We start from the raw sequence: 72,089 nt of genomic DNA, 5'->3' as shown, positions 1-72,089 counted from the left end.
AATTACAGTTTCTTAGACCAACTCTAAGCTTTCTTTTTGTCCTGGGCAGAGTTTTATTTCTATCTGTGGTATGGTTCCAACCTAGTCCTCAATCGCAAGGATCAAAAGCTTTCGACTAACCCTAAGCTTCCCATCTTACTGACCTTACTCTACAATCTCTTTCCCTTACCAGAAAAAGGGGTAGGATAGGATGGTTGGGTTGCAGTGGAATGGGAAAAGAGAAGATACACTTAGGAATTCTGCAAAAAAAAGTCTCTGAAGAAATGAAAATGACTGTCATACAAAAGGTAACATAAAGGAATTTAGTAGTTATGAACAGATGGTGACATATCATTAGGGAAGGAACTTTCAAGGACAGGAATAGAAAGTGTCTTCAAGGAAATGTATGCTAGGAATAAATGATAGACTGGTCATATGACAAAGGTGAGGGATGGCAGATAAAATGCTTGAATACCTCAATGGTAGTAAACTCAATCTCAGAAAATAGTGATAAAACCCTTCAGCCCATTAGGTGGATCCAAAATGGCAGACTTGTGGGAGTACTTGGATAGAAATTGCACAGAATGGGCAAGAAAACATGGATTGTAATTAATCTCATTGCCAGGAATTTCCAAACCAGAGATAACAGATCCATTCAAGCATTTGAATTATCATCGGAATACTCATTATTATTGTTATTCAGTTGTTTTAACATTGTTTGACTCCACTTGGGATTTTCTTGGCAAAGATTCTGGAGTAGTTTATCATTTCTTTCTTCAAGTCATTTTACAGATGGGGAAATTGAGGCAAACAGGGTTGAGTGATATGTCCAAGGTTACACAGCTAGTCAGTATCTGAGCATGGATTTAAACTCATGAAGATGAGTCTTCCTGATTCAAGCTCTGTGCTCTACCTACTTTACCACCTAAACATGCCCTCCACTTTCATATCTGCATTTCTTTGGTCTTACTGGTCCCTAAGCTTGGAAAGTCTTCTTTCTCCCTTTTCACTTGTTGGAATCCTACTCAGCTTTTAAAGTCCAACCCAACTTTTTTTTTCATACAACTTTCAGGGTTCCCATTGTAAATTATAATGCCCCTTAAATATTTTGGTCTGTAGCTTTTTAATACATTTATCAAGTAAGATGCATGCTAGCTATCTCTGAATCATATACTCTTGTTTGACTATGAGTTCCATGAGGACAGTTATCTAAACTTTGTACTTCTCCCAGGTCCTAGCACCATGTTCTATAAACAATAGGCATTTAAAAAATGTTTGTTGAATGAATAAATAAAGGAATATTCCCAAATAAAAGAATGAGTCCCTTAGAAGGGCCTCAAGTTCAAACTTATCTGAGTGTTTAGTTTATATGATTCATACCTGCAGCTACCTGTAGATTGATAACAATGGTGTATTAATACATCTCTGGTTGTTTCCTGGTATGAGCTGGACCTATACTCCAAAACCAACACTGATGTAACCCAGAGTCTTTGACATATGTGAACCTAAAGACATATCAGAATGTCTGCAATTTACTCTTTTGCTGACCTTTAATTTAATTTTAAATGGGTATTCTTGTCCTGACAGTTATGAGCATATGGTTCTTTAGACTTTGATAGTGAGAACAAATCACAAATAGCTTGTGAGATCCACTTGTAGACTAAATAGCTTAACTGTTTCTTTGTCTCCAAGGACTCTGGTATCCAGTGAAAGAATCTGTGGATCTTCTGAACTGCTTGAGAATAGCTTGTGCTAAGGAAGACATTGCTATGGAAGATGGATAACATCAACCCTTCTCTAACTCATTTTTAAACTTCTTGTTCTCATTGAACAGATAACTATTTATGTATCACGGGCTATTTGCTTGTATTACACAGTCCAGAACTTCATTGTATATGATTTCCTTCACTGATAGTTATATATCTGTATTTGTCTTGTTTTTTGAATTAGATTGTGAACTCCTTTGGAGAAGGAACAGTCTGTCATTCCTTTTCTGTACAAGAATTCAATTCACATTTATTAAGCCCTTACCATACAAAACCAAAAACGAAATGATCCCTATTCTCAAGGAGTTTTTATTTCCATGGGGCAATAAAATAGATAAACAGATAAGAAAGTACAATATATATCCAAAATTGAACAATTCTAAAAGGGAAACAGTATAGTACCTATCACAGCACTAGGCAGAGTAGATTCTTTATTTCAGTAGTAGATTAATTGGAGCAACAAAGACCTCTCTGTATTCCTGATATTGGAACAGAATTTACCTTTAGAGTAGGTTTAGATCCATTATAAGATTGTTCTTCTGGTAAGTTTTGTGCATTCATATCACTCGTTTCAGGTGTAGCCCAGGAAGAGGGAGCTGAATACAAGTAGATTTTTATTATCCCATGGAAGATGGGATAATTCCATGTAGTCAATTCCCATTGACTCAAGAATCTAAACAACTAAGTCTGTCATTAATTAGTTTCTTTGAGCCTCATTTTTCTCATTTATAAAATGATCTTTACTATATATTTCAGCTTCATTTGGTGTATGTGTATGTGTATACATGTGTATATATATGTACATGTATATATTTATATACACAGAGGCCAGTGAGATGTAGAGTGAAATCAAAGTCTGAGGAATGAATGGAAAGGCCAAGATTCTCACCCACCTTTGGTCAAGTCCTGCTTTTCATTGATACTTTTATAGGACATTGTCTTAGACAATACTTGTAAGATTTTTTTAAAAAAAATTATCTTTATCCTTATTACATGTAAAATAACTTTAACATTCTTTTTTATCTTCAAATTTTGAGTAACAAATTCTCTCCCTTTCTACCCTCCTGCAAATTGAAAAGGAAAGCAATTGACATAGGACATAAATGTGTGGTCATACAAAGAGCATATTTCCAAGTAAGTCATTCTGTGAAAAAAAATAGGCCCTCAAACCCCCAAAGTCCCTTTGATCTGCATTCAGGCTCTACCAGTTCTTTCTTTGGAGATAGACAGCACCTTTCATCATAATTCCTACAGAAATGTCTTAGATCATTATATTGCTAAAAATAGCTAAGTCCTTCATAGTTCATCATTGTTACTTACTGCTCTTACTGTGAATAATATTCTCCTGGTTCTGTTGATTTCTCTTTACATCATTTAAGTGTTTCCATGTTTTTCTTGATGAAAAGATTGGAGCTGAATAGAAAATTTGACTTTCAAATATAAGATGCAAAAGAAACATAAAAAAGATAAACAGGAAAGAGAAAACATAAGGGATTTGATAAGATTAAACCGTTTATATTCTTACATGGGAAAATGATTTTTATAACCCTTAAAACCTTTCTCATTATTAGGGCAATTAGAAAGATTATACATAGAAAGCAGAGGTATGACTTGAAGGTAATGATATAATTTTTTTCATCAAGAATGCTTGAAAGTTCTTTATTTCATTGAATATCCATTTTCCCTTCTGAAGAATGATACTCAGTTTTGTTGGGGAGGTGAATCTTTGTTGTAATCCTAGTTTTTTTGCCTTTGGAATATCATATTCTAAGCCCTTTGATGCTTTAATGTAGAAGCTGCTAAATTTTGCATTATCCTGTGGCTCCATGATTTTCGAATTGTATCATTTTTACCTGTTTGCCAAATTTTCTTCTTGAATTAGGAGGTCTGGAATTTGACTATATTATTCCTGGAAGGTTTCATTTTGGAATCTCCTTTAGAAAATGATTGGTGGATTCTTTAAATTTCTGTTTTATTCTCTGATTCTAGAATATAAGGGCACATTTACTTGATAAGTTCTTGAAAGATGATATTTTGGCATTTTTTTTATCACAACTTTCAGATAGTCCAAAAGTTCTTAAGTTATCTCTCCTAAATCTATTTTCCAGATCAGTTATTTTTCCAAGAAGATATTTACATTTTTCTTCTAATTTTTCACTTTTTTGATTTTGTTTGATTGTTTCTTGATATCTTCAAAGTCATTAGCTTCCGCTTGCCCCATTCTAATTTTTAAGGAATTATTTTCTTCTGTGAGCTTTTTGTACCATTTGGCCAATTCTATTATTTAAAGGGTTCTTCTTTTCAGTAAATTTTTGTATTTCCTTTTTTCATTTGGCCAGTTTTTTTTCCAAGTCATTCTTCTTTTCATTGCATTTTTGTACCTCTTTTTTAACATTTGACCTATTCTGTTTTTTTTTTTAAGTTATTTTCTTCTGTATTTTTTTTTTGCCTCCTTTATCAAGGTTTTGATTTTTTTTCATGATTTTCTTGCATCATTCTTATTTCTTTTTCCCATTTTTCCTCAACCTCTTCTGGGTGGATCTTCCTTATCACCATAATAACTTTCTAGCCTATTTTTTGACTATTAACTCTATGCTAAAGTAGAGCTTTACTTCCTAAGTAGAGGGGGTATTATCCCAAGCTTCAGGTTTTTTTGTGCAGCTGTTTTCAGAGATAATTCTGGGGACCTGTAAGTTTTTGACAATTCCAAGATGGTATGGTTTAGGGAGAGGTGTGATTGCTCCTCTTGCATCCTGTGCACTGTTTTGTGAAAGAACACTCTTTTCAACCCTGGAACTCTGACTAGGATCCCTGCTCCCTTTCAGCCACAAGATCTGCTATGCTAGTGCTTCTTCTTGCACTGGGACTAAAACTGTGGACTCTATAGGCAAAGAAACAGAATCCTGCCCCTCGTGCCAGCAAAGGGACCCTTGTAAACAACCTTCTGAGTCATTGTTTGGTCTCCTCACTGTTTGTGATCTAAAGGTGTTATGATTCTTACAAGATACTAAGACAGTGGAATTGATAGAGACAATAATTACCTAATTTAGCATGGTTCAGTATGATTGATCTGATCATCATGTGGAATTGAGGAGACAATGGTTAAATCTAATTTAGCATCGATTTAATCTTATAACAAATAATGGTTTCCTAGTTATGTAATGATTGGAGTGTACTCAGTGCACAGTATATAAGCAAGAAGCTCTCAGGGCCAGACCCACAAGCCCACTTTCGGAGGCGGAGACAGATTCATTTCAACTTCCATCTTTGTGCTGGCTGGAGACATTCCAAGGGAGCTAGAGGCTGAAGCTGGCAGAGGCAAAGGACTAATGGCAGGGACCAAGGAGAGAGATAGGCCTCTAAGAAAGCTAACTGGGCCCAAGGAAGGACAAGACTTGGACAGAGACAACAAAGGATCTGGACTTTAATCCCTGGCTGCATTTGAGGTGATTATTACACAGAACTGAAACGAAAACTGCTCCAGAAGCCCTCCCCAAAAACCTGCTCCCAGAGAACATTATACTTTAGAGAAGAACATTACATAAGGGGGTCTGCAAACTGTCACTGTTGCCTCTGATTCATTGGCCCTGAGATCTGCTGCTGGTTTGCTGGGGCTCTTCTGAAAAGATCTGCACTGGATTGAACTCCTCTCTTAGCCTGATGCAACAAATCTTTTCTTCACACTTTCTAAGTTGTCTTGGGCTGGAAAATTGTTTCACTCCATCTTTTTGTGGCTTCTGCCACTCTTTGATTTGTTGAGGGTAATTATTTAAAGGTGTTTGGAGGGATTTTGGGGAAAGTGTAGGTGAGTCCCTGCCCTTACTCTGCCATCTTGGCTTTGCCTCTCTTTGTAGAGCTTTTCTGCTCATATTTTAAAACTCTGAAACTCAACCATTAGGGAGGTACTAAACAGGGAAACTTTTGTTAACCTGTGGTATTTGCCAATAATGTAGAGGCCATCCTACACAATATCTAAGCAAAAGAAGGAATCCTTACTCATGGCAAGGTCCTACAAATGCTTCTATTAGCTAATGACATTGTAGAAAATGTGCACTGTGTTCTGGAATACTTCAAAGCTTCCTCAATGAAGAGTAATAAATGCAAAAAAAAATCTGATTTACAGTAGAAAAACAAAGTAGATGAAAACATACCTTGTCCAGACTATGATAGGTACTTGGACTGGCACTTCAGCTGTATAAAGAGCTGAGTCTTGAATTGAGTAGGAGAGTGAACAGGATCACATTCAGGGCTTTCAATGACCCTAAATTTCTTGCTGACACAAAATCTCATTTGTATTGCATCAATATTCTCCTAGTGATGCTCTCTGCATATGAATCCATGGATGCTATGATCTCAGACTAATCAAAGATATAGCTATCTCAAAGGAAAATAGAAAGCTGCATGACTGGTTTAAGTAAGCTATATCATGTTATCAATAATGAACTTGTGTATGAGAAGTGATATATAAGACTCTGTTGAAGATATATATTATTGGAAAGGGGAAGGGAGAAGTAGACAGCTCATACTGTCTCATGAGAGTTGTTAATTTTTAATGTGAACATCTATACATTGAAAATTGGCAAATGATACAAATTGGGCATTGATTATTGTTATTGATTTATAGACCTAAGAAAGTGATGCAGAAAATGTTGTTCATGCAGATTGAACTTTAAAATGTTTCATATCTATATTTTTGAGAGCTTATTATTAAACATTTATCAACATACCCTGATTGTTAAATAATAAGTAATAAATTAAATAAGTAATAATTAACAGCTAAAGTAACTAGTGTTTCTACCATGTTAAAAGAATGGGAGGAATGTCTTCAGTGATTCTGGGTGATCCTCTGTTTAAGAATTATGAAAATACCTGTACAGGAATTGCACAGAATGAGATGGCATGGAAAGGTTGTGATTTGTATGAGTAAATGGTCCCTAGTCATACCAAAGAAAATATGCATCCATCAAACAATTAGAATATAAAGTAAACATGCCATCTAACATGTTAATTATCCCGCATGTTGTTCATGTGTTTTGCCCCTGCTTTTTCAGGTAGCACTATAAATTTTTTTTGTGCTGATTTGGAAATTTTAAAAACAAGAGAGACACAAATCTTTCTTCTATCCAATAGGAAATGGCTGGAGGTTACCCAGAAGAACCCAGAAGACTGAGTTAGCTAAGTGAGTTTGCTTTTAAGATGTCAACTGGAAATGAAACTTGTGGAAAGATAACCACACTTTCCATTTCTATGCCAGGGAGGTGACTGGTGCAAATGATTAGAGCTGGGCCTTGAATCAGAAACACCTGATTCCAATACTTCAGTCACTGCATGATGTTAGGTAAATCATGTAACATTTGTTTGCCTCAGTTTCCTCATCTATAAAGTGGCAATAATAATAGCACCTCCCTTGCTGGGATGTCATGAGGATCAGATGAGATAATATTTCTAAAGTGCTTAATACAGTGGCTGGCCCATGGTTGTTCAGTCATTTCTGACCCTATTTTTGGAGTCTTTTTGGCAAAGTTACTGAAGCAGTTTGCCAATTCCTCCTTGAGCTTATTTTATAGATGAGGAACTGAGGCAAACAGGATTAAGTGACTTGCCTAGGGTGACATAGCTAGTAAGTATCTGAGTCTGGATTTGAACTTATGAAGATGAGACTTGCCAACTCCAAGCCCAGTGCTCTGTCCACTGCACCACCTAGATGTCCACTGAACCACCTAGATGTCCACTGAAACATAGTAGGCACTATGTAAATGCTAATTGTTTATGCTTCTTTTCCCTTTTCTACAAAGAAGTGAGCTTATGTTTCCTGAATCAGAAGAATTTGTGAGCTCAAGAACTGCCAGAACAAACGATAAATCCTTGATTGATTGACTGATGGGACTCATGGAGCCTTCTGGGGCTAGAATTAGTTGGTTTGCTGCATCAGTTTCACCTTTATAGCATTTCTATGGCTACCACAAAGCCTCCTTCACTAGATTGCTACTTAGTAAAAGCAGTTGATGGATCTCAGTAGCAAAGGCTTATTTTTAGATTGACAAGATATATGAGTTGTGATACAGTGGAAAGAGATTTGGATTTAAAGTCAAAGGACTTGGGTCTAAATTTTGATTATGCTACTTGCTACTTATGTGATCTTGGACAAGTTAATTAATCTTTCTGAACTTTATCTAATCCACATAATGAAGGGGTGAGACTAAGTGAGTGCTGAGATTTCTTACAACTTTGTCATTGATTACATTTTTAAGTAGTTGTCATCATCACCATCACTGATATTCTCATTATCATGTCATTTCATCATCTTCATCATCATCATCATCATCATCATCATCATCATCATCTCATCCTAGAGAAGAAGCTTCGTGAAATGGACAAAGCATCAGCCTTTAAGAGTCAATGAAATGATATTGTCTTGCCTTGATTATTTACTAGCTATGTGATGCTAGGTAAATCACATAATTTCTTTGTGCCTCAGTTTCCTAATCTATAAAATGAAGATAAATAATGGTAATTATTTTACAGGAGTTCTGTGAAAATCAAATAAGATAACATATGTAAAGCACTCTGCAGTTCCTATGTAAATGTTATTGTTTTTGTTATTATCATTAATTCTTTTTTCTTTTCTTTGGCTGGGGCATTTGGGGTTAAGTGACTTGCCCAAAGTCACATAGTTAGGAGGTGTTAAGTGTCTGAGACCAGATCTGAACTCAGGTCTTCCTGACTTCAGGGCCAGTGATCCATCTACTGTGCCACTTACCTGCCCCTATTATCATTATTTCTTAACTTTCCTAACATTGCCCATCTGGAGACTTGATGGTTTAGAAGAAGCTGGGCACCTGTCAATGCTGCAATTCTATCTGTGACAGAAATTGCTCAACAGCTGGGCTGGGCTCCAGAGAGAATGGCATGAATGTAAAGAGATTTGCCTTGACATGTTAGGATTTTTATCCTTTTTGGAATAAACTCAAATGCACAAAAATAACTTTTGTCTTTATTACATGTCTGTTCTTCTATTTGCGTGGTATTTGGGCGCGCAATATTTATACCAGGTGAAAAATATTGGGTCTATGGAGAGCTTGGTCTTTCAGAAAGAGGAACTAGTTTTATGTTGCTCTCTTGGGAGATTGACCAACGGCAAATCATTTCAACCATTCAGCCAACTTCCTTTATTTTTTTCTCCTGGGTTGGGCAGAAAGTATACTAACGCAGAAGGAAGGGAAGCATGCTTATCAGAGATAGGCAGGACCTACACATGTCCCTAGTGACTATGTGCCCATCAAAGGAGTCCATGCATACTGGGATAATTCCATTCAATCAGTCATGCAAAAAGCATTTATTAAGCAACTACTAAGAGCAATGCTCTGTACTTGATGCTTGAAGATACCAGGATAAAAATGTGGAATTAAAGCATGACTTTTCCTCAAAGAAGCTATATTGTCCTAGGAAGTTTCTGCTTCAGGCAAAAAAAAAAAAAAATTCCTGTTCGGATGAGGCACTCAAATCCTTTACCTGTGTATCTAGAACTCATTTCAGCTTGCAGGAGTACCATGATTACTGACCACTGATCCATCTGGATAATTTTACAGAGATAAATTAGGTCTTTAAAAGTGTAGTTAGTGATGACAGATCCTATTCAAGAGTTGTGGGAGATCATGGCATGCGCTCAGACAATGCTTCATGCTACCATAAGAACAGAATTTTATTTCATTAAAACTTCCAAAGTAGAAGTGGGGACAGACTAATGTAATGGGTTTGGAGGACTTTAGAGAAAAATAAAAGTCACTTTTTAATTGTTTAACCATCCTTGTAGTGCTTTCTTTCTTTTGTGGGAAGCCATCTTTAGAACATGTTACTTCTGAAATAGAGGAGTGCATGGAAATCATGTTTGCACATTTTTTGAAGAGGCTATTTTTTCCCCCAATGCTCTGGGGACAGCACAAACAACAAGGACAAAATGGTTACTTTTTCTGACTATCTTTCTGAATGATTTACACCCATCTGATTCTTAATTTCCACATCTGTGAAATGGGAGCAGTGATATTTACCAGCTGCCAATCTTGGAAAGAGTGTAGAAGACATCTGTCCTAAGTCAGAGCTTCCTGGGAAGGAGGTACTAATTATTCTAGAATATCACCAAAATGAGCAAATTGTGAATCTAAGGCTCCCAGGCATGGATTTAGACCTGCAAAATCTGCCACACAGGGCTAGGCTACAGTGATTACAGGGAGATAACAGTTTTGGCTGCTAGAGCCTTGGACCTTCTCCACATGGCCCTGGTTTGGGCACAGATCTTGCAAACTTTGTTTGAACACTGCTATTTCTGCTTCCTCTGAATTGTTCCCAAGTCATAATGTATAATTACTTAGTGGATGATAAAGCCTTAAATCCCAACCAGTAAGCCAACTTCTTGATAAGTAACTTGCCATGCAGCTGTTAGAAGTGCTTGCAGGTGTTGACTAGGAACTGAGGCAAGCAGCTTATGATGGCAGGTTTCCCACATCAGATCTGTTTCCATTCCATTCAACAAACAAGTATTGAGAACTGGATACTGAGACCCTCTGTGCTAAATACTCTGGGAAGTGATGAAGCCTGAAAGGTGAACTATATTCCATTTCTCCTTTGAATAGAAAAATGCAAGGAAATTCTTTTCTCAAACAAGTACCTCAATTAGAAAGGACATTGCAATATGTCATTGCCTTACAGGAAAAAATGAATTACTTGCCTCAGTGGCTTCAATGTGAAAAAGAGAAATGGAAAATCATTTGCTTATATCAAAAAAGATTCATAGAATGTTAAGTCCAGATAGCACCTTAGGAGGTATCTAGTTGCCCCTCTTCATTTTACAGTTGAGGAAACCGAGGGCCAGACAGAATAGCTTGCTTCACTGTAGGAGGGTCAAAGCTAACTTTGAATATTGGTTGCATTTCTTTATCTTTTAAAAGAGAGAAAACAATTCCTCAAAACTAACCTTAGAGGTCAGTAGTATCAGAAGAAATCCAGGAGCATAGATTCAGAACAGAAAGGGGCCCTGGAGAACATCTGATCTAATCCCCTCATTTTACAGATGGCTAAACCAGGGACTAGAAAGGGGGAGTGATTTTTTCCCCCTCAATGTCACTCAGATAGTAAATGATAAAGCTAAAAACTCAATGCAGGGTTCAAATAAAGTATTTTATCTCCATTTTACAAATGAGGAAACTGAGGCACTGAGGGATGAAGTGGTAGAGGTGGAACTAGAAGTTAATCTTTCTTTGTAACTAATTTTTCTGTTTCATGATCCTTGAAAAAACTTCCAAGGATAATTATACTTACATAGAACATTCAGGTATTTATGCACCTAATCTGCATACTTCCACCTGCTGGGTAAACAACAAATAGCCAGAAGAAAAGTGAAAAATGGATCTTCATTCTGTGTGATGTCTAGGTGTTACCTTAGGTGTGACTTAGTTTATATGATAGAAATATTTCTGAAATATTCTGGATCAAAAGAATTTTTACAAAAAGAATAAAATCATCAAAGCTAATAGGGAAAATTATTTTAGAAACTCCTGCTATGAAAACCTTCTGGAAAAGCAAAGAATCCTAATGTATCAGTTCACCTCCTTCAAATTTTGTCAATTCATTAGGTTTTTAAAATTAGGAACACACCTGTAATTGAAAACATATGCATGGTTGACTGTTTACTGTTCATCCAGATGTTTTGCTGTCCTTTGTGTGCCTTGGCCACTCTAGTTGGTTTGAATCAATGCCTTAAAGCTGGAACTTGGCTTCTGAAGCACGAAGTGTCTTCATGACAAATATTTACTTACCCTCATAACTGAAAGATGTGGTAAATTCTCATTTCTAAAAATACCTGTCTAGATGTGGTCAAAGATATCTGGTATCTTTGCTGGAAACCCTGACTTAGAATCTGTTTCCCATGTCCCATGGTTGGTGGAGGAACCAGAGTTTATAACTGGGCATGTTTGTGGGCCTGTTTTCTGCTATTTATTTTGTTTTTGCTATTATCATATCTAGTCTACTCCTGCTTCTGCACTGTCAATCCCATGTTCTCCACCCCCATGCTATGGTAATTTATCCAGGTGCCCCAGAGGATGCAAACTCTAGTCCCACCTGCTTACAGTAGTAATAATGATAATAAAACCTTAGTGGAAAGAATATTTGATGCAAGGGCAGAAGCTGAAGTTTCAAATTCTGGCCCTCCTACTTATTTTCTCGGTAACTTTGAGGAAATTGTTTGGTCTCTCCCTAAAATAAAGTTACTTGGACTATGCAGCCTTCAACAAACCCTCCAATGCAATGGACTATCATGTTTTTAAATTTAAATTTAAACCAGCTTTTAAATACCTACATGATCTTGTTATAGCATATGTAGAATGAGTTCAATGACTTTGACTGTGAAGGACTCTGCCATAAATTTATGGATCACAAAGATACTTTATGCACATTTTCTCATCTGACTCTCCTAATTACTCCTTGTAGTGTAGTATTATATCCATTTTATAGATGAGGTAACAAAACACATGGTGATTAAGTGACTTTCCTGAGGCCATACAGCTAAATAGGTAACAGAGCTGGTGCTCAAACCTAGACTTTCTGTGGCTGAACCAAAGAGGATGGTTTATGTAACATTGTTTTCAGTGGAAATTTGTTAGTGTAGCCAGAAGGCTGTAGGATGCTACCACCTATCATATAATAGAGAAACAAGTGACTGATTACATAGAACCTCTCTGAGTTTGAATCTCAAGACTTAGAAAAGTCACTTAGATTCTCCTGGTTCTTTGATTGAGTTACCCATATTATGAAGACCCTTTTACCTAACATCTTTCCTCCAGGCCCCCAGTCCATCAAAGCGAGATCACAGCTGATAGCAGCTCCTGAGCAAGGAGGAAAATACTTTAGAGCCTCTCAGATTAACTGTTTAGTCCTGAATCTTGACTAATAGTTCCATTTGATGAGTCAGTATATGTTCAAGCATCAGTGGTTCTGGGAACTGGTGTAGGAGTCTGAAAGGCTGGCATCCCCAGGCACACACAGTGGGCCTTCTCTCTATTTCAGTTCTCTCAAAGATTAATCCCACCCCATCCACCTTAAGGCAATAATACAAGGAGAAGGGCTCTGTCCATCTTTACAGCTACAAGACCATAGAAACCAGTTGGTCCAATTACTTAATTTTATAAAGAATCTGAAAATCAGAAAAGGTCACACAGGAAAATGAATCCCAGGTCTTTTGACTCCCTTCTCCCTTCCAGCATGCTGAGTCACCCTTGAGAAATAAATTAAACCAGATCTCCTTCCCTTTCCTCCTTCTTTTGGCACCTATATTATATTCTAACATTAGAATTATAGGCTCTAGAGCTGAAAGACATCTCAGAAATTGTCTATTCTAATATATTTATTCTGTAGGTAATGAAAATGAAGTAAAAGGAATTTAAGAAACTTTGGCCAAGGTTTTAGAAACAGTAAATGTCACAGGTAGGATTGAAATCCAGGTCCATTGCTTCCAGTGTTTCCAGTATTCCTTACTCTACACCATGTGATTTCAGAGCGTTAGGACTAGAAGAGACCTTGATGATGACCTAGCCCTATCATGTCATTTTTAGCTCAGGAAGCTGCCATCTTTTTTGGTGGCGTTGTTATGTTTCAAAATGGTTGGAACAGAAGAACAGTATTAAAAGAATTGAGAAGGTTGCTTAGTGAAGCTTGAAGTCTCTACAGGTGTTTCCTCCTGTTGAGCTAGGGTGACCCCCAGGGATTAGTATTTCTCCTAAGCAGAAGACCAGAGAGAGTTTGAGATGTAATGACATTCCAGTGTTATTGAGTGTTTAATATTCAATTAAAAAAAACCCCAAATCTCTTACAGAGGGTTCTCCAGACTCATCATCGATGTTATGATACTCCAGGCTCATCATAATGAGGTATGATACTTGAAACTAAGTTGTGTGCACACATACATGCACACCAGTTTTTGCAGGACCTCCCCTCCCATTTCCCTAGTTCTACTTGCTTTCCTAATGTTCCAACCTAGCTGGAGGTTCATCGTTTAAGATTGGTCAGTTCGCTGACCCAGGAGGGATCTCAAAGTACCGAGAGGAGCCCCATACACCAAAGGGAAATGAACAGGTCTTGTGGTTGGGAGGATGTGATGACACAACACCCCCCGCACAGAGGGAGCTCAGGGTTTTTAAAAAGCTGGAGGAAACATCCTCTGAGCAAGCTGTGGCACTGGTGGTAGGAGAGCACAACCTAGGACAAACTTAAAAGAAGCCAAACTGTCTGCTTCAAAGAGAAGAGGTGACATCCTGCTGCAGAGTATGCACTGGCAAAAATGTGAGTTCTGATTCTGGCCCTCACTGCTCAGCTGGGCAGGCATGGGGTCTGAGAGTAAGGATCTCCCTGGCAGCTCCAGGGAACCAGCATCCTGGGGTAAAGGCTGGGGCAGCCATCATCAGGGAGTGGAGAGAGGCGTGAGGTGGGTGATTTAGGGACTGGAAAACAAACCTGTCACACGCATGTGATGCTCATTTTCCAGCCTGGATGTAAGTTACAGGCACCAGAGTAGGACAGCTCATCAGATCACAGCTCCGGGGTATGAATCACTGTGGTGAAAGAAAGGGCAGTTTATGATTCACAAAAACAATAGTAAGGGGTTGAGGTAAGGGAAGAGGGCAGTTGTGGGTTAAAGATGGGAGTGTCTTGATTATTGCAAAGGGCAGTTCTTCAAGCTAAATACAGTTACCCTTCCTTCAAAGCATGGGAAAATGCAGAAGTTGAGTTTTGGGAGATGCTTAAATACCAATTATTCCTTGACCCATTCTGTCAGTGACTTGAAAGATTTAACAGAGATTTTGCTTTTCACGAAGTATAGCAAACCTTGTTTATATTAAATGTGAAATAGGAAAGATAAATCCTAGAGATGAATTATTTTTATTTGACATTATTTTGAAATTATCCCAAATTCATGTAACTAGAAATGACTCCTTACAGAGTACTGTTCTTAGATCTGATCTATAAATAATAGCCCAAGTATTATTAGCCCTGTTTTACAGATACGGATATTAAAGAAAGTTACAAAGTTAGTAATTATCAGAGCCTCAAGCATAATATAATTTAAATGCTTTTGAGGGTAGGCAATACTTGTTTCTAGTCTTTTTAATAGAGTATGTTTTATGTCTAACAGGTTTTCAATAAATGTTTGTTGAATGGAATTAAATTAAATTGACCTAAAATCAGATCTTTATGGCTTTCCATAGCATCATTCAATTTCTCATAATTCTTTTGTGTTGAGATGACAGTTGTACTGATTATTTTTACAAAGGTTGTTTTAGGATGTCAGTTCTCTTATTCCTTGGTTATAAATATGAATGAAAAATTGTTATATCTGTCTCTCAAGTCTTAATAAATAACTTCCCTTGCCATTATTGCCATTGTAGATGTGTTTTGCTTTTTGGCAAGTTTTGGCATTCTCTTGTCCAGAGAATCTGAATTTATACAAGATAAACTTTTATTTTGGTCTTGATCTGCAATTTCACCCATGTAGAGATCTCTTGATGAGGAAATTTCCCCTTATCAATTCGCTTTCTCTGTAATTTATAGTCTTGGAGAATTGCCTGAAACATTGAGAAAATAAACAATTTGCCCAGGTTCACCCAATTGGTAATTTATCAATCTTCCTGATTCCAAGGTTAGCCCTCTATCCACTAGACCATGTTGCTTCTTCTTCCTTTCAGTTAACAGAGAACATACTAATATTTACCAAGCCTGACAAATTCCCGAAGTGGAAACTGTGCTGATTACTGACAAGTATATTCACTTGAAAGTTACCATTTTCGCCTACTTAGTTAAGTGTTGGTTGTATATCCACTGTTATGTTTCCTATTAGGAGAAAAATTTTGATGTAATTATACACTGTATAAAACTATATACATAAAGTTTCTTTTAAAATTTCACCTTTCCTAATAAATCCAAAATACAATTAAAAAAATGTAATTTATGTGTAACTTCCCATTAAAGTGAACTACATTTGTACACTTCTCCTTTGGATACATTTGATAATAATATAGAGAATAACAGAGTATATGGTGCTGTGTGTAGTACGTTGACTTATTAGTTTTATGATCTTGGGCAAGTCATTTAATCTTTTTACCTTACTTTCCTCATTATAAAAATGGGGAGAGGGATGCTAATGATAGCATCTATTTCATAGGGTTGTATGTGCATTAAATGAGATAATATATTTAATACACACTGCAAACCCTATATTGCTATATAAATGTTAGTTATCATTATTATTATTATTACTTTAATGCTTTTTTGATCTCTGAGCCCCCAACATTAATATTGCCAAAAAGTGATATTTTACAAATTAGGTCTCATTAACATGTTTTGATACTTTTATGATCATTTTATGATATTTTCCAGCTATACTCATACTTTAATATGACATATTTATATTAGATACATACATTCATATATTCTGATCTGAGCACTATTCTGATCTGAGCAGGTTGACCAATACATGTTAAATATGTTAAAGTATAAGTTAACTACAATATGTGTATTTAAAGATTAAGAATGTTTGAGACATGTATAATTTTTTTTTTTGTCAGTGTGGAGAATACTCTAAATGGGAACTCCTTTCACCAAAGCAAATTTCAATGAAGTCCTAAGAGACATTGTGGTAAAAAAGAAAGAACACTAGTTCTGCATTCAAATCTTACCTCCTACATTACTTGTATGACTGTGTACAATCATTTAACCTTCCTGAGCCTCCAAAATTTGTAAAATGAATGACCTCAGAGGTTCCTTTCACATCTAAGAAGTAATACTTCTGAGCTGCAACTCAAAGACAATGTGATTGGAATCTAAGTTATGGTACTTGTTTCTACCCAATCACTGGAAGAACCGTGTTGACTTTTTCTATGGCCCAACTTAGTTTTCTCCCTGAAAGTCTTTCTGATGAAATGGAAATGAGGAAACATGAAGCTTTGAATACTAATTTATTTTAAAATATGTGCGACTCTTTATGGAACTGATGACTTTAGGAAAAGTCAGTAAAAATAAAGACAGAGTTGTCAGCCCTTTTAGAGTACTTAAAGTTAAAAAAAAAATGCTTCATACATTACCCCACCCCACTACAGTACCAGGGCAGAGTATGAAATCAAACATTAACAGTGCTGAAGAGGCACTTTCTTTTTCAGAAAACATCCTCCGGGCATGAGCTGAAATGACTGTAGTAAGTAGCATTCTGGAAAGAGCTAAGAAAACACCAACTTTGAAAATAGGATGCTTCATTCCTGTCTAAGTTGTGGCCCCATAGGAGGCTGCAAAAGTTCGAAGTAGAAACCCACATATAGTGCTGGGGTAACGAACAGATCAGACTAGGGAAAGTGATAAAACTCAGACTTGTGGTGACCAATTGGGACCAGGAAGGAGTCCTATCAGTGTCACAGCAGTAAGGTCTGAAATGACTCCATTAAAAGGTCACCTGTTCAAAAGCGATGACCATTTTTCACTGTGTAATACCTGTCACAGAGTCAATCTTTTTTTTTTTTTTTAATAGCTTTTTATTTACAGATATATGCAGGGATAATTTTTCAGCATTGACAATTGCAAAACCTGTTGTTCTAATTTTTCTCCTCCTTCCCCCCACCTCCTCCCCCAGATGGCAGATTGATCAATACATGTTAAATATGTTAAAGTATAAGTTAAATACAATATGTGTATACATGTCCATACAGTTATTTTGCTGCACAAAAAGAATCGGACTTGGAAATAGTGTACAATTAGCCTGTGAAGGAAATCAAAAATCAGGCAGACAAAAATAGAGGGATTGGGAATTCAATGTAATGGTTCATAGTCATCTCCCAGAGTTCTTTCCCTGGGTGTAGCTGGTTCAATTCATTACTGCTTCATTGGAGCTGATTTGGTTCATCTCATTGTTGAAGAGGGCCAGGTCCATCAGAATTGATCATCATACAGTATCGTTGTTGAGGTAAATAATGATCTCCTGGTCCTGCTCATTTCACTCAGCATCAGTTCATGTAAGTCTCTCAAGGCCTTTCTGAAATCATCCTGCTGGTTATTTCTTACTGAACAATAATATCCCATAATATTCATATACTATAATTTATTCAGCCATTCTCCAATGATGGGCATCCACTCAGTTTCCAGTTTCTGGCCACTACAAAGAGGGCTGCCACAAACATTCTTGCACATACAGGCCCTTTCCCCTTCTTTAAAATCCACAGAGTCAATCTTTAATATGTTCTTGTCAAGTATATGGGTGAAAATAGCAATCTCATTTAGCCAAAGATGATGGATAGATTCATTAGTAAATTGTTCAGCCAATCAGAAAAAGATGCTGTTTTACATACAGAAATGTGGCGAATTGAACCTCATCTAAAGCTAAATCCATCCAAAAATTAGGAATTAGGAAGCTAATTGAGTCTCCTTTAACATCTCAAATGGACCTGACATTAGGGTCACACCAAATCCCCTCCCATACTTCCTTTCTTATTTTAGTAATTAAGAAGGCACAAACAATGAGAATTTTTTTTAAGTTCCCTAACTACAAAACTTTTAAAAACAATGAGCCAGATTTTCCAAGGGCCTAAAATAGCTGGGGTAGTAAATATAGCACTTACTCTTTGGGGCCACTAAGGAAACATGCAGCCCCAGGCTGCATAATTTTGAGAAATTGAGTGGAAAGGGAAGAATATAGTAAAGTGACCATTTTTTTTTTTTTGGTCTCCTTTCTCTTCTAAATCAATTAAATGATCAGTTGTCTTGAGTCACATATGTTACAGCATCAGCACATCTAGTTGAAAAAAAGAACATTACAGTCAAACAATAGTTTTGTTTTTGGTTTCAGGTGTGTATCTACAGATATGTCTTCCACCCTTTCTCTTTCTCCACCCCCTCCCCACCCAAACCCTAGCTAATTGATGAATAGTTTTGGTGGGAGAGGATCTTAGATTGAAAGCTTTAATTGACTACAGATACCATCTGGTATAATCCCCTTCATTTTATAGATAAAACCGAGCCCTTTCAATATTAAGTGACTTATGTAAGGTAGTAAATGTCAGAGCAAAATTTGAATGTAAATCCTCAGATTTCCAAGCCAATTCCATTTACATTGTGCCCTACAGGAGTGTGGCTTCCCAAGTCCATTGCTTTAGTGTCTGAAGATCTCATGGTAAGCAATGACAATGAGTTTAATTCCAAGCTATCATGGTACAGGTATTCCTCGCTTTATGAAAAATGGATATATTGAAAACAGAACTTTAAAATTAGACAAAGGAGGGACTGGCAATTCAAATTATAAAGGTATTCTTCAATTCACAAAAGTTCTTATGTGAAGATTCTTTAAGAATGACAGGGCTTAGAGCCAGAAGAGAGATCAAAGACTAATGAAATATCCTCATTTGATAGAAGAAGAAGGTGACTTATCCAACATTACTCAGTAAGTGGCAAAGCTGGGATTTGAATACAGCCTTTTCAATTCCAGATCCATTGCTCTTTCAAATAATAAGTTCTCTCAAAACATTTACAATAGATGATAATCATAAAAATCCAGTGTAGTCATAACATGTCCAGAACATACCTAGTGAATAAAATGATGCACATCTAATCCAGAAATAACTTAAGGTCTGGGAAAAAAAGATCCAAAGGTTCCTGTGATGTGCTACATGTACTTGTCTCATTTAACAGTGGCCAGGAAACATTTCTTCTTGTTGCCGACTCATTCTGATGTCAACCATTTCTGCTGATGACCTGTGATACATGGGGTCATGTGCTCCTGTGGAAAAGACCATTCATTCAATACTCAGAGGATGAGAGACCAAATCCCATTATTGCCTTTTGCTACTTGCATGATCTTGGACAAGCTGCCTAATGTCCTCAGACCTCACTTTGTTTATCTGAAACTTGGGTTGAACTGGATGACCTTTGTGTTTCCTTCCAGTTCTTGATCCACCAACTTATGTTTGGAAGAGGAATGCAACTGTTCAGGTTCACCAATCTTTACAAAACTCCTGTGGTTATGATGCAGTTTCCAGGAATAAACTAGTTGTGTTTGGCAGAGTCATATTTGATATAATTTGAGATAATTGGTAGATATTCATTCTTCGGATACTTATCTCTAGCTATATACTTAGAGGTTCTTTCATTTCTTATTAATGGAAACAAAACCAAGGAGGTTGATGCTATCCCATAGACTTCAAGCCTTTTGTGGATATGGATGTGGATATTTTCTCTAACAAAAGAAAAATGCCAAGTATTTCCCTATTGGGATGTCACCAGTCTGTTCCAGAACATCTGCGGTTCATTGTGTTTGAGATCGGGGGACAAATACTCCATGAAATTTCCTCTATACACATTTCAAGTTCACTAAAATCCTTAGAATTTTATAGTTAGAAGATTTTTTCTTGTCGGACAATCTTCCATGATCTGTGCTTCCTGCATTCCTCTGGCTGGTCTTTCCTTCCTATTTCATCTAGTAGAATAGGCAACACATAGGCTGACTGGGTTCAGATAGACTGAGTCAGCTCTGATAAGTTGATACCACTTATTTACTAATAGTGGAGTTTCTAATCTTGAGGCTGAAAGAGAATTCAAGACCCCGAAACCAGGCTCTTATAATTCAGAAATGCTTTTTCTAAAGTTGATGACTTCAGTAGTGTGAAAAAGCTCTATTCCCAGAACTCCTTGATAATGTCATTGATTCTGGAAAAACCTTATGTTTCTTTTTCATCTGAGATGTTTTACATTGAGAGGTTGGATTAAGAAACTGGTTCTTCTGAGTGAAGTGAGAAGTGACACTTGAAATGATGAATAAAAATAGCAATGTTGATATAAAAAACTGAAACAAATAGGTGTTACCTTTTTTTTTTTAAGCAAAAGTTTTGTTATTACATCTCCCTGGGAAAACTAGGAAACCTCAAGAATCACTTACTAGAACTGTTCTCAGAACAGGTAGTGCTGTATATATTTATGTATATGTGTAGCAGTTTATTGCTTTGTAATTTGAATCATCTCTTATATTCTGCTCTGCACATGGCAGTGCTTTTTAAAAAAATATTTATAACTTTTTATTGACAGTACATATGCATGGATAATTTTTTACAACATTATCCCTTGCACTCACTTCTGTTCCGATTTTTCCTCCCTTCACCCCCTCCCCTAGATGACAGGCACTCTTATACATGTTAAGTATGTTATAGTATATCCTAGATACAATATATGTGTGCAGAACCAAACAGTTCTCTTGTTGCACAGGAAGAACTGGATTCAGAAGGTAAAAACAACCTGAAAAGAAAAACAAAAATATGGCAGTGCTTTAAAAAAAATTTATTTTGTGTTTAAGTTTAAAATAAAATTTAAAAACAACAATAACAATAAAAAGAACAGGTAGTGCTGCAGTAGAAATAAGTAGGCAAGATATCATTATCCCAAAGATAAGTGGACATTTTTTCTTGATCATTTAGTGAGGAAAAAGTTTCTCATAAAAATGAGGATAAATACAAAATGGGTGAAAGTTTTTTTATTTATTAGTGTTATGAAAGGAGAATCAAAGAAAAACTGAAAATGATGCCAAAGAATATGGTAAGCCATATTGTAGATCAAAGCAATATTACTCAGAAAATAAAGGGGAAGGGGCAGCTAGTTGATGAAATGGATAGAACACTAGCTCTGGTAATTATTAAATAAAAATTTAAAAAAAAGAAAAAAAAAAACGAACACTAGCTCTGAAGTCAGGAGGACCTAAGTTCGAATGTGACCTCAGACCCTTAACACTTCCAAGCTGTGTGACCCTGGGCAAGTCACTTAACCCCAATTGCCTCAGCAAAAAAAAAAAAAAAAAAAAAAAAAAATGAAATAAAGGGAAAGAAGAAAATGAAAAAAAGAATTATAAACTCACAGAATGAGAGGACACAACAGAAGAGTGAACCAATGAATGCACGAATCAATAAAGCTTAATCTCTTGTCAATGCAAGAATCTCTTCTACAATATTTCTTGACATATGCTTGAATGTTTCTAGTTAGAGAGAGCCAACTATTGAATAAAAATGAAGATAGTTTGATATTTTTCTCTAGATGATATCAATGGTCCCCATTTTGCTCTAAAATTTTGCAAAGTTTTAAAGCATGCTAATGATGACAGGTCACATTTATTTAATGCTCTAAGGCTTGCCAAATACTTTGTTCCTACCAATCACATACATATAATTTAGTAATCATATACAGTAAAAGTATTATCTCACTGTGCTTATTTTAGGAATCTAGTTCTGAAAAATCAAAGTGACTTGACAATATCAGAGGTGAGATTTGAACTAAGATCCCCTTGGCCTGGTACCTTTTCTGCTATGTGGTATTGATTCAGGTGGAGCAGGTGGGGAAGATTTAGGTCTGGTTCTATGATTTTTTGATATAGCCAGTCAGTCAAAAAGTCAAATTCTAATAAAGATTTTATATTCTATTGCAGAATTTTAAAAGAGGAAACCATCCCCATCTATGCAAATATTAAATGATGTTTCATTTACAGTCTTAGAGAGTTGTCCTGGAGCATTGAGGGGTCAGATAATCATTTACCTAAGGTCACAAAGTCAGCAAGTATTGGCATGGGACTTGAACCCATGACTTCCTGACTTGCTGAACCCCTATCCAGCATCTAGTACAGCACCTGGCATGTAGTAGGTGCTTAATAAATGCTAGTTGACTGACATTAGGCGATGCTATCTTTTACTTGTTAGAGTCATGTTTTAGATCTACACTACTAGACTTTCATTAGGAAAAGTGGTAGTAATTCAATCAGCATTCTTGCACAGAAATGTCTGGAAACTTGGCCATCATATATAGGCTGTGTCTCCAAATAATCAGACCTTAGTTTTTGTGCCTTGGAAGGGAATTTCCACAATCTAATCCAGTCCAATCTAATTTAATAAGCATTTATTAAATACTTCCCATGTGCTAAGCTTTGGGAATGAAAGACAGAAATTAAATGAGGGGAATTGTTGAAAGTAATTGGGGATGTATGTGGGACATTTCTAATATGAAGTATGACTTACTAACAACAATGCAAGTCCTAAGAAAGATGGAGTAGAGTGCTATAGGCTTCAGGGGTATTTATTAAAAAAATTGACACAGATTTATAAATATATGTAAAACCATATGATGCATACTTCTATTTATCAGTTCTTTCTCTGGAAGTGGATAGCATCTTCCTTTCTTTATAGTTAATAGGAGTATTCATAATACTCAGAATAACTTAGTTGTTAACAATTATTCTTATATACAGTGTTCCTTTGATTCTGTTTATTTCACTTTTCATTACTTCATGCAAGCCTTTCAATATTTTTCCAAAATCAACTAATTCATCATTTCTTATACTATAGTAGCATTCTATCATAATCATGTATTAGAATTTGTTTAGTCATTCCCCAATTGATGATTAGCCCCTCAATCTCTAATTTTTTACCACCACAAAGAGAACTGCTATAAATATTTTAGAACATATATGTTCTTTTCCCCTCCCCGCAATGACCTTGGGAAACAGACCTAATAGTGGATCAATAATAACTGGGTCAAAGGATATACACAGCTTTATAACTCTTTGGGCATAATTCCATATTGCTCTCCAAAATGGTTGGATTAGTTCACAGTTTCATCAACATTTAATTAGTGTCCCAATTTTTCCAGGTCTCTTCCATTTGTCATTTCCCCCTTCTATTATTTTAGCCAATCTATTAGGTGTGAGATATCTCAAAGTTGTTTAAATTTACATTTCTTTAATAAACAATAATTTAGAACATTTTTTCATATGACCATATGTACTTTAGATCTCTTCATTAAAAACTGCTGTATTTAACCTTTGGCCATTTATCAGTTATGAAATAACTCATATTTTTAATGAATTTGATTATTTTCTATATATTTGAGATATGAGACCTTTATCTGAGAAACTGTCTATAAAATTCCCCTCTCCCTTGCCTGCAATTTTCTGCTTTTCTTTAGTTTTGACTACATTAGTTTTATTTGTATAAACCCTTTTTAATTTAATGTAAATCAAAGATTATCCATTTTACATCTCACAAGTTTCTCTCTCTCTTGTTTATTCATAAATTCTTCTATCCACAAGTATGATGTTCTGTGTTCTTCTAGTTTTCTTATGTTATCTCTTTTATATCTAGGTCATATATCCATTTTGATTTTAACTTGATAAATAATATAAGATATTGATCCATTTTTTTCTGCCACAATGCTTTCCAGTCTTTCCACCAATTTTTGCAAAATAGTATATTCTTATCTTAAAAGCTTAAATCTTTACATTTGTCAAATACAAGGTTACTATTATCATTTAGTACTTTATATTACATATCTACTCTTTTCTGTTGATCTACATTTTTATTTCTTAGTCAATGCCAGATGGTTTTGATAATTAATTACTACTTTATAATATAGTTTAAGGTCTGATACTGTTAAACCTCCTCCCTTTATGTTTTTTTTTTTTTGGTGGTATCTTTTTTTTTTTTTTTTTTTTAATAATAAACAGGTGAGCATCCAACACTAGAAAACTGTGACAAATTATAGTTAAGTTCAACTCTACATCATTGACATCTTTGCAACACATAGTTCAGTCCTTCAGGACCTATTCTTAAGGCCTGAGGCTTCTGGATCTAAAACCCCCATCATATCATAGAGTCAGAAATCCTCATCCTTCAGGGTTTTTAAATGTGATAATTTTAATAAAGTATGTTCATTTTACAAAGACTTTTGACTCTTATTGGGGTGAGGTTGAATCTACTCCTCTTAACTCTCAGAGAATGAGGTTTCTTGATTTGGATCATAGCAATTGACCCATAGAAAGGTATTTAAGTTCTGATTAATATGGAAAAAGATGAACAGCCTCCTCAGTGTCCCCCTCTCCCACTATCTTTCAAAATTCTAGTTGAGTTTGCTCAACTAGTTTGCTTTGCTGTTGAATTTGGGTAGGGGTAGAGGGTGAGTGGAAACTTCTTTTACCTCCACAGGGTGTGACTTCATGCCTTGAAACTGGAGGTTCAGATTACGGTTCTTCCTCTTCCAATCTGTATGGCCCCAAATACAGATGACAACCCCCACCCCCATGTTGTTATTCTGTGTGGAGTAAGAACATTTAAAGTCCTGTCCTTTGTGTGTGTATTGAGGGGGAGGGATGGGGGGAAGAGGTAGAACAAGGAGAAGGTGGGTTAGGTTTTAGAAGCTTGATTTAGCCTCTGCCCATGACTCACCACTACCCCAATACTACCTCCCTTAACCTTCCATTCTCTTAATTTATTACATTAAAGAAATGCATAGTTTCAGAGGACAAGGAACATGTCCAAGATATCAAAACTAGTAAGAGACAGAGCCTCAGCTATTATAGAATGTGGTGCAGTGGATACAATGCTGGCCCCGAAGGCAGGAGGACTTGAATTTAAATGTGACCTCCACATCCTTATAGCCATGTGACTTTCAGGTAAATCATTTAATTCTGTTTGCCTCAGTTTCCTCATCTATAAAATGAGCTGGAGAGTCTATGCCAAAAAACCCCCAAATGGTCATAAAGAGTAAGATAGACATAAGTGAAAACAACTAAGCAATAACAACAAGCTCCTTGAGGGTAAGACTTCAGTCCTGGATTTCTAGTTATTTCCCTGTCCATTTAATCCAAGCTACTATTGCCTCTGTGCCAGTCTGAGAGCAGTCAGACACTCAGGCAGAGTAGAATAAGTTACTAAAAAGCATGTTCTTAGGGGTCAAGATTATTATTCTTATTTGCTGAGGCAATTGGGGTTAAGTAACTTGCCCAGAGTCACACAGCTAAGAAGTGTTAAGTGTCTGAGACAAGATTATTCTTTCATGTCCTTGCTGCTACTGTCCCTCCTTCATTGTATTTCTTGCCTGTTCATTTTAATATATTCTTTTTTTTCCCCATAAGGTACACCTGAGTTAGAACAGTGCCTGAAATATAGTATGAACTTAATAAATGCTTGTTGACTAGACTGTCCCTTTAAATCCCCCACTCCCTTCTCCCTATCTACGGCAACACCCTTTGGTGGGAAAGCATCTTCTTTCCTTACTTAGGGGCTTTACCAGGAGGGCTTTGCCTCCCTTCTGCCCAGGCCTGCTTTGTCCCCTTCCTGCTTCTTGGCTGGGCCTCCTTATCTCATAAAACAGGCCTGTTATTGCCCCATGGGAACACTCAACCAGGCCTGATCGGGCATCCACGGAGCTGCCCATTGCGTGATAGAGGCAGGTTGAGACAGGAGGGAACTTTGGCTATGACAACAGGTAACCGTCCTGGGGCATTCCAGGGGCTCAAAGAGCCTCTTCTCAGGCTTCTTTGTTAGCTCGTGCAGCCTGATGGGATAGGCAGGAGGTAGCTATATCACTACCTTTGAAAATATACTTCTTGCTCTTAAGATCAGGGATCTTAACCAATTTTATTTTATGAACCTCTTTGGCAGTCTAGTGAAGAATATTGGACCCCTTCTCAGAATAATGTTTTTTAATGCTCTAAAAAATATCTAATGCTATAAATGTTATTTAAATGATATAAAATTTATAGAACTAGAAAAGAAACCATTTGTATTGAAATAAAATGAAAATAAATTTCCTATTCACATTCATGAATTCCCTCATATCCATCCAAGAACTTCAAAAGGTAGAGCTGCATTACAAACCCCTGCTTTAGAGGGAGAGAGTTGTGAGGAAAAAAGCCAGAAAAAACAAAAAGAGAAAAGGTCTCAAGAGAAATAAAGGAATTTGAGTAGTTATTCTCTCCTCTCTGTCTCTCTACTAAATGCAAGTCCATTATTTGGGACAGTTGCTAATTAGATGTGGGGGTGATTCTAATATGGTCTGCAATAGCCTCAACTGATTTCATAATTTAGGTCTCATTAGAGTAGGTTGAATTCAGTAGGCCAGAACTGATCTCAACTCTTTGGTCATTAGGGTAAAAGCTGGACTGTACTCAGACATTTGGAGTGTCCTATGTCTGTATCCTGTCCCTAGACCAGAAATGTAGGCCAAATAAGTACATTCTTTGTAGCCTGAGTCCCTTAAGTGGATACTCTTGGTCTAAGTCTAGTTTTGTCTAATTTCCTTTTTAAGATGACAAAATGCTCTTCTCAGACCTTAATGCCAGCTGCTTGAGCTAGGCTTATCCAATTAAGTTGTGAAAATCCTCAAGTTTGAAGGCCAGTTATATTGTGTCCTTGATCCATTGGTCTTTCAATTCCTCAATTATATCTTCTTAACTGAGTCTTCTTAGTCCAAGAAGTAGCCAAGTGAGCTTTTAATAGTACTGTGATCAGAACCAGACCGGAAAGGTGGGGGAAAACAGGAATAGACTAGAACTTAGGAATGAAGGTTTAGCTCTAAGTGATTCTGGGCAAGTCACTTCACCCTTTTTGCCTCAGTTTCCTCACCTTAAAAATGAGCTGGAGAAGGAAATGACAAAGTACTCCCTCCAGTACTTTTGCCAAGAAAACCCCAAATAAGGCCACAAAGAATTAGACATACTTGAAACAGCTGAACAACCATCCTCACAAGTACAAATACAAATAACAGAGCTGGAATTTGAATCCAGGTTCTGACGCCCAATTTGCTGTCCCTTAGGGATTCATCTTAGATCTTGTGCGAAGGGGCCAAGGGGCCTGGAAGCCAGTCCTATCCTGCTATCTTGAGTTCACAGACTAATAGAGATGACACCTTCCTTTCAGAGGGCCCCCATCATACAGGAAATGAGTGACACATTCCTCGACCTTAGGACTGAGCGAGAAAGAGATCTGTCCATCTAGGGTCTTTTCCAGGAGGCAAGTAGAGATGTAGAGAATTTGAGTGGGTGGCCATCTCCCCACCCTCGCCCCCAATGATGTCCTATGCCTGAGGTGGGAATAGCTCTGCTCTGCTGACCTCAGTTTCTATAAGAGGCGGGGAGTTGCAGCTGGCTCTTCAGGTGGAAGTATCCTCTGTCATTTCAGTCATAAAACACCAAAAATAAAACCTTGAGGGCACTGGAAAGGCCTCTCAGTTCTCAGGACTCTCTACATGTGAGCATTTTGCCATCTGGGGCCTATGAACTTCTCTTCTCTCTTAACTCCTTTGAAACTAACTCTCTAGTTGTCCAGAGAGAGATAGCATTGGTTGGTGGGCTCAAGATAAACTAGACCTTGTGCCTGTCAAAAGAAAAGAAATTTGAGTGGAGGAAAAAATTGTAGTAACTGGGTATGATTGAGATTCCTGGTTCCCTTCAGCTTAGGCAACCGGAATTCCTTAGAGCTGATAATTATGACTTTAACAGTAAAGGAATGAAGTGATTTTATGGAAATGGAAAATTCATTTAATTCATTGACTCAGCAAGTGGTGAAAGCCTGGTAAAGAAGCTAACATGGACAGTGGTAGAGATTATAACCAATTTTGCCATTTCCATCTCATAGTATAATACAAACATTAAAATAGCTAAAATTAAATTGATTAACAAGTGTTTTAGATGATTCATTTGTGCTAGGCAGTGTACTGAGAAACTTACATCTCATTTTATTATCATAACAAACCTGGGAGGCAGGAGATTATTATGAATGATGAATTTGTGAAGAAACGGAGGCATTTAGAGTTTATTTGACTTTTTCAGGGTCATATAAGTAGTAAACACTGAAATTTTAACTCAAGTCTTTCTGATTTCAGATTTAGGACTCTAAGCACTGAATTACTAAGATGCCAAGTATTTTCCCTAGCTGTCCCTTATGCCTGGAACATGCTCCTTTTTCATTTGTGCTTCCAAATTCTCTGGCATCCTTTAAGTCTCAGCCAACATGACACTTTCTGAAAGAAGCCTTTTCTAGTTCTCCTTAATATTAGTATCTTCCCTCTGAGACCTCTCCTAATTTATTCTGCATATATCTTGTTTGTAGAGTTTTTTGCATATTGTCTTCAATAGACTCTTATTCTCACTAATTATATTGTTCTATATGTCTTCTTTCTAACCGCCTCAAAAAGGCCATCCACAATAGATGGCTCCATTTCCCTCCTCTTATTTCTCTTTTTAAAACATTTAATATTTGATTCCCCCAATTACATGTATAAAATTTTTTTTAACATTCTTCCTTTTTTTTTCTTTCAAATTTTCAGTTCCAAATTTTTATCCTTCCCCCTTCCCCTATTCATTGAGAAACCAAACAATTTCATATAGATTATACTCCTGGTTTTGCTTATTCCACTTTGTTTCAGTTTTTATAAGTCTTTTCAGATTTTTCCTCAGTCTCTTCTTGATTACTTATGATTCAGCTTTTGTTCTTATCATTCCAATGAAACTGCTCTTTTCAAATCTCTTATTTGCCAAATCCAAAGTCTTTTTTTCAGTCCTCAATCCTCTTTCTCTTCACCTTTATGCAACTTTTGCAGAATGACCTCCTCTTCCTTATACTATCTTCTCTCTAGGTTTCTCTCTCCATTTTCTTCCTACTTAGCTGACTGCTTTCTCAGTCTTTGCTGGATCCTCTTCCAGATCACATATTGTCCTTCAGGGTTCTTTACTCTTCTCTCTCTAAACACTGCAGTTAATCATCTCATCAGCTCCTTTGAATTTAATTTCCATCTCTATGCTGATGATTCTCAAATCTATTTATCCTGCCTCAATGTTTCTGTGGACCTCCAATCTTATATCTACAGCTGCCTTTCAGACTTAGACAACTTAAACTAAACATGACCAAAATGGAACTTGCTATCATTTCCCTTGAGTCTTCCCTGCCTCCTCTCTTCCCTGTTATTGCAGAAGGCAAAATCACCTTCCCAGTGCTCAGGCTCACAACACAGGAACCTGAATGCCTCAGTACCTCTCACCCCCCCATATCCAAGTTGTTGCCAAGGTCTGTCGAATTCACCTTTATAACACATCTCAAATTGACCTCTTTTCTCCTTTGATACTGTTCTTACCCTAGGGCAGGCCCTCATCACTCCATATCTAGATTATTACAATAACCTACTTTTGGATCTGCCTGACTCAAATCTCTCTCCCACTCCATCCAGCTTCCATTCTGCCTTCAAAATAATGTTACCATAGCACAGATCTAATCATGTAATCCCCTTACTCAATAAACCCCACTGGCTCCTATTGCCTTTTTATTTTTTAAAATTTTATTTTATTTCATTTTTAAAATTTTTATAACTTTTTATTGACAGTACATATGCATGGGTAATTTTTTTTTTTTTTACAACATTGTCCCTTGCACTCACTTCTGTTCCGACATTTCCCTTCTCTCTCTCCACTCCCTCCCCTAGAAGGCAGGCAGTCTTATATATGTTAAATATGTTTCCTATTGCCTTTTGGAACAAATATAAAATGATCTACTTGGCATTCGAAACCTTTCATAACCCACCACCCTCCTTTCTTTCCAGTCTTGATACACCTTACTCCCTGACACATACTCTGAGCTCTTCCTCAATCAATAGACTCCATCTCTCAGTTCTGGGCATTTTCTCCAACTTTCTCCCATGCCTGAAATTCTCTTCCTTGTCAGTTCTAACTACTGAGATTCCCAGCTTTACTTATAATAATCTTATTTTTTACTGAAAGCTTTCTCCAATCTTTTTTAATTCGAGCACCTCCTGTTCTGTTGGTTATTTCCTATTTATTCTCTACATAGCTTGCTTTGTATATATTTATTTGCATATTGTCTCCTCTATTAAATTGTTAGCTCCTTGAGGGCAGGAGCTATCTTTTGCCTCTTTTTATATCACCAGTGCTCAGCACAGTGCCTGATACTTAGTAGCTACTATAGAAATGTGTTATTATTATTAATATTAGTATTTACATAACAATGGCATTACCTCTGATTTACAATAAAAACAGGCTGTCATGCCATTCGAACTCAATTGGGGAGGAAAGCATTTTTTTTTCCTGTGCTTAGTTTTATATTTGGATCTCATTGGATTCATTTTGTCTGGTTTGGGGGAAAAGCTGGTAGATGAATGGAAGACACAAAATGGAAAACTCCAAGGCTGACTTTTACCAGGAGAAAGGATCTTTGGCTGCTAGACAACGAAGTGTAAGTACTAGTGGATGACTCAGTGAATAAATGAAAGATGGAATTAAACATACCAATAAACCCACTTTTAGCTAGCTTAGAGTTTATTTCCATCCTGCCAATGGGCAGCTAGCTGGGACTATGGATAGTTTGCTGAGCTGGGAGTCAGAAAGACTTTAATGCTTCCAAAACTTATTAGCTGTGTAGGCAAGCCAATGTATCTGTCTGCCTCAGTTTCCTCTACTGTAAAATAGAAACAATAATAGCACCTACTTTGCAGGATTGTTGTGAAGATCAAATGAGATAATATTTGTAAAGCACTTAGCATAGAACCCAGTCCATAGTAAGTGCTATATAAATAAATATTTATTCCTTTCCCTCTTCCATAGGAGTACTCTAGTCTCTCTTGCAATGCCTGCCCCCTAATAGGGGCTTAGTAAATGTTGGTTGACTGGAATGAAATTGAGTTCTAGCACAAATAAATCACGTGAGACACCTTAAACTGTAGTTAAGAGTAGCAGTAACTTAAATTTTGCTTTCATTCAGAAACCCAAATCATGTGAGCTTGCCTCTTGTTTGGTCTATTTGATCAGGTTTGATCAGTTATTTACTTTTTAGTTTTCCTGTGTGTGTGTTCGATAATGAAACAGAAGTTTCAGTAGAAAAGATGAAAAAAATACTTACCAATATTACTTAGAAGAATTGATAAATATGTCACATGTTGAGATAGACAAGGAAATAATGTCATCTCTCAGAATGGTTCAGAGAAAGCTACAACCCAATGGGCCTTATCAATCAAGAATGTAAGACTTTTCACATAATGGGTCTGACCTAGTATTACACTGAAGCCTAGATCTTGTCTTTTTTTTTTTTTTTAAATTATAACTTTTTATTGACAGAACCCATGCCTGGGTAATTTTTTTTTTACAACATTATCCCTTGCATTCACTTCTGTTCTAATTTTTCCTTTCCCTCCCTCCACCCCCTCCCCTATGGCAAGCAGTCTTATATATGTTAAATATGCTATAGTATATCCTAGATACAATATATGTGTGCAGAACCAAACAGTTCTCTTGTTGCACCGGGAGAAATGTATTCAGAAGGTAAAAATAACCTGAGAAGAAAAACAAAATGCAAATAGTTTACATTCATTTCTCAGTTTCTTTCTTTGGGTGTAGCTGCTTCTGTCTATCATTGATTAATTGGAACTGAGTTAGATCTTTTCTTTGTCTAAGAAATCCACTTCCATCAGAATACATCCTCATACAGTATCATTGTTGAGGTATATAATGACTAGATCTTGTCTTTTCCAGATGGAGGGAGCTACTGATGGGGCTCTTTGTCAGCAGCTCAACCCTCTGCTGCCTGAGATGGCAAACTGTGATAGAACCTTCAGGAGAGCAGCTAGAGCCAAGAAAGGCCTGATTCTTCCCTCAGGCGGCAGGCAGTGATAGAGGGACTAGCAAGGCATCACGGTAAAGAGGAGCTGAACTAAAATCTTGCTTCTGAGACTCTGCCACTTGTATGGTCTTGGATAAATCCCTTTACTTCCTTGGTTTTCTCATCTGTAAAATGAAAGGGTTGGACTAGATGGTCTTTGAGATTCCTTCTAGTTACTAGACTTCTGACTCCAGAGGAATAGCTGTACTAATTCAATGCTGAGGTCATTCCTGCATTTACACAGAACCTATCTATTCTTGTAGTCTCAAAAGATTGTTTGATTTTACAATCCTTTGGCTTAAGGCAAAGCTAGCTGACTAACTTCTGTTTGGTGAGAGCCAAACTTCTGTTTGGTGAGAGTGTGGTTACCTTGGTGATCATTAAAACTATAAAGGCAGATGTTTTTGCATATTTAGTAGGTGATATTTTATAATACCTTAGTCAAGGAACTAGAAAGCCATGTTTATTTAAATCAATATGGTTCACATGCCCCCTGGATGGTTGCACAGAGAGAGCTGATCAGCCCTGGAGGTGGGTAGCCCATGCCCATGCTGGTATAGCTCTTGCCTGTCATGGTTGGAGGTCTATAGTGAGGCTGCAGCTGTGACAACCTTATTTTTGTGATCTGGAGCATGTCCGGCTGCTCAGCAGAGGGAACTGAAATGTCTGCAGCTGCCTTTTTATACCCTCAGGTTTTCAGTTGTTCATCTCTGAAAAGGGAAGCCCACATTGAGACCTGAATTCATGGGTTTTTCCGTAAATGAAATGTTTTTCCTTCACCCCAACTGGTATCTTGCAGTGATGCAGAAAGTCAGCAGGTTTGAAATTTCAAATTCCCCAGAACACCATGCCAAGGAAACTGGATGATGGTCGGCCTTGTTGTGGCAATGGTTTATCTAGTGACTCACCCTTTGAGAACAACCAGGGAAATAAAGGGCACTTGAGAGCCAGGACAAATGACGATAATGTTTTTTGGCTCCATTTCGTGTCCCATATGGTAACAGGTTTGGCTGTCTCAGAATCCCATTGTCTCCTCTGCTGGGGGAGATTGTGGTTAAATAATTGAAGGTTTCAGGTTTGTTCTGGGTGTCTATTCTCAGGCTGGTCTAAAATTTTACTTTTCTTAGTTACTTTATTTTTCATTTTAACCATTGAAAGGAAGACTACTTCTGGGACCCTCTTGCTATGAGGAAGTATACCTATAATGTAAGACTTCTTTTCCCTTTCAGTATTAGGGAGAATCAATACTCATGAGAAGTGCTGTAGAATTAGAAAGACAGTAGGATCATAGATTTAGAAGTGTAAGTATCCCAATGCAGTGCTGTGCTCTCATGTTAAATTTTCAGTGTGAGCCTTTACAAATCAGCAAATACTACAAATTAAGGCTTGATTTGTTAAATGATTTTCTAGGCTTAAGAAAATGATGGAAAGATATTAGTAATGCAGATTACTTATACTTACACTTATACATTATACTAATGCAGATACTTATATATAAGATAACTTAAAAGTATGTCAAATATAGATATACATATACACATGTATTTTCCCCAAAGAGCTGATTATTTTTGTCGTTCAGTTGTTTTAGTCATGTCCAACTCTTCATGATCCCATTTGGATTTTTCTTACAAAGACACTGAAGTAATTTGCCATTTCCTTCTCCAGTTCATTTTACAGATGAGAAAGTTGAAGTAAATAGGGTTAAGTGACTTGCCCAGGTTCATAGATAGTAAGTGTCTAGGGTTGGATTTGAACTCATGTCTTCCTGATTCTAGACCCAGCACTCTAACCACTCCACCACCTGTTATACATTTATCAGCATTGAGAAGCTCTTTGGGTGAACACCTTTGGGTGAACTGAGACCCAGAGAAATAAAAAAATCACCTGCTGATTTTTACAAGGAAGTCAGAAGAGGTAAAACCAGGATTTTATTATCAGTCTTCTGCCTCTAGATTTAAATAGCTGTGTGGAATACTTTGCTTCTGTTTACAAGTGGATCTATCACTAATATGACCCTAAATAAATCACTTTCCGTCTTTGGACCTTAATTTCCTCATCTATTAAGAGAGAGACAGACAGATAGACAGAGAGGGAGGGAGGGAGACAGAGAGACTTGTATTATCAGAAGGGTCAGTCACATGAGTCCCATAACACTCTTGAATTAGATTAACATGTAATTGGAAAATATTTAACAATAACAATAAATAACATCGTATTTAAAAACTGAGTCAACAGGTACAGACCTCAGAGATCCTTTTACAGGAATTTTCATTTCTATTTCAGTTTGATATGACTGGATGAAGGTGACTTCTTAGGGCCCTTCCACTTCTACTGAGAAAAAAGGAGTCACATATAGGTTTCTGATTTGTAATTATCTCCATTATTTATACTGAAGCTTCCAGGAGGATTTCATTGGAATTATGTTCAAACACTCTCAGAATTAGCCTTGCATTTGCTCCCTAGCTCAGGAGAAGCAGATGTTTAAACCAGGTAAAGAGTGAAAAACCTGGTTTCTTTTATCTTTATCATGAATTGTGACTGGGCAATGAATGGGGCAGCTGGGAAACTTTGGGGGCTTTGTAAATATTTTCGAGGTTGACCTAAACATGTTTAAATATCACAATGAAATTGTCAAGAATGGGAGCCTGGGGTAGAAGCGATACTATGAGGACAGAAGGATGAACAAAATGATCTTTGATCTTTGATAAAGAGGTTTTCTTTAGCATCTGGATAGACATCTTTGCCTATTCTACAAATAGTCTGAATCCAGAAAGATGGTTTATTCCACCTATGTGATTCCAAAGGACAACTTGTGTCAGGGAAATGGACTGGATATGATAGTTGTGGATTTGCTTCTTTGGGGAGAATTCTCATTATACCTGATCTGGATGTACATGAGACTGAGATGAGATTGATTTCCACTCTTAACTGAGATTAAGAATGAAAAGGGCAGGACTTGAGCCTGGGTTTTCCTAATTCAACGGTTGCTACCATACCTGGTGCCCTAATTCTCATTTCACAAATGGACACTGATCTTTAGAGATATTGGGTTAATGTTCATTGTTACATAGGAAATGTTGTAGGTTATATTGAACTCAAGTCTCCTGAATTCAGGAGTCAACTGTCAAATTGATCTTCCTCAAGCACAAATTTGATTGTGTCACCTGCACGTTAAATCAACTTTAGAGTTTCCCTATTGCTTCCAGAATCAAATATGAAATCCTATGTTTGGTTTTTAAAGCCCTGCATAACCTATGCCCTTTCTACCTTTCTGGTCTTCTAATGCCTCCCAATGCTTCCATAAACCTCTGACTGACACTGGCTTCCTTGCTGTTCCTCCAGCTAGATGGAGCATCTCCCAACTCCTGCAGGGCTCTAAGGTAGATCAGGGCAGCAGATTAGAAGCAGCTCCTCCAATAGATATTCGGATCATGTCCACATGTAGCACCTGGGAGTCATCTGCATTATCTAGACCCAGCCCTGGATTTTTTATCACTTGGAGAATTGAGGGAGGCAAAGAAATTGTGGCAATGTTGGGGTCATGTTACACTTATTGACATGAATTCCATGGGAATGCAAACATTGGAGGGTAGCTCCACTCACTAACCTCCTTATATTGATTGGAAAGCAATGATTAGTGAGATTCTAAAAGTACTTTAAAGTAGATTTCGTGTTTCACATCTTGCGGCCACAAGGGCAATCTGATGTATTTTCCATGGTATTCCTCAGAACTAACTATGCAAATTAGGGGCAAAATGCCTATGAATCTGTTTCTTTTGGGGGAAATCTCATTATGTTTGAATGTATGTGGAGTCTTTTCCTCCCACTTTCAGGTGAATGCGACATTGGTACCCTAAACCTACCTCACCCCTTACATGGTAATAAAGAAAGAGCCAGGAATGGAATTTTATCAGTTAGATATTTACAGAACAAAGTCCAGTCCAAGGCCTAAACTGAAGGATCTGGCGGGCTTAATAGATAGCCACACTTCCTGGCCTTTGATACAAAGCCTGGGTCACTCATATCTACAAGTGATAGCAGGACCTTCCTGGCAAAACTCTCAATTGATACATGGTAGGCTGAACCACACTATGGGTCTGCCTCCTGTGAAATCCTTAGAGCAGACTTTCTTATTGTCATTTAGTTCACATGGGCAAGACAGGTAGAAAACTGAATAGAATATTGTTATTATTTTGGAGTCATCAGCTTTGTTGTGGGATAGAACAAGCTGGAAAGTGACCTAGGTATGGGGCAAATGCCTTTCCCCCCATGCTTAGGAACGTCACTACCAGCTTTATTTATCTAATGATGGAATAAATAACTAGCTTTCCTATCTCAAAGACAGCTTAACCAATGACCACTTATGCCTTGCCAAACCCAAACTCTGGTTTATTGGAGCCATCCATTTATCTTTGCCGCTCCTACTTTGGCTCTCAAAGAAGTGACCACATATGCAGACTAGGGCCACTTAAGTGGATTATCTAATGTCAACTGAACTATCACCACTTCTTTCCTAATTGACTTCCCTCCATCACCCAGCAGCTGTTCTAACCCTTTTCTTCTTTTGCCTCTTACACCATCCCTTCCACCTTGTTTGCACCAGAGGGCCTCACCTCCTACTTTATCCAGAAAACAGGCCAACTATTATGTCCTCTTCTCTTCTAGTTGATACATTAAATACATTCAATATCATTTCCCATTCTGTTCTCCTTTATTCCATTCTCTGACAAAAGAAGATTACCCTTCTTATAAAGGTTAATTCTTCCTTTGTACCTGGATCCCATCCCATCCCATCTCCTCCAGAATCTTGTTTCCTCAAACTCTCTCTGGCCTCAATATTTCTACTGCTACTTATAACCAAACCCAGGTCTCTGTCAATCGCAAAAACTTTCACTTGATTCTGCCATCCACTCAGTCCTATATAATTCTTTTCTTTTTCAAACTTCTAGAAATAGCTTGAATTACATTGTAAAGTCCAATGAATTGTTTTTTATTTTTCCTCTTCTTGGCCACTTCACAATTTAACACTACTGACTATGTCTTTTCTCTTCCCTGTATTGTAACTTGCTCCAGCATTGTTTTCTCCTGATTTTCCTCATATTTGCTTGGCTTTCTCCTTTGCTGGTTTATCTTCTATATCCTACCCCTTTTGTACAATTGTCCAGCAAGGTTTTATCCTGTACTCCTTTTTTCTTTCTCTACATAAGGGATTCTTAGCTTAGGACACAAAGATTTTAAAATATCTATATCTATAGATAACTATATTTCAATACAATTGGTTTCTTTTAGTAATTTTATATATTTTATTTGGTGTATTTAACAGCATTATTTTGAAAAAATCTATAGGCAATGAAGTCTATGAAAAAAGTGTCAGAAGCCCTGCTTTGACCCCTCTCTCACGGATCATCACTTACATGAGATTTAATGACTGCCAGCTTTATATAACTAAACATAGTCACTCTCCTGAAATCTAGCTTCAATTATTGTTGGACAGTTCAAACTGGAGGTTGTTTAGTTTCAAGCTCAACATGTCCTAAATGGAATTTCTTCCTCCTCAAGGGATGAACTTAAAGTCCAAACTTCCCTTTTTCCTCTGAAACTACTGTCGTTCTTCCAGTTACTTGGGTTCACAATCTCAGTCATCTTTCCTCACTCCTATATGCAGTGAGTTAAAGTCTTGTAGATTCTGTATCTTCAACCTTATCTCTATTCCCTTTTCATTCATATGGCTTTCACCATATTTCGGGCCTTCATCACCTCTCATCTATACCATTGCCAAAGCCTAGACATGGAGTCAGGAAGACATAATCACATGATTGTGAGCAAGTTTCTTATGCTTGCTTCAGTTTCCCCATCTATAAAATGTTGATAATGATAGCACCTATTCCACAAAGTTGCCACAAGGATCACATTAGCTACATATGTAAAGCACTTTGCAAATCTTAGGTTGCCTTATAAATACTACCTTTGATGATGATAAGAAGCAAGAATATTCAATAATAACTGATGATATGAAACAGTTTATGATAAGTTCCAAATGAAGGTGGTAAGTATTTTTTCATTAGTATTTTGTTTTTCCAAATACATGTAAAGATAGTTTTCAACATACAATTTTGTAACTTTGTACTCTAAATTCTTCTCCCTCCTTCCCTTTCCTACCCCTTCCCCAAGACAGCAAGCAATCTAATATATGTTAAACACTTGCAATTTTTCTAAACGTATTTCCATGTCTGTCATGCTGTGCAAAAAAAAATCAGATCAAAAAGGGAAAAAAAATGAGAGAAGAAAAACAAGCACACAAACAACCACAACAAAAAGCCAAAAATACTATGTGTTGATCCACATTCAGTCTTCATAGTGATTGGCATTTTCCATTCCAAGTCTAATTAAAGACTTGAATCACCACATTGTGGAGAAGAGTGAAATCCATCAGAGTTGATCATCACATAATCTTACTGTCACTGTGTACAGCGTTCTCTTGGTTCTGCTTATTTCACTTAGCAAGAGTTCATCTAAGTCTGTCCAGGCTAAAGCCTTTGAATGTACAATGAAGGAATCTGAACTTTATCCTGGAGGTAAAAAGGAGTTATCAAAGACTTAGTGAAAAGGGAATAACGTGATAAACTTGGTAGTCTTAGGACAAATCATCTGGGTCTTCCTCTTGGTTCCAGATCTTTACATACTTGGATTCCCTAAAGTAAGAGAGAGCTTAACCTGGGACAAGAAATTATAAGGGGATGAGCAATAAGCATGGCATGAAATTATACTTTACAGCATCTGCTCCTGAGCAGGCACCAGCGCCACCCCGGCCTTACCAAGGTGTCCGTGTGAAGGAGCCAGTGAAAGAACTGCTGAGGAGGAAGCGTGGTCTTGCCAGCAGCGGGCTCACAGTGGCTGCAACCACGGTGAGGAGACCAGTTGTGCAAGGAATGGGATTAGATGAGGGACATTCCTCTGCAGGGTGGGAAGTTATCTTTGGGATGACTGGAGAAGGATGCACAACCTTTACCAAGATGCTTATTGTTCAATGTGGGTCAGGGATTCTTAGTTTAGTCAGCTTATGTTTATTATTCACATATTCACTGGGGACCTCGTTTCATTTTCCCCATGAAGACAAGGAACACTTTATTTTTCATCCCTATTAGTCAAATGCAATATCCTACACATAGGAGATACTGATTGGGTTTGAGTTTAATTACATGGAGGAGAAAATAATCAGGGATGCCCCATTATCTGAGAGAAAACCAGCTAAGATTGGGAGCTACTGAAGAAATCTTCACCCTGATCATCTCTTCTCTCTTCTAGGTGGTGTTGCCCCATCAGCCCCTGGCAACTTATGCAACAATGGGTAAGACTTTTCTCTCTGGTTCTTATCTCTCAGTAAGGATTTCGCCTCTCTGACCTTTGGCAAGCCTTCTAGGTGTTAATCTTTCATCTCTAAAGTAAAAGGGTAAAGTTAGATGACTTCTGAGATGGCTGCTTTATGACTACTTTACTCATCCCTGATGTCTCACCTACTCTTGATCTTTGGGTGAAAGTGTACTTGGAGTACAGAGACCTGAACTTTCTTGTCTTTGCTTTTGTTATTAACTATGACAATTAGTTAAATATAATTAGTTATTGGCAAATAGATTGGCAATATCTTGGCAAATCACTTCATCCTTCTAGTCCTCAATTTACTCATCTGCAAAATAATCTCTCATATTCAATTGTTCTTTCCCTTCAGGGCCAACTTGCCTGGACATGGAGGTTCCTACATCTACAGTGACAGAAGAAGGGGCTCTGTGCACAGGCTGGCTATCCCAGCCTACTCCTGCTACCCTGCAGCCTTTAACGCCATGGACACCCTACCCTGAGTACATGCCCCACGAAGGGGTCAGCTGCCCTTACTCTACTGATATGTATGTTCAGCCCGTGTGCCCCAGCTACACAGTGGTGGGACCCTCATCGGTGCTGACATATGCCTCCCAACCACTCATCACCAATTTCACGGTATGCTTTTACCACAGACTATTCCCAAATGATTGTCCCCAAACTGAAGAATATTACCTTGTCTTCCCTGAGAATTCCTGATGACGCCAAGTAACAGAAAGTTCTCTTCCTCTGCTTCTTTAGCCTAAATCTCCCAGGCTCCCTCTATAAATTTAATTGAGGAGTGTATATCAGTCTCAGTAATGTAACATTTTAATCCAGTCTTGATACTAATCGTCACTCTGTTTGGAATGAAATGCCAGCTTCAACACTTCCTTACCAGTCTATTAACAAATCTAGATATTTCCAGGGGATCCAAGATTCAGTAAATTTCTCAAATTTTGTGCCATATTGGCACAACTGACTTGGCAGCTGTGACCAGATAATTCATCTATTCATTCGGAGTCACGTAGATGGGCAGTGGATAGAGCATTGGACCTGAAATTAGGAAAGCTGGAGTTCAAATCTATCCTTTGACATTTACCTATTTTCTGACCCTGGGCAAGCCATTTAATTTCTGTTTCCCTCAGTTTACTCATCTGTAAAATTGGGATGATGATAACACCTAGCTCCTTGGGTTGTTGTAAGGACCAATAAGATAATATTAATCAATTGTTTCACAAACCCTAAAATTCTATATAAATTCTAGCTATTATTGCTTAATTCAAGGTAGTGAGGTGGCATAGCTATATGGTAAAATATGGTAAAAAAAAAATGGAGCTCAAATCCTGACTAGCTTTGTGATCTTGGACAAGAAATGTAATTGCTGCTTCAATTCCCTTATCTGTAAAAGTGATAATATTTTCTTGCACAGGATTGTTGTAGAATCAAAAAGATCATATATGTAAAATGCTTACAAACTTTAAAGTGTCATTTAAATGTTAGGTATCATTCAGTCATTCACTCATTTATTCATCTAGTCAATAACACTTATTTATTTTCTCTTTTAATAGCTTTTTATTTACAAGATATGTGCATGGATAATTTTACAGCATTGACAATTGCCAAACCTTTTGTTCCAATTTTTCCCCTCCTTTCCCCCACCCCCTTCCCCAGATGGCAGGTTGACCAATACACGTTAAATATCAACAACATTTATTAATCCCCTGCCAGGTATAAGATATTATAGTCGGTTGGTTGGTTGGTTATTGCCCTTCCTACTCAGAGAGTAACACTGTCAAGTTACAGTGTATCTGACTGTGGCTGCTCAGATGAGTAACAGCTCAGAATGCTCTGCCACAGGCTGGACATTTGGAGTGACTTCTCCAGTTATGCACATCTCACATTTCTTTTGGACTAATTCAATACTGCTGTGCTCATAGAACTCAGCACCTTCTCCGATGAGGATGTACCATGCTGGGTGGTCCTGTTCCAACATCCCCTATATCATTCAATTGATTGTTCTTAAGAGAGACCTTCAAAGTGTCCCTGTATCACTTTTTCTGATCACCTTGTGAGTGCTTGCCCTGTGTGAATGCTCCATAAAATAATAGAATACATGCTGAGGGAAATGCAAAGATACATAAGAAATGATCCTTACCCTCAAGAAGGGCATAATCCTGAAAAGATACTTTAATGCTTCAAACAAATCCAGGATTTTATTGGTGTGGTTTTTATTTCCTCCTTCAGTACAACCTCAACTACTTTCTCTCTGTTTTGGTAAATAATCTTTTTGTAATTTTCTGAGGTTGAAGAAAAAAAAACACAACATGTCATCATCTAATAGATTACTTTCTGAGGCATTCTCAGTCAGCTAGGTGACATAGTGGATTGAGCACTGGGCTTGAAATAAGGAAGACCTGAGTTCAAATCTGGTGTCAGATGCTTACTAGCTGTGTGACCTTGGACAAAACACTTAACTTCTATTTGCCTCATTTTCCTAAACTGTAAAACATTAATAATAATAACATTTACCTCTCAGTGTTGCTGTGGGGATAAAATCAGAGATTAATAATTAAGTGCTTCCTACTGACTGGCACATAGTAAATGCTTCAATAATTGCATTTTTCTCTATCCTTCCTTCTGGTAACAAACTTCTTAATACACAAGCCTAATTATTTGTATAATACAATCTTTGCCTGAATCCAGACAGTAAATAAATACACATAACTATATAGGTACATAAATGTGGGAAAATTTGAAGGCGCTGGAATTTCTTCATAGTGAATTTAGTAAATAATCTTGGGCAGGAATGAATGCATGAAACAGCTTATTGAATACTTCCTACATGTCAGGAAGGCATTGTACTAATGGTAAGACAGTCTCTGACAAATCTTCAATCTCAATGTTAGGGATTATCACACCTTGGTATTTTTATTTGTATCTATTTTCAATAATAACTTTTATATCATCCCTACCATGAGCCAGGCACTGTGCTAAGTGCTTTACAATTATTATCTCACTTGATCCTCATAGCAATTCTGGGAGGTAGGTGCTATGATTCATTTTCTAGATGAGGAAACTGAGGCAAGCAGATGTTAAAGTAAGTGACTTGCCCAGATTATCTAACTAGTAAGTGTCTGAGATTGGATTTGTTCTCTGGCTCAGTACTCTTAATTATGGAGTCACATAGTAATGGGAAGACAGTACATATAGAAAAGGAGGGGTTAGGGAAGAGTTTTTGATCTGGGATAGTGGGGTCACAGGAATTGTGAATTCAGCCATAGATCTATTGAGTCTTTCCAGAAGTAATGGTGGGGTTGATTTGATTTCTCAGAAAGTTTTCTGAAATTTCTAGATGTTAAATGACTTATACACAGCTAGTAAGAATTAGAACCCAGATTATTAAGTATTTAAATTCAGATCTTACTGACTCCAAGCCCAATATTCTATTCACTGTTCTTTGATGCAGAAATACACACAAATAACTAAAATGAAAAAAAAAGAGTATATTTTAAATATATGAGATGTGTGAAGTGTCAAGAGTTTAGGGGAGTTTAGACAACACTGTTGACTGATGGGGTGGGGCAGGGGAAAAACACTTTGAATGAAGTGAAATTTGAGCTGTCTTGAAAGGTGTGGGGCACATGTATGTTTGGGGAAAGGCTAGTGTTTAAGTTATTTATTTCAATTGTAGAGAACAACATGAACGGGCATTGCTCCTAACCTATTTAGTAACATGGAGTCTAGGAATGGGTATGGAAAGATGAAATGAAACATACATTTTTATTAGCCCTGTGCACAGGACCAGTGGGCCCTCCCTCTGTATACTATCACCTCTTTTCTCACTATGAATCACAGTAATTCCAAATTGGAAGGGAGCTTAGAGTCCATATAGGATGAATATTCTTAACTTTTTTTTTTAATATCATAGACCCCTTTGGCAGTTTGATGAAGCCCATGCCCTTTTCTTGGAATTATGTTTTTCAATGTACAAAACAAAATTCATAGAACTACAAAAGAGACTATGTTGAATCAAAATGAAAATATTAACAAAACAAGTTCACAAACCACAGTCTAAGAACTCCTCCTTACTCCAATCTGCAATTAAACAAAAATCCCTCTTATAATATATATGACCTGTGGTTATATAATCTGTAGATTAAAACTTCCAGTAAGAGACAACTTTCTACTAGTCATGGGGGGCTGGATTCAAGGACTACTAAGATCTCTACCAGCTCTAAAAGTAGGATCTTATGATCCTATGATTCACTTTGGAGTAAATCCAATTATTGGGAAGCTTTTCTTTACACCAAAATCCAAATTTGTCTTTTTACAACTTCTACCCAAGGCTTCTCTGGAAAAACAAAATTTAACCTCTCTTCTAGTTGACCATCTTTTAGATACCTGAAGCCATTCTATCCTACCAAAAACTTGTTTTCTCCAGTTTAAATAGTTCTAATTCCTTTAATGACAAGCTCTTTAACCAATTTTAACCAATCTGATTTCTCCATAATGGATACCTTCCAGCTTATCTCTGTCCTTTCTAAAATTTGGCTTCACTGTTGGATCCACTGTTCCAGATCTGAGCTGACCAGAGCAAATAGTGCAGGGGAAATATTGTCTTTAGTCTTAAGCAAAAAGCTTCTCTAAAGTGACATCAGCTTTTTTAGCTGACATATTAATATGGCATGTACTCATGGAAATTTTGTGGTCCTCTAGTCCCCAGATCTTAAAACTAACTCCAGAACAATCCAACTTGTAGTCTTTCACTTCTCTTTTTTTGGAGAGGGGTTACTTGGTAACCCCTTGAATCCCTTTTCAGAGCCCAAAGGCATTTCTGCTCTTTCTCAACATGGTGCTTTTATCTGGGGGAATTAAGGAGAAGAGAGGAATTATGGGTTAGACATTTGATTGCCCTTCGCAACAACACTAATAATAATCATAATGCTGTTATGTAGTTAAGGTTTGCCAAACACTTTACAAATACTATCTCATTCGATCCTCACAATAACCCTGGGAAGTTAGTAGGTACTATTATGATTCTCATTTTACAGATAAGGAAATTAAGAGAAACCTATTAAGTGACTTGCTTAGGTTTTCACAGCTAATAAAGCGTCTGAAGTGCATTTGAACTCAGGTCAGAGCCAGTGTTCTATCCACTTTACCAACAAGAATGACTTATAAGTACTTTACAAAAATTTTTAATAGCAGCTCTATGATATACAAGTATTATTATCTCTAGTGTATGAATCTAAGGAAGTTGTGACATATCCACAGCTATTAAGTGTCAAAGCTAAGATTTGAACTCAGATCTGACTTGAGATGTATTACTCTTTCTATCACATCAGATTTCTAACAGTTTTATTCAGTCCTATCAGAACTCAGGGTACAGAGCCAAGTAGAGTCAAATTTTGAAGTTGTTGAGGAAGTGAAGTAACTAAAGCACTAGATTTGGAGTTAGGAAGAATCTGAATTAAAACTCATCTTAGATGCTAACTGTATGACTCTGGACAAATATTTAACCTCTGTTTTCCTCAGTTCCTTCAATTATGAAATGAGAATAATAATAGTATCTCTTAGGACTGTTGTGAAGATCAAATGAGATAATATTTGTAAAGTACTTAGAACAGTACCTAGCTGATAGCAGGCATCAAATAAATGCTAACTATTATTTATTATTTCTTTTTACTAATCTCATGTACACAGAAATAGCTCATGTCCTAGACCCAGAATATTTTCTTTGGGGGGCTCATTATTATTATATTGCTGATGTAGACAGGAGGGGAACCTTCAGTTAGAGCTCGACTTGACTTCTGTGGTAATGGGACCAGTGTCAGTTCTCTATATAGACAAAATAGGTAGATATCTATGTGATGGGATTTGGAAGCAGCCCAAGCAGGATCTCATCAACTTGTTACAGTGCCTGTAATTCTTCAGTTTATGGATTGTATCTTCAGAAGATCCCCCATTAGCTTGCACATGCAACCAGAAAGGGGGTGGTGTATTACCCACGAGCAGTCATTATGCTATGGACATTAAGTAGTTTATGAGATTTGCTGTCACCTAGCAGATATCAGGGGTATGAAGGAATGGGATATGGAACAGATGAGTTTTGATTAAAGGTATAGGATTAGAAAACTGGAGCTTATTTCTGTGAAGTTTCTGATATTTGTGGGCAATTTGCATGTGGATGGGTATGTATGCATGTGTCTATTCATGTAGCGATATATGTGAAGAATAGAAGGGAGAATGACCAAAGATCATAATTTTCCTCTTGGCTGATTCCTAGGGATACCATAAAGGCCTATGATATCCATATATGGTTCCACATATGGGGTTCCATATGTAAGCCTATATATAACCCTAGCAGTAAGAGATCAGGAAAGATCTAGAATGAAGAAAAAGCCCACTTAGAGAGTGGCCAGATGGGTAGAGATTTCTCTCACAATGTAACTGAGTCTCATTCTTTCCACAGACCAGGAATGCCACGCCAACAGGTGGACCTCAACTGGAGGGTACAGAGCACCAAGCACCTCTGACTTACTTCTCGTGGCCTCAGCCCATTTCAGCTCTGCCCACTTCTACTCTTCAGTACCAGCCCCCAGCCCCTACACTGCCTGGGCCTCAGTTTGTACCACTCCCTATCTCCATTCCAGAGCCAGTCCCTCAAGACCTGGAAGATACAAGGAGGGCAATCAACACTCTTCCCATAGAGAAACTACTCCTAGAAGAAGAAGAAAGTGATACATATGGGATGAATCACACTCTGTCTGTGGAAGGGTTTTAATATCTGGTATTTGGTTTATGCCTGCCTAATCACTGAACATGGGATTTGTGAATACATGGGGCATTCAGTCTGACACATTCTGTCTCGATCTAAGTCATGGAATCTTAAGAGCTAGAAAGAATTTTAAAGTCACTTTGTAGTATTTTCCTTTCCTCCTCTTTCTCCTCCTCCCTCCCTCCCTTTTTACTTCCTTCTTTCTTTTTCCACTCCATCTCCCTTATTTTCTTTCTTCATTTCCCTCCCTTTCCCCCTACCTATATGCCTGCTTTACTGCCTTTCAGCCTTCTAACTTCCCTTTTTCATTTCTCCCCTCCTCCTTCACGTCCTTTCTTCTCCAAATAGCATTAAAGATTTTGGAGCCTCAGCATTTTATTTTACATTCATTCAATTCAATAAATCAAACAATAAGTATTTACTAATACTTATTGATATATCTACTTTGTGCCAGGTACTGTGCTAGGCACTGAAGCTACAAACACAAAAATGAAATAAGCCCTTACCTTAAAAGAATTTTAGTTTTTTTTGTGTGTCTCATTTTCTCCCCTAAAAGAGACTCCCTTTTGGAAGTCTATTGTGTGTCAGGGGAGTGGTGCTTCCCCAGCTTCTGAGTTCCATCAGAATCATTCTCTGCCCATCTCTGCAGTTTTGACATACATGAACTTTTTTCTCTCATATCTATCTCCCTTCTTCCCACTCGCTGCTTTATCCTTGCCAATATCTCTCAAAATTCAGCCAGGTAGAGACCCAGTGCCAGAGTCCCTGAACTTAACAGTTTTCACAGTTGCTTCTTTGTTTATGATGAGCTGTGTTGGACAGATTTACAGTTCACGTGGCAAGACCACAAACCACTGAGGCTTAAGGGTAGAGAGGGAGGGGAAGTAATGGGGGTGAGGAGGAGATAGTGCCAAAGAAAGAAGCACAGTATGTATATATGAGTTCTAGGAAAGAGTGATAGTTGTGGTGGTGAGTAGGGAAGAGTGATAGAAGGAAAGGGGTAGTGTGGGAGATGAAATGATAGATAAAAAGCACAGAAAAAAACTTTAAAAAAGAAAAGGAACAACATTGCTTGAGACACCGAGAAGGAAGTTTGGTTACTTCCTTCAGAAGGTTTATCAGAAGATCCTAGAAAATCCTTTTACAAATGGGATTAATAACCTGGTTGGAGACTGAATATCTGGTCTAGACCCACAGAGACAATTAGGTGGTGCAATTGTTAAAATGCTGAGCCTGGAGCCAGCAAGAACCTAATTCACATGTGAGCTTAAACACTTACTAGCTTGTGTAACTCTGGGCAAAATACTTGACTTCTGTTTGCCTCAGTTTCCTCAACTGTAAAAATCACAAAATAGCAACTCTATCTCCTGGGTTCCTTATGAGTGCCTGGCAGATAGTAAGAACTATATTAATTCTAGCCATCATCATTATTATTATTTCCTTATCCCATTGAGATCTATACTGAGTCAGGGTTTCAAAACTCAGAGATGTTTAATACGTTTGTAAATGTACTTTAATTTTCACAAGGTCATTTCCCAAACAATGCTACTTGAGGGTTATCTAGGAAATCAAGTGTTAGTCTTCCCAAAGATTCTATGAACTCCATAAAAAACAAACTGGCATTTGGTTTTGTTTCCTATGTTTGTTAGGAAAACATTCAATTTGTAGTAGGAGGAGATTTATTCAGATGGTATCTGGCTGGGGAGTGGGATCCAGTAACCCGTCTTCTACAGTGAACAAGAGGCAGAGACATCAGGTCAAAGTGAAGGAGTTTCCTAGAGAATGTACAGATCTTTTCATTTGTTTTACTTAATGTTTTAACTAATTAACTTCTGGTTAGACTTCCTTTCCTCTTTTTTTTCTTCTACTTTGCTACACCCAGGATTTCAGTTTGTCAGAATGTTGTCCAAAGAAGACATGGCTCATGACCTACATGCCTACATGACTTGTTCCCCTGTGAACAACACTGCACAATAGATCTGAGGCCTGTTTCTGGATTTGGAGGGATGCAAATACAAGTGAAAGGGTTTGCAACTGTGGTTTAATAGGCTTAAATAGGCCAGAGAGCTTGGCCAAGAAATAAGATCCTTTACTCACCCTTATAGATTATTAATTTTAGTTCCGCTTCCAAAAAGAGTATCCTGAATACAAGCTCACATTGAAAATTCTTCCTGGGTTATTCTATTAAAAACAGAAACATTTTCAGTAAAGACTAAAAATAACTTTCTGGTGCCTAAAGTGCTTTATTTCTTATCACATTAATCCTATTTGGCACAATGCAGTTAATGGTATCATAATATAAGGATGCGTACTTACATGATGTTATGTTGGTTTTGCAACTTGATACACATCAGTGGGAGATAAAAATCAGTCTTGGATATGTATTAAAGTAATGTTTTCCCCATACAGGGCCTGCCAGCACGGTCTCCAATATAACTAGACTCAAGGAAAGGAAGGAAATCTGTCCCCAACTGATTTTGCAATTGTCTGTGTTACTCCCTAAAACTTTTTAATGATGCTGAAGTATCCAGAGACTAGTTTTGCCCATTAATAAGTTGATTCAGTTCAACAAACATTTATTAAAAACTCTATGCTGCTTTTCATAGTTAGATGATGAATATGAGATTGGCAGAAAGATGGGGGAGATAATATATCCCCAAACACATTTCCATGAAAAAGAAATCTCCCATTTATTTTCACTCCTTGTTTATGCAACTTGCCTTCACAGATAGATCCTTTAAAAAATCATATATCACATATCCATAAGTAATCTATAACAATTATGTTTTTCAGGATTGTGTCATTTCAAATAAATCTTTAACACACAAAAAACAAAAACAAAACTTATGTCCTGAGTTCCAGGGATATGTTAATCAAATAAAACACAGATCTTGCCCTGGAGAAACTTCTACTCTATTGACCAGGGGCAGGAATAAGATAAGTACACAAATAATTATGATATAAGGCAACATTCAATAAGTATAAAGAAAAGAACTGGGCAAAGTACTATAAGAAATATGAGGGGGCTGGGGGAATCTCATATAGAATGGGTTGGAATCATGGAATGCTTTATGAAGAAATAATAGAATTGAAGGGTCTCAGAACTGGTAGAACTGTCAGAGACCATCTAATCTGACCTGTATTGAAACAAGAATCCTCTTTACATCACATACTAGAGATGGTGTGGCAGGCAATCACATGGCACAGTGGATAAAGTGGTAGTCTGGAATTCAGGAAGAGAGAAAATCTGAGTTAAAATTCTGTCTTAGATACTTGGGACAGCTAGGTGGCATAGTGGATAAGAATACCATACCTGCATTGAGAAAGATTCATCTTTCTGAATTCAGATCTGGGCTGAGACACTTTCTTGCTAGGAGACTCTGGGAAAGTCACTTAACCCTGTTTGCCTTAGTTTCTCAGCTGTAAAATGAGCTAGAGAAGGAAATGACAAAACTGGTGTCTTTGCCAAGAAAACCCCAAATGGGGTCATAAAGAGTCAGATATGACTGAGAAAGGACTGAACAACAACAAATTTATCAGATGTCTGATTCCAAGCAAGTTACTTGTTCTATCCGCCCCAATTTCCTCACTTATAAAATGAAAATAAAAAATCGAACCTTTCTTTTAGATAGATTGATGTAAGGATCCACACAGCATCGATGACCTATAGTGCTTAATAAATGCTTATTTCCTTTTCCTTTCTACTTCAAGATCTTCAGTGAGGGAGAAATAGTTACTTTGCCAGGCAAGCCATGATGCTTTTATATATTACTTATATAATATATAATTACTTATAATTATTATTTATATATATATTATTTATATATAAATATATAAATTATATATTTATAATATAAAATAATATATATATATTACTTTATATATAGTACTTATTACTAAAATAAAAGTAAAATATTTTATATATTACTTGTAAGAAAGTTTGTTTTTTTTTAACTGATGTCAAGTGCTTATTTATCTTACTACAACTTTCACTGATTGCTTTTAGATTTTTCCTTTGAAGCCAAACAGAACAAAACTAACCACAGTGCAATGCAGAGCAAAGTCAACACAAGGAGAGGTCAAAGCTAGTCATAACATGGAAGACATTATCTCTTGACCCACCATAAATTAGCAAATAATGATCTTTTTAGGTACTTGCAAAACACCTGGGTCTTGGCAACTCTCTTATAATAATAAATTATATTTTAAAAACACTCTAAAGATTCTACTTTACATACATTATCTCATGTGAGAGTCTTAAGTGAAGTCACATTAGCCTAAGAACCATAAAAACTTGGGATCCCATCCTATTTCTGGTATATACTGCTTGAATGACCTGGATAACTCACAGGATTTGAGGCAACTCTTCGAGGTGAAACATTTCAGACAAGAGTCCATTTACACTGAGGATGTATTCTTTTCCCCAGTAATTCCTTACCTCCAAGAGATCATCTATGTACCTATCTTATCTTATATAAGTCTCATGAAAATGCCATAGGGTAGGCACTTTAGGGTATTATTATCCACATTTTAAGATGTGGAAACTGAGGCTCAGAGAGAGGTGAAGTGATTTGCCCATGGTCACTTAGCTAGCATGGGTGTGATTTGATCCTGTATCTTTCTAATTCGAAGATGTGCAATCTAATCTAATTCCAGGACACCATTATGTCTTCTCAAGAGGGATACAGTTTAGCCCTGGTAAAAGTATGCAAGAGGAGCCATTCTCCCTTAACAGATACGGCAGCATCTATGATCTCTTCTATATCCCAGTCTTGCAATACCTTATTGTCCTATTATAATAGATATGCTGCTAAAAAAAAGAGCAATCTGACTTTTTGCCAGAGGTGGTTGAATTTTAGTGAAAGGAAGAATTGTTATAGGAATGATGACATCTCTTTTGAAACAGAAAGTCAGAATGTAGAAATATATTTTGCATGACTTCACATGTATTATAATCATTCTCATATTGTTTGCCTTTTCAAGGGGCAAGGGAAAGATAGAAGGAAGGGAGAGAATTAGGAACTCAAAAATTTTTAAATTGATGTTAAATTTCTAAAATATGTAACTGGGAAATAATAAAAGAAATAAAATATTATATTAAGAATATAATAGACAGCCAGAATTTCTGTAATAACTTTCTCTTCCCTGGAATATCATTGAACTGTAGATTTTACACAGAAAAGCCCTCTGGAAGACTAGGTGACACAAAGGCAATTGCTACTAATCATTTTTTATTAAGGAGCAGGTCATGAGACTGAGAAAACATTCCGCGATCATGATATGATTTACTTTGACTGAGCCTTGGGTTCTAGGTGGGCAGAGGAGGTTGGCTTGGCTCAACAATGCACATAACAAGCAAATAGGGAAAATATTTTATTTTCAGTGCAAGATCATCTCAGTGAGACTCATATGAAAACAAGAGAGTGAGGAAAAGTACCAGTACCATGGAAGTGAGTAGAGATAATGGAGTCATCATTTTTGTCTTTTTCAATTAAATAAACATTTATTGCTGTTGTAGCTTCCTGATCACATCTGGAGTTTTCTGGAGTGATTTCCTTCTACAGCTCATTTTATAGATGAGCAAACCGAGGCAAAGTGGGTTAAGTGATTTGACTAGTGATACACAACTGACTGAGGCCAGATTTGAACTTATGAAGATGAATCTTTCAGACTTCAGGTCCAGCACTCTATCCACCTAGCTGCTCTTAGTTATTCTTTTTTTCTCAAAGAGGACCAAAATGACACCACTATGTTAGAGTCACATTAGTATATCTGATAAGTTAGTGTTAGTGGCTGATTAGACCAATGCAAGCTGAGAATGCTCTGCCACAAATTATACACAAATAATCCCTATGAATTGAAGATCATTCTCTAACTTTGTGAATCTCATGTTTCTTCTGAGTTAATTCAATTCTTCTTTACTCATAGAGCACAGTATCTTTTTTGATGAGGGCACACCATGCCGGGCAGTCCTGTGTCAGTGTATTCCACATCATACAATCAATTCTAAAGTTCTTAAGAGAATCCTTGATAGTGTCCTTGTATCGCTTTTCCTGACCACCACATGAGCACCTGCCCTCTGAATTCTCCATAAAATAATCTTTTTTGGCAAGCATATATTTGGCTTTCAAACAAGGTGGCCAGCCTGACTTAGCTGCCCTAAATATTCATTAAGCACCTATTATACTCAAGATGCCTTGTCAGATTCTAGGGATTCAAAGATAAAAATAAGTCATTATAAATATATGTCTTTATATATTTATAAGTATAAAATAAATAACTCCTATAAGTATATAATAAATAAGTCCTTAACTTCAAGGGATTTACATTATTCAGGCTAGTAGATAAGTGGAGCAGACTTGGTAGGAGATGTGGTGTATAAACAAGACAGTATGATACATATTAAGGAAATTTTCTTAAAATTATGAGGTGAGCCTATCGACTCCCTTCTCTCCTTTCTATTATCATTCGTTTTAATGCAGAAAGCAAAGCTTATTATCAGCAAACACTGAAAAGAAACATCAATTTTTAATGCTAATAGCCAAGATTCTCTTCCCCTTCCCCACATTCAATTCCAAATTTCTACAACTTGTTCCCATCTTCCCCAACAATGTTGGCAAGATCCTAGGGTTTAATGAGTAAAAAGCTAAATGTTCATAAGATTACAGAATTAGAGCTGGAAGGGAATTTAGAGATCATTTAGTGTAACCTTCCTCCTTTTACAGATGAGGAAATGAGTCTTAGAGAAATGAAGTGGTTTGACCAGGGTCACAAAATGTCAGAGGCAATATTTCCATTCTGTCCTCTGCTGTCAAAACTCTGAGGGAAGAAGTTTATTTTGTTGGTTTAGTTAATTTCATTTTATTTGAAAGATCTGTGATTTGTTATTGAAAATAACTCTCTCCCCAGATGCAGATTGTAACCCCTTTTTATCTTAGGCAATCCTTGCTGAAACCCAGTATTTATCATCCTGGAGCTAATCTAATGGTTAGTTTCTTTGAACTTAGCTGAGCTGGTCCTTGGATAACAATTCTTGGACCTCATATTCAAGGCCTTTCTGGTTTGAGAGAACTAACAGACCTCACCTTTTCTCTTGAGAGCCTTTGGGAACCCAGGCTTACCCTATATCAGATCAGAGTTTTTGAGTAGGGGAATTGCATTTTGTAGAAAAATTTGAGAAATAAGAAATATATAAAAAATAATGTGGCCCTATCTAAATCAATTAATCTCCACCTCTAATTTGAAAGTAAATATTCAGAGCTAGAAGAAACCTCAGAAATCACTACAATCAACCACTTCATTTTATAGTGGGCATCTGGAGAAATCCCACAATCCCACAGGTAATAAATAGGAGAGACAGTATTTGAACCCAGTTCCTCTGACTCCAGAACCCTTATTTTTTTTCCTCCTGTACTGTGCTGACTTCTGGTATGGTGCAAAATTGGACTTCTGAATTAATGTGGTGGTGGATGATGTGTGAACAGTTTCCAAAGGGAAGAGACTGAAAGGAAAATTCCTCATAAGAAGCTCCAAGGAAACAAGGGAAAACTCTCTTCTAGTCAATCAGTGCCGGATCTAGAGAAGATTGGGGGTGAAAAGGGCAATGTTCAAGGCTAGGTCCCTACTTTTTCCCCCTTACACTTATGTATTCTGCCTCAAAGTCTCTGGGCTTCAGAGAGTTTCTGATGAAAATTTCTGATGATGTGTCATTAATTCTTCCATCCTTCCTTCCTTTTTACCTTTCTTTCCTTCTTCCCATCTTCTTTCTTTCTTTCTTTCTTTCTTTCTTTCTTTCTTTCTTTCTTTCTTTCTTTCTTTCTTTCTTTCTTTCTTTCTTTCTTTCTTTCTTTCTCCTCCCTCTCTCCCTCCCTGTATTCATCCCTCCCTAAGTCCCTCTCCTTTTTTTCCCACCTTCTTCCTTTCTCCTCCCTTCCCACATTCTTCCTTTTTCCTTCTTCCCTCTTTTCCTCCCTCTATCCTTTCCTTGCCACCTTCTTTTTTTCTCTTTCCTTCCCACTTTCTTTTTTCTTTTTACTTTCCACTTCCTTTCTTCCTCCCTTCCTTCCTTTCTTCTGTCTTTCTTTCCTCTCTCCCTCCCTTTTTTCTTTTACTTTTTGCTCTATGAATATTTTTCATTTACAACAGCAATTTCCATTGATTATATTATAAGCAAGAATGAAGAATTCATACAAAGTTCAGCTTTTGTTTAAGTATCTGTGTCACAAATCTAAAACCTGATGAACAAAAAAACTAAAATATCATTTTTACATATAATTTAAATTCATCTAATGTTATCCTTGTCAAGAAGAATGGCCGGACATGTTTTTCACATTATTAAGTGGTTATTCTCATAACAAACTCCTCATTCACTTTTTATTGAATAATTAGGACAATGCCATCAAATCATTCATTTTCAAACACCACTATTTTCACTGTAATGGAGACCATGATTAATGAAAAGCAGAATCTTTAATTTATGAACATTTATTTGAAGGAACGGTATTCTAATGTCCTCAGTGTTGAGTAGCATAATTTAAAATGTATCCTGAAGTATGGTGAAGTGAGAACAGTTCTGGATTTGAAATTAAGAAGTTCATTCCAGAGTTCCAGCTTCTTATTAACTTTATGACATTGGGTATGTCACTCTAACTTTTCTGAACCTCAGTTTCCTTATTTATAAATGGAAACCATAGGACTATAGATTTAGAGCTGGAGGGGAGCTTATTGTTTTGGTACTCAGTCATTCAGTCATGTCTGAGTCTTCCTGACCTCATGGATCACAAGATGGATCATGTCATGCCCTTCTATTCTTGTATCCCCCTTTCTTTTTTCCTTCAATCTTTCCCGCTATCTGGGGATTTTCCAATGAGTCTTCTCTTAGCACTATGTGGCCAAAATATATGAGCTTCAGTTTCAGTAGTTTACCTTTCAGTGAATAGCCTGAGTTAATTTCTTTAAGTATTGCCTGATTCAATCTCACTGTCCAAGGGACTTTGAAAAGACTTCTCCAGCACCACAAGCTAATTCTGTGGCATTCAGCTTTCCTGACAATCTAATTCTCACAGTCATACATACATTGTTATGGGGAAAAACATAGCTTTGACTATGAGACCTTTCCAGCAAGATGATGTCTCTGCTTTTTGGTATACTGCTCCGGATTTCCATAGCTTTCTTTCCAAGGATCAAGCATCTCTTAATTTCATGGATAAAGTTGCCATCTGCAGTGATCTTTTGAGCCCAAATTTATAAAATCTGTACTGCTTCCATTTCTTCTCCCTCTATTTGCCAGGAAGTGATGGGACTAGTTGTCAAGATCTTCATTCTTTTGATGTTAAACTTCAAACCACCAACTCTCCTCTTTTGCCCTTACCAAGGAGCTTCTGAAACCTTCTTCACTTTCTGCCATTGGAGTAGAAATGATTGATATTTCTCTTGGAAACTCTAATTCTCTTTTGATTCATCCAGCCTGGCATTTTGCATGTTAAATATAAATTAAATAAATGAGGTGACAACACACAACCTTGTTGTACTCTTTTTCTAGTCTTAAACCAATTATTTGCACCAAGTTTGGTTCTAATTTTCTTGGGTAACTCTGTACAGCATAGCTCATAGTTTCACTAAACCCCTCAAATCCCTTTGCCAAAAAGAGGCAGTGATACAGGAGGTGAGAAAGGACTTTTAAAGGTAATACAAGTTTTGTTATTTTACATCTGATGAAACTAAAGCCCATAGAAGTTTGCCCTAAGTTTTCAAGGAAAGAATAGTGGCAAACTTTGTTCTATTTCTACAAAAATCAAACCCCAAACCTTAGGAACTAGGAGACACACACACACACACAGGCACACACACACACACACACACACATACACATGTACATTTATTTTAAATAGGAATAGGGAATGAATTTCATTGATACAAGTATATTCCCATAAGAGAAAACTCCCTCTGCCAATGCAATTCAGCACCTGTTCTTTGTCTTTTATTCCTAGAAAATTGCCTAATGCACTGTTGGAACTATGCAATGATCCAACCATTCTGAAGAACAATTTGGAACTATGCCAAAAGGGCTATAAAACTGAGTATATCCTTTGAACCAGCTATACCACTATTAGAGAGCATTACAATATCACTACCAAAGAGATCAAAGAATAAGGAAAAGAACTCATATCCATAAAACTATATACTACCGTTCTTTTTTGTGGTGGCAAAGAAGTAGAAATTGAGGAGATGCTCATCAATTGTGGGATGACTGAGCAAGGTGTGCATATGACTGTAGTACAATACCACTGTGTTTAAGAACAATGAAGGAGATGGTTTCAGAAAAAAACTAGCAAGACATATAAGAACTGATACAGTGAAATGAATGGAATTTGCAGAACATTGTATATGGTGATAGCAATCTTGTAGTGATAATCTACTGTGAAAAGCTTTGCTACTCTGATCTGTGACAATTCCAAAGGTCTGTTGATGGAAAATGCTATCCAATTCTATAGAGAAAACTGATGGATTTTGAATGTGGATTGACGCAAATTATTTTTCATTTTTTTTCAACATGAGTAATATGGAAATATGTTTTACATGACTTCATAAGTATGATGAATAGCATATTGTCAATAGTTGGGGGAAAGGCTAAAGGAAAGGAGAAAATTTAGAACTCAAAATTTAAAAATGAATATTAAAATGTATCCATTTTATAGATGGAGAAGCCTTGGAATTTGTTGTACAATTACTATGGATGGATGGAAGGCAAAGATAAGTCTCACTTTATATTACATGATGCAAATGGGGAATAAAGGGACTGATCTAGGCATGATCAGTTGAAAGAGAAATGTAAGTGGACATGGTCATTTTGTTAAGCACTGGGATTCTTAGGTTAGCAGATATGTTAAAAAAATCCTAATTCTCATCACTTTCTAAATTTGTTTCCCTTGGGCTCACATTCTAATTGAGGATTCTTTTCTCACTCTTTGACTTCTTCCAGAGCTGGGGCTTTTAATTTGTTTTGTGACAAGGATACCTTTGGGAGTTTGATAAAACCTATAGACCCCTTACCAGAATAATGTTTTTGAAATACATAAAATAAAATACATGGAACTGCAAAGGAAACAACTTATATTGAATAGTTATCAATATATATTTTTAAAAAATTCATGGACTCTAGCTTAAGACATAGCCTTAAAATTTTTGTTTATTTTACCACCAGTTTTTGACATTAATTAAGAGATCAGGTGCCTCTGAAGAATCACATCTAGTGCTCCAGACCCAAATTACTGTCAGGTCTGATACGCAGTGATTTCCATCTTGGGCTTTAGGGGTTTTAATGCATGACTTTCCATGACCAAAAAAAGTCCTGGACCTAAAGCCTGGAGATGAGGACAGGGCTATGGGAAAAGTTGTATGGCTGTCATACCAGTGACCTCACAATCATTTTCACAAATTTCTTAGATCTCAGAATCCTCTTAAAACAAGTCAAAGGTTTTAGTATTTGGCGTAGTGATGATTTGAAAAGGTTAAGCATTACATATTCCCTAGCTTGGTAATTTCTATTGAATCCTAGCAGAAGGAATTTTTTAACATATACTTATCTCTTTGAGGTGTCATACCTTGTAATATGTAAGTTGTAAAATGTATCCACTCTCTGTGATCCAAGATCTGGATGGGAGTCCTTTTTGGCCATCACTAAGGGGTTGGGGAATGGGCCACATTAATTCTGGGCTTGATTCCATTACTTCATATTGCCCTTCTTACTATTTCCCCCATCTTCTCTCCCATGATGTTAAAGATATGTTAGAGTAATGATATTTAGAGTTCAACTAATCAACTATCAACAAGCATTTATTTTATTTTAAAAACTTTTATTTTCAATCAGTTGATAAACATTTTCTATGTGCTACAAACTGTGCTAAGCACTGAGAATATGAATACAAGTAAAAGCAAAAACAGTCCCTATCCTCAAGAAGCTTGTAATAAACAAGTCAATTATATTCTAATAGGGAAACTAAAAAGATGGCAAGGCAGAGGGTCATAGGGAGGACATGGGAGAGAAGGGATTCAATGTAAGAGTATAATAGATCCAGATGAGTTTAGTCTGGTGAAAAAGGAATTATCATATTCTGTTTTTATGTAACCTAAATTTCCCTCCATTTCCCGTAAAACAAAGGTTTTTTGGTCTTGGTTTTGTTTTTAGAAAAAGAAGAAAGAGTGGGGAATGGGAAGCAGTAAAAATAATAAATCCCTGAAATCTTAAAATATATATAATGGATCTCTCACCCTGATTTTTAATTTGAGGATAAGCTTTTTCCTCTTTGCAACATTAATATTTGATTGTTTTGTAGTTATTTTTTCTATTTACATTATTGTAATGATTGAATATAGAGGCAGTTTCCTGGCTCAGTGTAGAGAGAAATGGACCAAGAATCAGTCAGGAAGATTTTACTTGTAGTCTGGTCTCAGATACTCAATTAGCTTTGTGATTCTAAGCCAATAATTTAACCTCTGTTTGCCTTAATCTACTGGAAAAGGAAATGGCAAACACTTCTAATATCTTTGGACAGCTAGATGGCACAGTGGATAGAATACTAGGTCTGGAGTCAGGAAGATTCATCTTCTGCAGTTCAATTCTGGTCTCAGATACTTATTGTGAGAAATGATGAAAAGTTGGGTTTCCACAGTGTTACAAGCTTTGAGGTAGTATGAGATAGTGGGTATCACTGATCAAGAGGTCTTCAAAAATGTGAGAGGTTAGATAAGTTAAGATTCTACAGAACAATAAAGTTATCAATAGAAGTATTGAGTAAACAAGGAACTGGGGAGCTAGGAAGGCACAGGTGGACTCAGCTAATCAGAAAGAGTCTGGTGGTTTTGAGAAAACCACAAATTTAAGATAATAGTGGATTCAATCCAAACTAGCTGGGTCAATGACCTGATTTGATCAAATTACTCCTGCACCTGCTTAATAGGCTAATTGAATATTCAACATCATTTCCAAAGGAGGAGTTTTCCACCATTTCTGAACATGGGATTATAATGAGGGAGGGGAAACATGTTTATACATAGTTAGGGGAAACTTAGTGGCGGTATCAGAAAGATTGTAAGTGGGAAGAAATGGACCAATCTGTTCTCTGAAGAGAAGGACTGTGCCAAACTAGCAAGTATAAAGGTTCTCCTACTTCTATGCTCAAGGTTCTCTTTTCCTGAAAAGGAGTGGGATTCACTTCTAGGAAGAAACATTAAGAAGATTCCTTAAGATTCTTCTTTAATAAATTTTCCTCGATATTTGATTTTCAGTGTCAAAAGCGTATTTCTAACACTAGCTGTATGAACCTGGGCAAGTCACCTAACCCATGTGTGTCTTAATGTTTTTATTTGTAAAATGAGGTGGAGAAAGAAATGGCAAACCTCTCTAATATCTTAGTCAAGACAATTCCAAATGGAGTTTTGAAGAATCTGATACAACTGGACAAATCATTGTATGTATTGTTTTCTTGGCTCTGCTTACTTCACTTTACATCAACAAATATTTATTAGTTGCATACTATATGCCTGGTACTGGGTTAGGATCTGGGGATATAAGTGCAAAGGAACTTACATTCTAATGGGAAGAGAAAACACATGCAGAGACAGAGACGAACAGATAGAGAGACAGTGTGAGACAGAAACAGAGACAAAGAGAGAGACACAAAGAATCATATAAAGTGAATAAATAGAAATGGCTAACAGGGTATTTATTTCTTTAAATGAGTTTTAAAATTAACTTTTGAACTAGAGAAGAGAGAATTTTTGTACTCTCCATCTTTTTATTAGCCTAGTTAAAGGTTGAAAATCCCTTGAATGCAGGAATGGTGGGAAAGGTGAGAGGAGTGTTGCTCTGCTCTCTAAACACCAGCCTTAATTGATTTCAACCTTTAGCCATCCTCCACACAACTTCTAGTGATATTCCTAAAAGCACAAATTTGACCATGTCAACCTCTTTACCCTACTTCCACCCTATTAAACACTTATGGCTTATCCTATACCTGTAGGATCAAATACATATTCCTTTGTTCTGCACTGAACACTCTTTACCATCTGGATCCAACATACTTTCCAGTCTTATTAAATATTACCCCTTTTCAAGCATTCTTTAATTAAATTGAAAGACCTTCTTGCTATTCTTAGCTGTTCCCCAATGTCCATGCTTTTGTACAGGTTGTCTCTATCCTTGCAATATCCTCCCTTTTCTCTTCTGCCTCTCTGAGTCCCTCAACCTTCCTCAGAGCTTCAATTTAAACACCATCCACTCAGGTTTTTCATGGGCCTCTCAAATGCTAGTGTGCTCGTCTTCTAAATTGTCATGCATTTGTTTTGTTCAAATGTGCTTATTTTTATATATTTCTAATATATCCATATAATCTCCTTGAGGTCAGGGACAGTTTCATTTATTTCTCTGTAAACTTACCATGACCTACCATGGTGCCTGGAACATAAAAGTAGCTTAATAAATGTTAATTGATCTCTAGATTGATTGATTCTTCTTCTTTGTCTTAAGCTCCGAGTTTAGGTATATTAATGTTCGACTGTTAATTGTCTGTTTTCTGGCATATGAAAGGAAGTGGGCTCTTTTCCTGTGGAACTCTGTTGCTTCACTGGACCTCCCTCATGTGAGCAAATTTTCTCTATTTTGAGAATCTACTTTGATAATCACAGGGGACCCCATGAATTTTAACTAAAATCCATGAAGTACCCTGTGATCTTAGTTTCTCTGGACTAGGAAAAAATCTTTTCTGTCTCAGAAAAGAACCACAAGACTCACCATCTACAAACCTATATTAGTCATCCTACTATACAGAAAAAAGGTTTTTGGTTTTTGTATTTGTTTGTTTGTTTGTTGGTGAGATTAGAAATTCCCTCCATGCTGAGCAGACAACATAAAGGTCATCAGCCCTAGGAAAGAGCATTTGATATCAACTTTAGAAGGTTCTGCTGAGGAAGACTCCTTTGCTTCTGAAAACCTAAGTCTGTATATTTGTCTTTCTCATCAAGCTTATGGGAAACTTACTCTTAGAAAGTATTCCAGGGTTACCATGTTCAATTACCACCTGGCCACAAATCCCCCTTCCAAAAGCATTTGGTAAATGGTCATCTGCCTTCTGTTGGAAGGTCTCTCCTTAAGTGCAGCCCATGACTTTCTATCCTCTTTAACTTGCACCCATGACCTGGTTTTTCCTCTCTTTTTTCAAATCTTTTATCCTGCCAGGAAAATGATACAGACAAGCAGAAATGGCCTCCTATTTATGGTGATTAGAAATGAAAGGTCTCATTTTCCCTTCTTCAGTCTTCCCAACCATCAGATAGATGGAATGGGATTGGAGGATGGTAATTTGAGAAGAGTTCACATCTTTTTAATTTTTTTTTCCATGAGTGAATTTTATTTTATTTTTATAAAGCTTTTTATTTTCAAAATGCATGCATAGTTTTCAACTGATTCTATCTTAAGAAACAAGTTCCCTTTAATCAAAGTGTCACATTTCTCTTCTAAGTTGTTCTTTCCCATCAATCAAACAGCATTTATTAAGTGCCTATTGTGTACCAGATGGAGAGGCATGTATACATGGTGAATGAGAGCCAGAAAGAGGGGTTCAAATCCAGTCTCTGACATCTACTGGCTGTGTGAAACTCCACAAATCATTTATCTCAAGTCTAGCATCTAAATTACAGAGAAGGCTCTGACTGACTAGAGAGAGTGAATCTCTTCAGCTAGCCATCTCAATGAAGCTAAATATCTGGTCTCTATTTCTTTTCCCTGGGGGCTTAGTGCTTAGGATAGAACAGTAAAAGAAAGAAACCTTGGCTTATTCTCACTTTGGGAATCCTGAATCAGAATTTAGGCCACATTTCCCTGCCTTCTGGCTTTGACTTTCTGATGACCTTATTGATACTTCCTTTAATCCTTAGAAACTGGCATTGCACTTGGACCACACCCACCCCTCTTTCTGAAGGTTTACCTGTCAATCTTTTGCTAATCCCTGACATAAAATGGCACCCTCCCTATCCCTTTGAGGCATTCTGAGAACTCCATTTCCTCAGGCTACGAGTCCTGAAACTTTCATCATTAGAGTCCTCTTCTAGGGTAACAAAGGTAGCCTTTGGATCAAGATATTCTACAAAGCTGTTGTTTTGACCTCATAAACCCTGGTCAGTATACCTTTTCCATGACAGGAAACGGAATTGCTTCCATTTGAATTGTTTTAGGGAGATTCTGAAGATCACCTGGTAAGATAGGATACCAGACACCAAGGTCTTTTCTCAAACTAACCTGCCAAGCCTTCCAACTCTTCTGTAGAAAGCACAACACTTGGGTTGGCCACATTGTTTGAATGCCAAACATACTTGTCAAAAAGACATTTTATGGAGAATTCACATAAGCCAAATGCTCACAAGGTGGTCAGCAAAAGCCATACAAGGACACTCTCGTTAGAAATGATTGCATGATATGGGAGACACTGGCACAGGACCTCCCAGCATGGTGTGCTCTCATTAGAGAAGGTGTGTTCTATGAGCAAAAAAACAAACAAACAAACAAACAAACAAACAAAAAACAAAAAACAAAAAAACAAAAAACAAACTCAAGTAGTTCAAAAGAAAAGTGAGATGGGCAAAGTTAGAGAATCCATCTCAAGGATTCATATGGATTATTTGTGCCTGACCTGTGGTAGGCTCTGAGCTCGTATTGATCTGATCGGCCACAGTCAGACATACTGTATTTTGACTCTAACATAGTGATGTCATTTTTGTCTTCTTCAAAAATGAAGGATAATAACCAACTAATTCAAGGTTTCTATTAAAAATTATATCAAAATATATATGCATATACACACATATGTATGAGTGTACATGTATGTTTGTATAGCCAAAAAATTAGGCATGAGTATTTGAACCATTTTCTTCTTTGTCTCTAATTTATGGGTAGTACAGAAAAGGCTCACTGGTTTCAAGTCAGATTTTGGCCAATATATAATTATGTTATCTGGGAGAGTAACAGTCACAAAAATAGCTATTTCAGTAAGGTCATATTTAGACTTGGAATTAAAAGAAACCTGGGTTAGATACCCCTGAGTCTGCGTGATCCCATTTATAAAGTGGGGGAAATAACACTTGTACTATTATTTCACAGGATTGTTGTGGAGAAAGGACTTTGTAAACCATAAAGCTGTCTAGAAATGGGACCTATTATGAACATAAGCATCACCAGCATTTTAATAATCTCTTGTGGGTATAAAGCTGCTGTAGAGTTTATAAAGACCTTCCCCAGCCATCTTATTCAATCTTTACACCCACCTTCCTAGTGGTGCTCCTTTCCTTAATATGTGCATCAACCTAGATTAGAGGGATTTACTTCCATTGGATGTCAGTCCTCTCTCCAGTGATGGATGCTTTATTATCCTGTGTCTCTTGTCTATACCATCCTTTAAATTCTCCTCAGGTCCACTCAGAATCCTGGGATCTATGTAGATACCGTGCAGCATCCTTATCCATTAACCATCACTATGAGACTACTCTATCTCCTTCATCAACTCTACATCTCTAGATGACTTTTACACTGCTTTTGAATAAAACTCTTAATGAATTGTCAATATTAATATTTATTGCAGCCTATTCATACCCACTAGCCATTTCTTTATTGATTAGTGGGCATCTCATATCTTGCATTCTTCAGATTGTGGTATCTCACATAGCATCACTAGAAAAAAATGTAAAACAACAACAAATAACAACTGGTCTTTGTTTTAGGGAGAAGAATGGGGTGATGTAAAGCATCCTGCCATTTCCCAAAGGCAATCTAAAATTCTTTCCTTGATTCATCCAAGGACATACTTTTTCATTCATCTCTATGGTCCATTGAATATATATGTATTCAGATGGAAAAGTGTTTGAGGTGAATTCTGCTCATTTCTTCACGGTTGCCTCCAGGTAGACTTGCTTCTCTTACCTAAAAGTTTCTTCCTAAAGACTCAAGGACCACATAGACACACCCACACCCCCCCCACACACACACCTGTGTATATACACATACATACATATATATGCATATATGCTCCCATATATGCTTATATGTGTACATATATACACATGTATAGGTGAATCTTTCTATGGACTAATAGATGGATTAATGTAGATGGACCAATTTTAAAGATTGTCCATTCAACTATATATCCAAGTCTGGACACTTGGGGCAGATATTATTATCTACCTTTTCAGAAGATAAAACTAAGCCCTGGTAAGGATAAATGACTTTATCAAGCTCACACACATAGATTGGGGTTAAGTGGTAGAGTCAGGTCTCCAACCCATGTTTTGTAGAAATAACACTGGTTCTCTATCAGAGTCAATAATATTCTTCTATACTTTGGTAAGGAAGGAACAGTTTATAAAAAAAAAAAAGTAGCTATTCTCTTAGAAAAGCTAGTCTCTCAGAAATGGGACACAGGAAGACTGTTTTGAAGGGAAGAGGTGGGGAAAAGGAATGGTTTAAATCATGGGACTTTGCCAAAGAAGGCAAACCTAGGCACAATATTTCAGTGGGGTTGAATTCTGGGCAGGAGTGCAGATGAAGGTCACAGAGACCTAGTGGATGCTTATGCATGTGAGTTTAAGTATGCAAAGAACATAGAGTATGAGAAGAAGAGTAGGAACTTTGAGGAACGTTGAAAGGGGAGAGTAGTTGTACCAGACAAATTTTCCTAATTTCCCAGAATTGCCTCAAGATGGCCCTGCTTCCCTTAGCCTGGAAAAATCTCCTTCTGGACCCAAGGAAGGTTTGTCTTCAGGCTGGGTCTCTTCAGGGATGGGCCAGGGTCTCTCAGGCACTAGGAAGCCTTTGCTGGTGGCCACCCCTCCCTACTCCTTATCCCTAACCCCCCACTAATAGCCTTCGGGTTGAAAGTTAATGAATGATTGATTAAGTTCTCCAGTTCCTTCCAGTTACTCCAGATCAGTTTAAGGAAACTCAGGCAAAGAAAGGAGTTAGAGAAAATCCACACACTGCCTTAGTAGGAAAAATTGAGTTTGGAGTTGGTTTATTTTAAAGTGTAACTGCTTTAGCTCAGATGGCAAGCGGGAGTGAGGTCTCTACCCACGTCTTAAGGAAAGATTCAGCCAGCTCTAGAGGACTGTCCAGGAGACCAAGTTTTCCTTTTGAATTAAGATAAGGCAGGCAGAGTTATTGTCAATATTTAATCTGGGTAAATGGGAGCCAACTTCTTAAAGGCAGCACTCAGGATTGCTGTTTGCAGTCTGGCAAGAGCCCAAGAAAAGCATTAATATCCTGGGTCTGCCGTTTTAAGAATGAGATTGTATTGTTATTTCTCCAGAAGAAAAACAATCACAGAAAGTGAGGTAAATGTGTATTGGTAAGGGGATTCCAGTGAACTTTTTTCTTCAGTGGAGAAGCCTTCATTTCTGTCCCCAGCTGCCTGCAGAAGGCAGGACTGTTAAGCCTCTTGCTACCCAGACTTTTCATTGCTGTCACTTCAAGATCTGAGGATGTGGCAGATCTGGGAAGGCTGTGAACAGCAGACTTGAAGAAAAGAAATGCTTCTTGGAAATCCACATGTTTTCTCTAGAACTTCTACAACTCTAATATCCAGATGTCTTTTTCAAGGGACTCGTATTATCAGAACATGATTTTTTTAAACTTCAGATTAAAGGTGTTACATGAGGTCTTAACAGAGTGGGCTGATGACAGAGAGGAAAATGTGAGCAAAGTTAGACTGTGAAATTCTGTCCTGGCTTCATAGTAACATAGATGATAGGACTGTTGCTTTCAAGCTAGCCTAATCACTTGGTTTTACAGATAAAGAAAGACAAACCTGAAGTCCTGATGGGACCTTTCTTCCCACCTAAGTTGGTTTGCTCCAGGATGCTGGAGCTGAAATGTTCAATCACTTTTCAGTCATGACCCCATTTAGGGTTTTCTTGGCTAAGACACTGGAGTGATTTGTCATTTCCTTCTCCAGCTCATTTTACAGTTGAGAAAACAGGCAAACAAGGTTCAATGAGTTATCCAGGGGTTACACAGATAGTAGGGGCCACATTTGAACTAAGGTCTTCCTAACTCCACTGACGCACCTGGTGGTTCAGGTAACACAGTTAGTCAATGTCAATGTGTAGGTCATGAGATCATCAAACCATAAATCTAAAACTGGGTGGAGCCTCAGAAGCCATCCATCCTAATCCCTTCATTTTTTAGATAACCAAACTGAGACTCCCAAGGATGCTAAGAGACTGAGCTTCTTAGCTCAGGACCACTGTTCTGATTATGTTTCTACACCATGTTTCTTCCCAAAATGCCTTTCCTCTGCCCTCTACTGGCCAACTGGATTCATCCTGTCAATATTTGTTTTGTTTAATTCCTTGGATGAAAATTATAGATTGAGGCTTTTGGAGAGAAGTTGCTCACCAGAACTATATAGCAAAACTGCTATCACAGGAGCTGTATTAGCTATTTACAGGTTTTTGTTAGCATTATTTGATTCAGGGAAATGAGGACTGACAACAAATAATATAATGATTCACTGTTTTCTTTCTCTCTTTTTGGAATTAATTATTTTATTTTATTTTATTTATTTTAATACATATTGCTTTCCTAATCATGGTAAAATAAAATAAGAACAAAAGGGAAAACCACGGGAGAGGAAAAAAAAAACAGGAAAAAAGTGAACAAAGAATGTGTTGATTTACATTTGATCCCTATAGTTCTTTTTCTGGATGCAGAAAATTGCCTTGGAGGTTCACTGTTATTTTCAATGGCATCACCATTCACCTCTTGATATTATCATGGACTTTTCTTTTCCCCAGCCTCTTGTTTCCAATCAGTTGTCAAGGCTTGTTGATTCCATAGCTGCAGTGTTTTCTCATATCAGTTCTTTGCTTCTCTGTTCCTCCAGGCACAATCTGAGTGTTGTTTCTTATCACTAGCCATCTTCACTATCACAGTAGTCTCAAAAAAAACTTCTCAAGACTGTTCTCTTTCCCTCCATTCCTGTGCAACTGTCAAACCTCTTCTGTATGGCAAAAATGGGACTATATTTTTTTCTTTCAAATTCATCTCTTCTGTAATGTGACCCATTTCTGTTGATGGCACAATGATTCTTCTAGCTATCCAGGTTCATCCCTAACTCATCCTCTCTCTCAATCTCCTATCCAAAATGGTATTAAGTTTTATTGATCCACAGTATCTCCATTCACATATTAGGACCCCAATATCTCTCAATTGATCCCCCTAATACCAGAATCTCTTCCCCGACATGTCCTCTATAGAGCCACTAAGCTGATCATGGCAGAAATCTTCAATGGCTTCCTAATGAGACTAGGTCTAGTATAAGATACAATATCATTGGCTTGGCATTTAAAGCCTTTAACAATTTGGACTTTCTTGAAATGTACTTTTTTCTTGACAGTACATGGTATCTATACAAAAATTGATTGCGTATTATGGCACAAAAGCCTCACAATCAAATGCAGAAAGACAGAAATGGTAAATGCTTCCTTTTCTAACCACAGTGCAATAAAAATTATATTTAGGAAAGGGTCAGGGAAAAAACAGACTAAAAACCAATAGGAAATTAAATAAATCTAATTCTAAAAAATGAGTGAGTCAAACAACAATCATACAAACAATCCATAATTTCATCCAAGATAAAGACAATAATGAGACAACATACCAAAATCTATGAGATGCAGGCAAAGCAGTTCTTAGGGGAAATTTGATATCTCTAAATATCTACATGAACAAAATAGAGAAAGAGGAGATCAATGAATTGGGCATGAAACTAAAAAATCTAGAAAAAGAACAAATAAAAACCCTCAGTTAAATACCAAACTAGAAATTCTGAAACTCAAAGGAGAAATTAATAAAATTGAAACTAAGAAAACTGTTAAACTAATAAATAAAACTTAAGAGTTTTGATTTTATGAAAAAAAAAACAACAAAACAGATAAATTTTTGGTTAATTTGATCAGAAAAAAGAAAGAAAAAAAAACAATTTGGCCTTTCTTTTCAAGAATGAGGTGATTCAGGCCAGTTCCAAAGGTCTTGTGACAGAGAAAGCCATCTATACCCAAGGACTATGGGGACAAAGTTTCTGATTATAACATAGTATTTTTAACTTTTTTATTGTTGTGTGTTTGGATTTTGTTTTCTTTCTCATTTTTTTCTTTTTTGATCTGATTTTTCTGATGCAGCATGATAATTGTGGAAATATGTATAGTGGAATTGCACATGTTTAGCATATATTGGATTACTTGCTGGCTAGGGGAGGGGGAGAAAGGGAGAAAAACATTTGGAATGCAAGGTATTGCAAGGATCAATGTTGAAACCTATCTGCACATATGTTTTGAAAATAAAAAGCTTTAAAATAAAAAAAATACTTTTTTAAATACATCAAATAAAACACATAGGATTATATTAAAAATTGTCCCTATTTTCTCTTAATTTTTTCAGTCTTCTTTCAGGTTATTCTTTTTTATACAATCTCCATACCAATCAAATTGGCCTTCTGATTTTTCCCTGGCAAATTATCCCCCCCCCCCAAGGTCTGGAATGTCTAAACACATATAATCCCTAGAAACAATTCAGTCTCATCTCTTGCTGAGGTATTTCCTACTACCACCCCCATCTCCACTCCCAATGATTAACATTATCTTTACTGAAGATCCTTTATCTTTATCTTTATATAGACTTGGTATTTATTTCTTGAGAAAAGGTTTTGGGGCAGCTAGATAGAGTACTGACCCTGAAGTCAAGAGGGCCTGAATTCAAATCTGGCCTCAAATGTTTACACTTACTAGCTCTGTGCCAGGTTCAAGTCACTTAACCCCAATCACCTCACACAAAAAAAGAATAAATAAAAGGCTTTTTAAAAAGTCTTATTTCATTTTTTATATTTGTATACTCATTGTTTTGAGCACCTAGATGATACAATGGATAGAGCTCTGGGTTTGTAGTCAGGAAGCTGAGTCTTCCTGAATTCAATTCTGGCTTCAGAAACTTACTAGCTGTGTGACCCAGGGTAAGTAACTTAACCTTGTTTGCCTCAGTTTCTTCATCTGTAAAATGACTGAAGAAGGAAATGACAGACAAGTCTAGTATTTTTATCAAGAAAACAAAGAATCAGACATTAGTGAAAAAAAAACTGACTGAAATCCATATTATTACCTGATTTATGCCTTGTACATAGCATGTGCTTAGTAAATAATAGTTGAATTGAACATATAAGAGCCAGTGATGTTACTTCCTCATCCTAGATTCTTTAGTGGATCCCTGTTGCCTAAAGTTCAAATTTCTAAACCTGCCCAAGAGAAATCCACTTACAGTTTAGCTTGACTCTACTTTTCCAATCTTATCTATCTTCTGCTACTCCCATCTAGAGTCTGCATGCTTTAGTCAAAGAGGTCTCATTGTTTTCCCTGGACACTCCACACTTTCCTGCCTTCATATTTTTTCTTATGTTGTTGTATTCTTGGAATACTATTGTTGTCTGTACTCTTTTAAGTACCAACTCCAATTCTCTCTATTTTTTCTCATTTTGTCACAGTTTCTTGTCTCCTTCAGTCCCACCCCCAACTTTAAAGCAATTTGTTTGCACTTTTTAATATATTTATTATACATAATTTTGTATTATTGTCATTTTCTACTTGACTTAACCCCTTCCTAGCGTAATAAAGACATAGACCATATCCTCCTGGTCTCAGTAAAAGCAAATACCATGTCTTAACAAATTGTAGAAATCTCCCGGTCTAGAGCAGTTCTATCACTGTACTTGATTCTTTTTTTTATTTAATAGCTTTTTATTTACAAAACATATGCATGAGTAATTTTTCAATACTGACCCTTGCAAAACCTTTTGTTCCAACTTTTCCCCTCCTTGTGCAGTTAACTGCTTCACAAGAAAAATCAGATCTTGAAAGAAAGAAAAAAAAACTGAGAAGGAAAACAAAAATACAAGCAAACAATAACAGAAAGAGTGGAAATGCTATAGAATGTTGTGATCCACACTTATTTCCCATGGTTCTCTCTCTGAGTGTAACTGACTCCATTACTAAACAAATGGAACTGGTTTGAATCATCTCATTGTTGAAGAGAGCCATATCCACCAGAATTGATCATCATATAATTTTATTGTTGCCATGTATAATGATCTTCTGGTTCTGCTCATTTTATAAGTCGCTCTGGGCTCTCTGAAATCATCCTAGTGGTCATTTCTTACAGAACAATAATATTCCATAGCATTCATATACCATAACTTATTCAGCCATTCTCTAATTGATGGGCATCCACTCAGTTTCCAGTTCTGGCCACTATAAAAAGGGCTGCCACAAACATTTTTGCACATTAGATCCCTTTCCCTTCTCTATTATCTCTTTGGGATATAAACCCAGTAGAAACACTGTTGGATCAAAGGGTATGCACAGTTTGATAACTTTTTGAGCATAGTTCCAAATCACTCTCCAGAATGATTGGATCCATTCACACCTCCACCAGCAATGTATCATTGTCCCGGTTTTCCCACATTCCCTCCAACATTCGTCATTATCTTTTACCATCATTCTAGCCAATCTGAGAGTAGTGGTATCTCAGAGTTGTCTTGATTTGTATTTCTCTGATCAATAATGATTTGGAGCACCTTTTCATAGGACTAGAAATAGTTTCAATTTCTTCATCTGAAAATTATCTGTTCATATCCTTTGACCATTTATCAATTGGAGAATGGCTTGATTTCTTATAAATTTGAATCAATTCTCTATATAATTTGATTGTGTTTGATTCTTGAATTGAATTGTCACATGAAAGCTGGGGAACATCCATTTTCAATGTGGCTAGATCCAGAGAAAAGGTTTTTAAACAACAGCAGTAAGACATGGGAAGGAATGACAAAAGGAAGAGTAAAGTACCTTTCATAGAAACCATTAGGAATAAGTTAACTTCTGCCTGGGCTGAGCTCAGGTGCAATAAAGTTTCCCTTACCAGCTAACTTTGGAGAAGGTGCCTTAAGTGTTAATTGTTAAGTAATTATCTTAATTTTTATTAATAATTTATGATTAATTTTATTTATAATTTATATATTTAAATGAGTAAATGTAAGCATTAATCATTTAATTAATTAAATGATTTTTCCTTGGAAAAACTCATGTGATTTTCTCCACCCCAGGTATCATGTCTCAAAGTTTTATTGTGGATTTTAAAAGAAGAGAATTTGAAAGCAACTCACTTTTAGGAAAGTGATATTATGCTCATTCGTTTAGAGTCTGGAGGTAGGGTAAATGTTCCTGCTTCTTTTCTGGTACTTTTTGTGAATGGAATTCTAACTTGAAATGTAGAATCAGTGGATGCTGAGAGAGGATCCCAGTTAGCTTTGATATTGATTTCCACACTATCACCTGTCACTGGCAGGAGTAGTACAGAAGCAGGACAGGAATTTGTGGGGACAAAGGGAAATTTGACAAACACAAATCAAGCCAAACTCAACACTGAGCCTCACACAAGAGCCAGAATTTCTCATAGAGTCTTCTTTTGGACATGGCAGAGTAGTATGGGGATGGGGATAGAGCTCTTTTAGAGCTAGAAAAATTATCAGCCCTTTTTTGATTGTATCTAAGAGAAGGCAAAAGGTCTCATACTTTTCTGACTTATCAAATGTATTCCTTAGAAATATGATATTTTCTTTGATACCTGTTAGCCAT

At 36.9% G+C, this 72,089-nt stretch overlaps 1 protein-coding gene across 2 annotated transcripts; it reads left to right on the top strand.

Moving 5' to 3' along the window:
- The first annotated feature begins 13,953 nt into the window (after positions 1-13,953).
- POU2AF1 (POU class 2 homeobox associating factor 1) lies at positions 13,954-48,592 on the top strand. 2 transcript variants are annotated; one of them, XM_051986952.1, is made up of 6 exons: positions 30,722-30,817; position 38,708; positions 39,011-39,141; positions 39,542-39,584; positions 39,963-40,228; positions 46,065-48,592. In XM_051986952.1, the coding sequence occupies exons 1-6, from the start codon at positions 30,737-30,739 to the stop codon at positions 46,374-46,376; spliced, it is 834 nt and encodes a 277-aa protein (XP_051842912.1). In that variant the 5' UTR covers positions 30,722-30,736; the 3' UTR covers positions 46,377-48,592. The 2 variants fall into 2 exon arrangements, with proteins under 2 accessions (XP_051842911.1, XP_051842912.1); XM_051986951.1 differs by lacking the exons at positions 30,722-30,817; position 38,708 and adding an exon at positions 13,954-14,078.
- Positions 48,593-72,089: the final 23,497 nt, after the last annotated feature.

Source organism: Antechinus flavipes, chromosome 3, assembly GCF_016432865.1.
Source record: "Antechinus flavipes isolate AdamAnt ecotype Samford, QLD, Australia chromosome 3, AdamAnt_v2, whole genome shotgun sequence".
Taxonomy (NCBI): Eukaryota; Metazoa; Chordata; class Mammalia; order Dasyuromorphia; family Dasyuridae; genus Antechinus; species Antechinus flavipes.
The sequence above is the reverse complement of the archived record's forward strand: the minus strand, read 5'-3'. Positions and strand labels throughout refer to the sequence as shown.

Bases quoted from the DNA above. Each gene is read 5' to 3' on its own strand.
- POU2AF1 (XM_051986952.1), top strand. From the start codon at position 30,737: ATGAATGGAAGACACAAAATGGAAAACTCCAAGGCTGACTTTTACCAG. The intron at 39,142-39,541 runs GTGAGGAGACCA...TCTCTCTTCTAG, and splicing joins TCACAGTGGCTGCAACCACG to GTGGTGTTGCCCCATCAGCC. The intron at 40,229-46,064 runs GTATGCTTTTAC...TTCTTTCCACAG, and splicing joins CACTCATCACCAATTTCACG to ACCAGGAATGCCACGCCAAC.